The following is a 72,089-nucleotide window of genomic DNA, read 5'->3' on the forward strand; positions in this document are numbered from 1 at the left end:
CAGAAGAAATAACAGGTGAACTTGATGATAAATGAATAGAAAGTATATATGCTAAAGAATAGATACAAAAAGTTTGAAGAAAATTTAATAGCCTCAAAGACCTACCTGTAAGAGTACATCGAAAATAACAAAATATTTGTAATAAGAGTCCCAGAAGGAGAAGAGAGAGACAAAAGATAAGAAAAACATTTGAAGGAATAATGGACAAAAATTCTACAAATTGAATTTAAAAATATTAATCTATAAATCCAAGAAGTTCAATGACACCCAATTTGGATAAAGATAGATTCAGAACTAGATACATTATAGTCAAATTGTTGAAAGCCAGAGGAGAAAAGGAAACCTTGAAAACAAAGGAAAAAACAATTCATCCCATACACAGAACAACAATAAAATTAGTAGGTAACTTTCCAACAGAAATAATAATGCTAGAAGACACTGGAATAAAATATGTTAACCACTGAAAAAAAAAATTATAGTCAAAAAAGAATATGATAACCACCAATTCTACCCTTCAAAATTGAAGGCAAAATAAATAATTGATTTAAACAAAGACTGAGAGAAATAATTGTTACCTGACCTCCTCCACAAGAAATTCTAATGGTTGAAATGACAGCAGATAGTAGCTAGAATTCACATGGAAAACTAAAGAGCACCAGAAATGCTAAAAATGTAGAAAAATGTAAAAGATCATATAAAATATTCTTTCCTTTCTTCTCATAATTTCTTTAAAAGATATAACATTATATCAAACAATAATTATAATACTTACAATACTTTATTTGGGGTTTATAGCATACTTATATATAATATATCTAAAAATAATAGCACAAAAACGGTGAGGAAATAACTATGTTAGAGGAAAATTGTTACATTGTATTGGAATTAAGTTGCTATATTTTACTGGAATTACATCACCTAGATAGACTCTACATAAAGTTAAAATGTGTATTATAATTCTTAGATCAACTGCTAAAAGAAATTCAAAACTATCTTTAAACAATCAAAGCAGTAATAAAATAAGACACTAAAAATATCTTTTAACATAAAAGGTAGAATGAAGGAACAAATATGAAAATAAACAAACAAAAGACAGATATAGATTCAACCGGAATAATAATTACATTAAATATGAATGAGCCACATTACTCAAAATGCCAGGATTATTATACTGGAATTAAAAAAGCATTATTTATACACACACACACACTGTTTACAAGAGAAAGAGTTTATATTCAAAGACACAGATGGATGGAAAAAAATATACTACGTGAATTTCACAGTTCAACACTTTATGTATCAAAGAGCTGAAATAGCAAGAAAAAAATAAGAAATATTACCAGAAATAAAAAGGAACACTTCATAATAACAGAAGGGTCACCAGGAAGATATAATAATAATAAATGTGATACACATAAAAAGTCCCATTTTACATGTAGCAAAACCCAACAAAACTATAAAGAGAAATAGACACTGCACCAATTACAGTCAAAATTTCAATATTCCATTCTCAAACTGACATAACAACATGGAAAGATCATCTCAGACAAAGAAGACTTTAATAATAGTATCAACTAACTTAACTGACATTTATGAAACATACTACCTAAAACCAGCAAAAAAAAAAAAAATTTTTTTTTCTGTTCAAGAATATATAGAATATTCTCCAGTATAGACAAAATGCTAGGACATAAACCAAGTCTCAATAAATTTAAGAATTAAAAACACTCCAAATAAAAATATAGAGATAAATAGAATAAAATTAAAAATCAACAATAAAAAAACCTAGGGAAATATCTAAATATTTGGAAATTAAATAACACATGGTTCAAAGAAATTGTAAAGGAAATTAGAAAATATTCTGAAGTGAATGAAAACAAAAACAATGTGTCACAATACATCAAAATAATGTGGAGGATGTAAATCAATGCTTAGAGTGAATTTATAGCTTTAATACATATTGTAGAAAAAATGAAAAATCTCAAATAAATAATTTAAACTTTCTCCTAAGAAACTAGAGAAAAAAAGCACTAATCTAATACAAAATAAGCAGATGGAGGGAATAATAAAGATCAGAGCAAACAGTGATGAAGTAGCAAAAAAAAAACAATAGAGAAAATCAATGAAATAAAAACCTGGTCCTTTAAAGTTTATGACATTGATAACTCTTTAGCTAGACTGGCTGAGAGAGAGACAGAGATGAAAGGAAAGAAAACAAAAATTACCAAAATCAGTTATGAAAGAAGGGACATTGTTACTGACTCTGCAGAAATTAAAATATAGGGTAATATGAACAACTCATTATCAACAGATTAAATAATTTATGTATTTTTGGACAATGTCTTAGAAAGACATAAATTCCCAAACTAACTAAAGAAGAAACATATAATCAAACTAAATCTATAACAAGAAATAAAATTAATAATTACAAATTTTTCCACACAAAAAAGCTCAGATCCAGACTGTTTTAATCATGATTTTCTATCAAATATTTTAAGATAAAGTAATATCAACTTTACACAAACATGTTTTAAAAATATAGAGGAGGAAATTCTTCTCCACTCATTCTATGACTCAGAAACATTCTGATACCAAAGCCAGAAAGTCATCACAAGAAAACAGCAGACCAGTATATCTCATGAACATAAGAACAACCCACAAAAAAATGCTAGCAAACTTAATTCAGCAACGCATTAAAACACATATAAAGATACTCAACACTGTAAGTCATTTTAAAAATGTAAATTAAAACCATGAGAGATACTACTAAATACCTATTAGAGTGGATATGATAAAAAGAACACAATGTCAAGTGTGGGCAAATGTAAGAAAAAGCTAGAAGACTCATATATTGCTGGCAGAAAATAGGTTAGCAATTTCTGAATAAGTTAAACATAAACATACCATTCTAATCAGCAATTCCACTCCCAGATATATGCCCAAGAAAAATGAAAACATATGTCCATGTAAATACTTGTGCATGAATATGCTTCACAACACTATTCACAATAGGCCAAAACTGGAAACAATTGAAATGCCCATCATTTGATGAATGGAAAAAGAAAATGTGGTATATCTATACAATGAATACTCTTCAGCAATAAAAATGTAGAATTATTGGAACATCTACAATATGAATTACATCTAAAAATTATGCTAATTGAAAGAATCCAGACACAAGAGATTACATATTGTATAATTCAACTTATGTGAAATTTCCCTCTAAAATCCTCGTGAATCTATAGATATAGAAAGCACCTTAGTTTTTCCCTGGGGGTTGACAGCAAGTATGTAGTAAAGAAAACTTTGGTATGGAGAAAATTTTCTTAAACCAGATTGTGGAGGATGTTTTAACTTTATAAATTTACTAAATATCATTCAACTGTACACTTCTAGTGGGTGTATTCTGTGGCATGTAAATTATACTTCAATAGAGTTGTGTTAAATAAAGCAGGTTGATTTTCCTTCTCCCCAAACCTCTGGTTTTTTCTTCCTCAATTAGCATATCAATATTTTGGAGTGGGTGTAGATGATATACAGTCTACAGTAATCCCACATTGAAATTCACTGAAAGTATCTACATTTCATTAAGATCACTGTCAGCCACCTTTTGTGTTCTCATCTGCTGAAATGCCTGCTGACCCACATGCTTTCAGTCACTTGTTAACATTGCCATCTTTGGAGAGCAATATTTTCATCTACAATTCTCTTACAGATTTTTCTGATGAACATCCTTCAATAAATCATATGCACACAAATTTTTGTTTTAGACTCTGCTTTGAGGGAAGCTGGCCTCTTAGTTCTGATGCCCTATGCATTGTTCTGTATTTACTGACCCTATTTTGCTGTTACATAGGGTGCATATGTAAATTTCCCCACAGAGTCTCTGATGCTTGCTGTCTTCCCAAGCTTCATACCAAGCTTCACTCAAGAAATGGGGCAAAGATTCACTCTATCCTCAAGTCCTAGTATTCCATGAATGCAAATATGAAAAAGCAGTGTATTCTAATCTAAATATAAGCAATCTTATTTCTAACTCTTCTCTCTCTCTCTCTCTCTATTTTTTTAAATTTTATTTATTTATTTGTCAAGGAGAAAGAGAGAGAGCACAAGCAAGGGAGCAGCAAGGAGAGGGAGAAGCAGGTTCCCATCTGAGCAAGAGGCTCATTGTAAGACTTGATCCCAAGACCCTGGGGTCATGACCTGAGTCAAAGGCAGATACTTCACAGACTGAGCCAACCAGGCATCCCTTCTATAAACTTTTGATTATACTCCAGAAATCTCTTTATATTGGTCTTGGGAACCAAGTTTTCTTCACAAATCTTTGTCTTTAAAAGCCAAATATATGGCATCATTGTTCTTGGTTTGGGAAGATTCTTTCCCTATTTGGACAGTAACAAGCCTGAATTGATGGGAACAGAGACAGTTTGTAACAACAAAGAAATATGGGATTAAAAAACACCTTGACTAATATGAAAATATTACCCTAATACATATGCTGTGATCTATATTCATATATATTATAGATATATTGTATACAGTTTATGGTATGTCATACATTATAATTATCATTTCTAACATTGTCCCAGTCTCCCTAAAATCTAAGAATTACAATTTGATGAAATATTGGAAGACCTTCCATGATACTTGGCAAGTTTTTAAATAAATAGACATACTGAATGTCAATTTACTGAGTTGGCAATATTCTGAATGGTGTTACATTTTTGCTTCCTAGCAAATGAAGTTCAATAAATTGTCTTTATCATTCTCTTTCTTTTAGTACTGCTAAAGCACATCAAGATGATCATATAGAATAATTTATTGAAATAAGGTAATAAAAAGTGAAGAAGTTTTGAAGGCAGATAAGTCTGAGTCCCAGTCATGGATCTTCAGCTTTTTGTCAATGGCAAAACTTCTATTTTGACTTCTTGAAATGTTATTTATTAATTAGGATGGGTTTTTTTTTTTAATTAAATAGGCTAAGTGCATAGGGAAGCCCAATATAAAACATAAAGCACTTCAAAAATGTTAATGTAATGGGATGAATTTAAAATAATACATTAAAAAGACTGAATCATCATGTTATATATCTGAAACTAATAATGCTGTATGTCAATTATGCTTCCATTAAAAAATGAAAACAGCAAAAAAGAAATTTACAAAACTGAAACTTGAAAAAGAATTCTGGTTTCAGAATGTTGTAAAAAAAATAAATAAATAAATAAAATAAAATAAAATAATACATTAAAAAGACACATCAATGGGATGAGTGAGGACCAAATTTCAAGTTTGAAAGGGTGAGACAGAACAGAAAGAGCAAGAGAGACAGAAAGGAAAGAAACAAAGAGATACATGGAAGAGAGACTTAGAAGAAAGAGGAGACTAAGAGACAGAGAAAGAGTTTTATTCTCCTAGTTTTATTTTAAAAGAGGAGAAAGGGACAAAAAAGAAGGTGATGTCCCCTGCAATGGCACTACTGGGTATTTACCCCAAAGATACAGATGTAGTGAAAAGAAGGGTCCTCTGTACCCCAACATTAATAGCAGCAGTGGCCACAGTCACCAAACTGTGGAAAGAGCCAGATGCCCTTCAACAGATGAATAGATAAAGAAGATATGGTCCTTATATACAATGAAATATTATGTCTCCATCAGAAAGGATGAATACCCAGCTTTTGTATCAACATGGATGGAACTGGAAGAGATTATGCTGAAGGAAATAAGTCAAGCAGACAGTGTCAATTATCATATGGTTTCACTTACTTGTGGAACATTAGGAATAACACGGAGGACATTGGGAGTTGGAGAGGAGAAGCATTGGGGGAAATTGGAGGGGGAGATGAACCATGAGAGACTGCAGACTCTGAGAAACAAACTGAGGGTTTTGGAGGGGAGGAGGGTGAGGAGTTGGGTGACCTTGGTGGTGGGTATTAAGGAAGGCATGCATTGCATGGAGCACTGGGTATGGTGCATAAACAATGAATCTCAGAACACTGAAAAAAAAAAGAAAAAGAAAAGAAGGTGATGGCAAGAGAAAGGCAATCAGAAGCTTTTCCTTTTTTCTTTTTCTTTTAATTATTTCACATTCTCTTGATGAACTGAGCTGTCAGAGAAATTGAGTACACACAGTGAACAAAATCAGACAGACTAGAGGCTGAGCATGAAATAAAGGACCTAAGAGAGATTGAATGTGTGACAGTTAATTTTATGGGTCAACTTGACAGGACCACAGGGAGCTGAGATACTCACCAAGATATTTGGTCAAGCATTCTGGGTATGCCCCTAAGGAAGTCTGGAGATGAGAATAACATTTGAATTAATATAGTAAGTAAAACAAATTGATCTCCCCAATGTAGGTGGACTTCACCCAATCAGCTGAAGGCGTAAATACCACAAAAAGGCAGACTAAGAAGGAAATTCTCTGGACTGTTTGAGCTGGAACATTGGCTTTCCTAGGACTTCCAGTTTTCCAACTGCAGATCTTAGGACTTTTCAGCCTCCATAGTGAGATGAGACAATTTCTTATGACAAATATATATATAATTATATATATAATATATAATTTTTTTTTCTTTTAAGGGAACTAGTCAATCTTTCCACTATACCCCCTTGGTATATATATATATAATTATATATATAATATATAATTATATATATATATATGCATTTTATATATATTCTGGTTCCCTGGAGAAACTTGACAAACACAGTAATATATATAATGAAGAATAAAGTTATAGATAATGAAGAATAAAGTTACACTTTATTCTTCATTATCTATATTACTAGCTATGTGTGGAGGGCCACAGGGTATAGCAGAGGGAATGGACATGCTTGATTCCTCCTTCTGTTCTTTACCAACTGCTGGGAACACCTATTGCTAAAATGTGACCCTGGCAATAACACTTGAGAAGACTGGAGAAAAGAAGTCAGCCGAGGCCACGGACACATCAACTTAGGCAGCTTCAGTTTCCTTGTAGGCCAAACAGCAGCTGGCTGGGAGAACTGGAGATGTGTGTGAAGGGCCTAGCACATATAGGCATTAAGTGAATCATGCCTCTAGTTATATCAGTGTGCAAAAAAGAAAACCTGCTCTATCATGCCAGACAAGATAAACGAAATGAGATACTTTGGGGGGGAAATGGTGATTTTAACAGTTTTTAGCTTCCATATCCATCTGTAGGCATAATCATTTTTGTACTTTTATTGTTGTTACTAAACTTTACATTTTCTTGTACTAACAGGGCCTATAAAGGCTGAGAATGAAGGAACATGAGACTGTCCAAAATAATGGGTAGCTTCTAGTACATGCAACAGAATCCTGGCAGGCAGTATGAGAAATTCCTAAAATAATAACTGTGGAAAAGGAAATATTTATTGTTATCATTATCACCATTATTATCATTAACATTATTTACTGAATCCCTGCAGAACCAATTAATCTCTAAGGGGATGAGGTGGTATGAGTTTCAAGTTTGTACTTCTCCATTTGGAGGAGTCCTGAGCATTTTCAGCTTCGATCTTGTCCAGGCTGACCTCACAGCTCCTCACCACCTGCCTGGCTATCTTATCTTGCTTGGGGTGAAACCATTGGCTCTGTTTCCCAAGTTCAAAACCTCAGCCTCATTATGGACTCATCCATCTGTCTCTGCCCTGTCTTCTCAGATAGCCAATATCCTTGTCCATCACACCTGCTGAGTCTTCTAAATCCCTTCTCTCTACTCCCTGCCAGCTGAGGCCATCTTATTTCAAGATCTGAATTAAGAAAAAGCTTTAATGGTCTTTCCACCGTCAACCTTTAAGGAGAAGATCTTAGGTTAAGGATTCTTGTACCAAACAGTGCTGTTTTAAAAATTAGAAACTTGAAAGTCAGCCCATAATATGACTTTGGGATACTCAAATGACAAGGAACTCCCTTTAATTTAGGGTGAATTTACCATATCCTCAATTACTTTTTTTTTTCTTTTAAGGGAACTAGTCAATCTTTCCACTATACCCCCTTGGACTTTGCATTTTTCTTTTCTTCAACAGTCATTATATTTCACTTTAAATATTTACCCTGGTCATCACTCTGTACATTCTAAAAGGCAACTATTATGTCTTCTTCTTCCATGAGTTTGCTTGAACACCTAGAGCATTGTATAAACCATAACAATATCATTATAAACAGCAACTGAAATTTTTGCCTTAGATAAAAGTAATATTTGTGAGAGAAATGACAATGCAATAACTCTTGTGTCAAGAAAATATATAAATATGCCACTAATCAAAGACCTGGGATTGAAGGCAATCTTGGAAGACAGTCCCAGAAGATAAGCAGAGAAAAGGCTTGCCAGAATATTCCAGAGGTCACCTAGTCTGACAGGGATGATATTTTCCTCAAACACATGAAACAGAGGAAACTGTAATTATTATGAGAGAGTCTACTTCTGTAGATGCCTTTAAGAGTCTCAGTTTACCAAAGGGGAAACAGAAAAATTATCTCCTCTCCTTACAATCTGTTTCAAAAATTTAGAGGGAAACTGGAGCAGATGCTGTGGGTATCCTGCCCATATATGGCAACCCTCACACTATAGCTCACTTGCAGCTACCAACACCTTTATTTCTATGCTGGAGGGCTTTCTCAAGTTGACAAAACTTGCTTTGCCCACCTGTGAAGAATTCTGGATATGTTTGTGTATTAACTTCTCCTGAGAGTGGACTTTAAGTAGTTAATGAAAAGAACTGGTGTATAAATACCCCAGCAACCTTATCCTTTAGGGAGACCAGTTCTGAGGTATATGTTCTGTGCTAGCTTTTAGAGTTTCCCCTGCAGGACTGAGCCCTGGTTGACCACAGTGTAGGAGCCTTGATAATGCACAGGTCAGAGGCTGTTTTTCTCTGTTGTCTCACATCCCCGTTCTCCTACCACTGCTTTCTTCTCTTCCCAGATAAATTACTTAAACATTACTCTGTATCTTAAGATCCATTTCTGAGATACACCAAACCAAGACTCTAACCGTCTTTTCACCAAAATAAGAAGCGATGCATATATCAGAAATAGTGAAAAACTCCCGGATAAATTAATCATTGAATTCAATTCACATACCTCTCAGGAACTATGCAAATATGAATAACACATAAACTCTGATCTGAAAGAGATCACTAGTATCAAAATAAATAATTACTGATTTTTTTTAAAGTACAGTACAGTAATCTAGAAATAGATACACATCCAAAACAGAAAGTAATTGAAATCTGGTCAGTGTGGGGGTGTGGATTAATGGAAGTCTTACCAAAGAAGAAACACTTGATTTAGTTTTCCTAGACAGAAGTAGAAAGGGGATTATCAGATAAAGGGAACGTAATGCACAGAACAACATGTTACAGTCTCCCCAACACAAGGATTTTGGAAAGACCTCAGAGAGGCCAGATGGAAGAGTGGTTAAGAGCATGACCACAAAAATGAGACAGTCTGGGTTCAAGTCCTAACTTTTCTGTTTATCATTTGTGTGACCTTGGGCAAAACAATTACTCTCTCTATGACTCAACTTGTTCATCTATAAAAAGAAGTTTCCTACCTCTAATTTCTTTCTTTCTTTCTTTCTTTCTTTTCTTTATTTTTTTTTTTTTTAGTCATTTAAAAAATTTAAGTAAATTTTTGGAATAGAAACTGGCATGTAAAAAGTATTGAGAAATGATAATTGTGATCTAATATCATGACTGGTTAAACTCACCAGGAAAAGAATAAGAGATAAAGCTGACAAAAATGACAAAAGAAAAACCATGCTGGGTCTTATATTCCAAGGTCAGGAACTCTTTCTTCATCGTTGAGGTCAAGGATGAGCAAACTATGTATGACTCACTGGCCAAGCCTAACCTAGCAACAATTTTTGTAGTTAAAGTTGTAATGAAACATAAACATAGCTTCACCTAATTTGTGTATTGTCTATGACTATGCTTATGATACAAGAGGAAAACTGAGTTGTTGCAACATACTATATGGCCCACAAAGTCAGCAATATAGTATTATCTGAGATTATCTGGGAAGAATATGTTCCAAGACCCCCAGTGGAGGCCTGAAACTATGGATGGTACTAAACCCTAAATACTGTACTTTCTCCTACACATATGTACTTATAATAAAGTTTAACATACAAAATAGTCACAGTAAGAGATTAGCAACAATAACCAATAATAAAAGAATAATTATAAAAATATACTGTAATAAAAGTTACATGAATGTGGTCTCTCCGAATACCTTATTATACTGTACTCACCCTTCTTCTTGTGATGATGGAAGATGATAAAATGTCTACAAGATAAGATGAAATATGGTGAATTACATAGACATTGTAACATAGCATTAGGCTTCTGTTGACTTTGGAGATCTGTTGGGAGAATCGTCTATTTTTGGACAGTGGTTGACTATGGGTAGCTGAAACCACAGAAAGTGAAACAGCAGATAAGGAGAGACTCCCTACTTACTATCTGGCCTTTTACAAACAAGCAAACAAAAAAAACAAAACTGCCACCCCCAGCTATAGATGAAAGGAAGTGACATGCAGAATGAAGGGTAAGTAGTATAGAATAAAAATCTGCACAGAGTTAGATGGCCATTCCACAGGTCAAGATTAAAGTTGATAAGGTTAATAAAGTCAAATCTCATAGTGTCAAAGAAAGAAGGGTTTCTTATATAGAAAAAAAGGGCATATTTTAGGAGTTGATAAAGAATAGAATGTTACAAACTTGCAGGCTACAGGGCATGTTTAGCCTAGAAATAAGTTTTATTTAATCCATGGTTCATACATTTTAAATTTGTTGTCAATATTTAAAATTGAATGGCAGAACTTTCTTCAGCTCCAAAGTAGCTGCCATATTTATATGAGGCATTTATTTCTTTCTAATATATCACATTCTCCACTACGTTCTACTTTATTACAACTGGGTTAGCTTCATTCACACTATAAATGTGTTGATCTAAGTCCTCTAAGATTTAAGAATGCTACATCCTGCTACTTATGGGCACAGACCATGGAGTATGGGGAAAGGAGCAGTTTTTTTTCTCAAAAAAGCTGTCACAGAGGGCGCCTGGGTGGCTCAGTGGGTTAAGCCTCTGCATTCAGCTCAGGTCATGGCCTTAAGGTCCTGGGATCGAGCCCTGCATTGGGCTCTCTGCTCGGCGGGGAGCCTGCTTCTCCTCTCTCCCTCTGCTGCCTGTCTGCCTGCTTGTGATCTCGTTCTCTCTGTCAAATAAATAAATATATAAAGCTGTCACAGAAACAATGGCCTTGCAGGACAGCCAGATTTGAGTAAGAACGGAGGAAGGGAGAGTACTGAATGAAGAAGGTGAGGTATAAAATCAATTTATTTATGAAGGAATAGAGGTTTACAATGGCAGAGGAGGAAAATGTTTAGGAGCAATTGTATGAAAAGTTAAGGGGGAACAGGCCCAAAGCAGGACCAAAATAACTGAATAGTTACATTGGTAGTCAGAAACATTGAATTTTGATTAATGTATGAAGCTGACTGGGATGAAAGTCTAGAAGAAACTGATTGGCTTCAAAGTCCCCACCTTTCTTGTAAAATTTCTTTGGTAATAGAACCAGTTGTGAGTAGATTTGGGTTGGTGTTATTAAATTTTGTCATCAGAGCTCCTGGGTGATGCAGTCAGTTAAGCGTCTAACCCTTGGTTTCAGCTTAGATTGTGATCTCAGAGTCCTGAAGTCCTGAAGCTGAGCCCCTTATTGGCTCCATGCTGAATGGGAAATCTGCTTAAGTTTCTCTCTCCCTGTCTCTCGGCCCCTCCCTCCTCCTCTAAAATAAATAAATCTTTAAAAACATTTTTTTCTTCAAAAATGCTGCATACAAATCTGTCCCAGTTATTTAGAACTGCCTTTATTTTAAGTCAGGGCCAAGGTGAAGTCTCTGTCAGGGAAACTCTAAGGAAAAGTACTGAACTGATTGAGTTACACATGTCTGTTTTTGCTTCAAAGTCTATGATCATATATTTCTATTATCTTTAGAAATGGAGGAGGAAAAGGCCAACTAAAACTTCAAGTACCTTGGAAGGAAGCCTCAATCTCAGGACTGTTATGTTTCTTAAAGAATTGACAATCCCTGGGCGCCTGGGTAGCTCAGTGGGTTAAGCCTCTGCCTTCAGCTCAGGTCATGATCTCAGGGTCCTGGGATCGAGTCCCACATTGGGCTCTTTGCTCAGTGGAGAGCCTGCTTCCCCCCTCTCTCTGCCTGCCTCTCTACCTACTTGTGATCTCTCTCTCTGTCAAATAAATAAATAAAATCTTAAAAAAAAAAAAAAGAATTGCTAATCCCTTCTTTTCACTGAGCACCTTGTGAACATTGAACTCTTGATGGCCTTTGTGTATGGGAAAGCATTGTCCCTAAATACCTGGGAATGTGGGTCATCTCACCCACATCCTGGCCCTCCGTGTGCCTTCCTTTATTTTTCTCTCATTTTCTCCTCCATTTTCTGTCCTTTTTCTCTCATGAGTTACTAATATATTTAATAGTGAATTGCAAAATATCATTGAAACCTTCAGCCTTTTCAATATCTATTATTACCTTTCTCAGGGTAAAGATAAAAACATTTCCTTGGTCTTGTGTAAGGTAATACTCCCTACCTCGTACTCTTTGGTGTTTGTCCTAGAAAATGCTATAAAGTCTTCTTTTATTCCATTAGCTATTAAGAATGGCCATGAGGGAATGCCACCTGTCAGCCACATCCACTCAGACACGGCAGTAGAAGAATCAAACTTAAAAAAGGAAGAAAAGGACAAGGTCCTGAATTACTTACTCGGCAATCGCTTTACACTACATGCTTGAGATGGAAAGATAGTTCCATGTCTGCATTCTCAGTCAAAGACGAGTCTTTACTCAAAATGGAATATTTTACACTTCAGAAAGAAAAATGAAACTGCACGAGTTGTAGATACAGATTCCAACAGTTACAAAATTTGGTAAATAAATTCACCTAAATTTCTTCTCCAAGGAATTATCAGTGGGGAGAGAGAACAGGCAGTATTCCAAGAAATGGTTATAAATAGATAAAAGTAAAACAATAGGAACCCACATTCAATTAAGAGAAAGATTATAAAATATTGCATATAGTGATCTTTCTTTTCTGTACTAAGAGTCATTCTGGTCTCTGCCCTGGGAGAAAAGTCTATTTGGAAATAGATAAGTAAGAATTATGGAGGACTTTTCAGAAGTTAATGCATACAGCTCTCTTCAGTGTTTTATAAAGTTGATTTCCCACAAAGTTTTAAGAAAGGAGGAAGGAAAAGATGAGACAGGAAATACGAGTCCCTAATGACTTCTCTTTTGACCCACAAATACAAGTGGAGGATGAGAAAACACAAAGCACTGCTCAAAGTTAAATGGTCCTAGCTCAGACTTCTGCTAGAATTAGAAGTTCTTTACTTAATGGAAAAAAAGGAAAACTGTGGTTTTATATTTAGTCTTCTTAACGCTGAAAGAGCCTAAGAATATGGAGTTTATTTTTTTTCTTCCCCTTTTACTTTCTTCTTCTTTTTCTAAAAAGATGGCTGCAATCTATGATTTTTATTATAATAATATACATGTCCCCTTATCCTCTTCTGGGCATAGAAAAAGTATCCCACTGGTAAATAGTTGATCCAATTTTTCCTTTCTTTGGGAGTTTGAGGAACATAGTCTTCCTTATGATACAAAATTTACTTCTTATGTCTTATAAGTAAAATTAAAAATTGTGTTTTATGTGTGTTACTGTCCTCTTAAATATGAGAAATCCAAGAAATCAAAACAGCCACTTATTTTCTCCAATAGACACAGAGGTCAAGATCCAGTGGTATGTCACATCTGTTGTGAGCTCTGTTGCAAGTGATTTGTTACTATTAATAGTTCAAAGTTTGCAAATGATTTACTTTTGTTTGTAAGTTATAGAGAAGTCAAGGTTATCCTGAAATAACTCTCACTCAGCTGCATTCTGATATCCTTCTCTGAGTAGGAGGAAAGGGAGGCTTTCTAACTAGGATGCCAGTGAGTGAATGTCACCCACTCTTTGTTTTCAGAGGTAAAAAGGTTGAAACCACTTCATTAGACTGAGGGCAGACAGCAAAATAAGCTGTAGATATTGAAAGCAAGGTGCCATCTGAAAGTTAAACTAGAAAATCAATGCAGGATGGATGTGATCAGAGACATGTAAAGCCATTAAGAATAAGGTGTGTGGGGCCATGCACTGGAGAAATTCCAGGCATCTCTCTTGGGATGAATACATCAGGCCCAAAGCCAGTGAATATTTGAAAGGCTCAATGTTCCTTGGTCTGAATGCCATACTCAGAAGGCTGAGTCTTATTTGGTTTTATATGTTTTTTTTCTTTATTCAAAGAGTGTGAGTATCTAAGACCACGGCATTTATGTTTTATTATAAATTTAAAAATTAACATTCTGGGTCTTAACAACAAAATGAAATGTAGTGACACCATTTTGTTCCAGATTCTGTGCTAGGCATTAGATTTACAGAGAAAGAGTCCTTAGGAAAACACTTTCTTCTTAAGGAATTTCCCTTGTGAAATTAATTAATGTGAGTTTGTTCCTGAAAGGTTAATATACTCCCTCTATGTGCTCAGAAAATCATATCCATGAGCCTACAGCATCGAAAAACAGACTAGATGGGACTGAATTCATCACGTGAAATAGCATCTTATGAAGCCTCATGAGGACCAAACACTGATCTCAACTGATGAAAATCCCCCATCATAATTCTTTTCATATATACATAAAGTTTTAGTCATCATGAAAAGTCCTCACCACTGAGCTAAAAATCAGACAATCCAAGTCCACTACTTATTAGATCTGATGAGTGTCAATAAGTTAACCTCTTTGAGATTCAGTTTTCTTGCTTACAAAATAAGGCTAATCATTCTTCCTATTACTCCACAGAGATCTCATGAGGATGGCACAGGAGGTCAGAAACAAGGACCCACTCTCTCAACAATGTTATGCCAGGCATGGTGTTAGGTGATTCCCCATGTCTTCTCCATTACCCCTCACAGCAAACTTCACTTAGGCATCATTACCTTAAAAGTTAACTTTCTCTCAGCCACATCACATGGTGGCAGAGCTAGAATTTGAAGAACTATCTGTCTGCCTGTAGGATCCTTGCTCTCCCTCACCCTCCCCGTGTAACACCTGATGTAAGTCTGCAAGCCTCTTTGAACATTGGAAGGGATTCTATAATTACCATACAAGTCTGTGTTCTGGGAATGAAGATACCCCCTAACTCACTACTCTGTTCCTTTGCTGATGGCAGTTTTTCTGCTAGGATGTTTCTGGGCTTTTGTGTGTGTGTGTGTGTGTGTGTGTGTGTGTGATAGAATTCATTCATTATTCCCAGTGGAACCCCAGGGGGAAAAGAGACCATAAATACATGTATCAACACACCATCTCTATCTCTAAAGCCCAGTATTTAACTATAGTGCTTTTACTGACTACTTAAGAAGTTTCTAGTTTTTCAGTTTTATAAACTTTGAACATCTTCATGGCTAAGTAGAAATCATAATTATTTCTTAAGTTATACTAAATTTCAAGTTCTTGGATAAAAGGGTTTACAAATTTTCTAATGCATTTGATCAAAATTTCCAAGCATACTCATTCCCCATTTCTACATAACAACTTATTACAAACTGAGGAGCTATCCCTGTTTCCAGGGGTCAGTAATCTGAATATGGCTTAACTGGGTCCCCTGCTCAGGACTCCATAAGGCTGCAGTTCAGGTGGTACACAGGACATCATTCCCATATGAGGCTCAGGATCCTCTTCCAAACTAGCATGACTGGCAGAATTTATTTCCTTGCAGCTATAGAACTCATGGTAACTTATTTCTCTAAAGCCAAGAGGAAATGGGATATCTGATCTCAGGGAAGATCTAAGCCTTATTTCAAACTAATTAAGGACCTTGATTCCATATTGTAAATTTCTTCATCTTGGACATATAATGGAGTATATGTCCAGTGTTTGGTCCTCATTAGGCTACATGAAACGGAGTCATGAAAATGACTTCTACCATATTCATAGGTCCATCCCATGCTGAAGAGAGGGCATGAACATACAGGGCATGAACACCTGGCAGGAAAAGCAGAGAAGAAGGATCATCTCAGAATTTTGCCTACCACAACAAGTTACCCTACAAAAAAGGTATGTATTACTATATTCCAGTCTCAAAATCGTTTTAATTAACACATAAAAATTCAGACAAATGCAAGAACTATTTACTCACAGTACATTTATTCTGATTTTTCTTCCATTCTGTTTGTTTTCGTTACCTGTGCAGCAAAATTTTGACAAACCTCTATCCCTTACTTTCCTTCTGTTTGCCATGACTTTTCAATGACCCTATTTAATTCTTAAATAAGATCCTATTCATTTTTCAAAAAGTAAAAGAAAATACAGTGGAATTACGTCTAGATTTTTACCAAAAATGTAATTAGTCATGAATATGTTTCCAGGAATTCTGCTAGTCAATGATTATTGGGAAAGAATAAGAAAGTAAACCAAAGTCCTTGGTTTTGTAGGTGCATGTAGTCCATGATGAACAGTGAATGACAAATATAACAGGTATTCTGACTAAAATAAAACATTCCTGGTGGGGAAAAAAGCTATTCATTCATTCACTCATTCATCCATTCATTCATTTTTAGAGAGGGAGAGAGAGAATCCCAAGCAGGCTCCACACTCAGCCCAGAGCCTGATGCTGGGTTCCATCTCATAATTTTGAAATCATGACCTGAGCCAAAATCAAGAGTCTGACACTTAACTAACTGAGCCATGCAGGAACGGTGAGAAAAATACTTTTTAAGCATAAAACCAGTAGAAGCTCATGAAGAAAAAAAATGATGAATTTCACTGCATAAAAAGTAAGTCCCTCAGTTTTCAAAATAAAAATATGTCGATTGCATTAAAAAATATTTATTCATAGTATATATAGATACAAAAATACACACACTTAACAAAAAATAGGTAAAACATAAAAACATGAATAGGAAAAATTGTAAAGGATATGGATCCAAACTTCAAGGAAAATTACAAATAATAAATGCTTGAGAAGCTATTCTACTTCACTGGTAGTGAAAGAAATACAAAGACAATATATTCATTTTTAAAATAGATAATTTTACAAAATGTTATCACCAAGTTCCAGTGAAGTGTGACAAACTAGTCTCTTCTACCTATCATATGGAAGAATAAATACAGCCACCTTTTTAAAAATGAATTTATTAAAATTAAGCAGAATGAAAGATCTCATACTTTGATCCTGTAATTCCAAAATGAAAAAAAAAAAATTGGAAGGAATTGAAGACTTCAACAAGAAAGGAATCTTTAAGTAAATGAAATACTATAGTCAATATTCTAAAAAGTCATGGCTTTAAAATTATTTTAATGATGTGGGAAAACAAATACATTGACATGTTAAAATAATGAAGTATACAACAAATTTCATCCCTTCTAGATAATCAATGCAGATAGAAAAAAAAAAATAAACTGAAAATAAATACCCTAAAAATTTCAGCCATAATTATCTCAAATGTAGGTATGTTATTTTTATTTTCTTACTGCAAACATTCTGTTAGCAAAAAATTCTTAAAAAAATAAAACAGGTACCCCCCCCAAAATAAATTATAAAGCTGGCCCATAAAGTTATGAAGTTGATAAACATATTAGAAAAAGTTAATATCGGGGCACCTGGGCGGCTCAGTGGGTTAAAGCCTCTGCCTTAGCTCAGGTCATGATCCCAGGGTCCTGGGATCGAGCCCCGCATCAGGCTCTCTGCTCAGCAGGAAGCCTACTTCCTCCTCTCACTCTACCTGCCTCTCTGCCTACTTGCTATCTCTGTCAAATAAATAAATAAATAAATCTTAAAAAAAAAAAAAAAAAAAAGAAAGAAAAGAAAAGAAAAAGAAAAAGTTAATGTCCTTCACATCTACAAGCAAAAGATTTGGTCAGAATTAAAGCCCTGAGGCTTCAGGCACATTATTGGAAAGCAGAAAGTGAGCATGAAATCTACTTCCTGTTTGAAGACATGGCACTGAGGACCACGGAGGGGGCGTGATTTATAATGCCGTGTTGATCAGAGAACTACCAACAATGTAGACCATGTGGATGAAATTCAAAAGCTGGAGAAACCAGCCCACCTCGAGAAGCACTTTTTGGCACAGCCTGATTAATTCTATCACAAGGTAGATCACACTATCTTTACCATATCAGTAAAACCCACAACGGAACAATTGTTCTAGTTTGCCGGTGTGTGGATTAAAAACAATATACACAATTATTCATTGTTGACTTTTTAAATGAAAAATGAAGGGGTGCCTGGGTGGCTCAGTGGGTTAAGCCTCTGCCTTCGGCTTGGGTCATGATCCCAGGCTCCTGGGATCAAGTCCGGCATCAGACTCTCTTCTTGTCAGGGACCCTGCTTCCTCCTCTCTCTCTGCCTTCTGCCTGCCTCTCTGCCTACTTGTGATCGCTCTCTGTCAAATAAATAAATAAAATCTTTAAAAAAATAATGAAAAAGGTGAAATAAAGCAGAAGAGACTACAGAAAAAGTCGAGATCATTTATATGAACCTTTATTTTTTCCAAAATTTTTATAAGAACTATGTCAACAAAATTTTCAAAAATTTCTTTGAATTTTGATGATTAACACTTATATTTAAGGATATGAAGAGTTATGATGAAGTTGCCAACAATTTGTTCTGCATCTTCATAAACGATTAACTAAAGGAAGAGAAAACAAGTTTAAATCACAGTTAAGAGAGAAATTTTTTTTTTTTGGAGGGGAGGAGCATAAATAAAAAAGAGCATGATGAAATTATTGTAGCCGATTGCTTTCAAGTTTATTGTCTTGCCAGACTCAGAGATCTTCAAATTAGCACATTCAGCAGTCTGGCTTGCTTTATTTAGGCTTGCACCTCAAGCCTTAAGTGTCTGTCTAAAAGCAGAGGAATAGATAGAATGACCTGTTCCTCTCCCTTAAAATTCCTATGTTAATAGACCACAAAACATTGCGTAAGAGAGAGATTAAATAAATAGCATGCTATATTTTAGTCTTGAAAAAACAGTTAATAGATATTGCATTAAAAAGATGCCAGATACATATTGGACCATTTGCCTTTAATTGCACATCACATCTCTAAATAGTCAGCCACAGTGGATGGGGCATACCTGGAAGAGGACTTTGGGAGAATAGACGTGAGGCCTGTGGGTGGGCCTTGCAACTGTTAAACCATTAGTGAATGGAATCTCTTTCCTAGAAGAGAAATGTAATTTTGTCAGGAGAAAGAGAGAACTGTTTTCTTTTTTTATGAAGCAGAATTCCATTCTAATTCTCTGAGCCTTTTACTATAACTGCTGTAGCATGTGTTTTAAATTACATTGTATGCATGTGTTCCCCATAAAATTAGCCATCCTGACCCATTGTTCCACAGTCCTTCCTTTCATCACATTTTAGAGGCCTGTGTTCCATATTAGCAAATAACCCTTAGGGAAAATTATGCATTTTCCGTACACCAGCTTTGTTACATATTTGATAACACTTATTGTATATTTAAGGATATGGTCGATATAAAATTTTTTTTAAAATAATAAAACAAGTGGCCAATTGTTTCCTTGTGGAAAACAAACTAGGAAGTCAAAATGAATATATCTAGCATCAATATCAAAACAGAATTAGCAGCTCCAGTTTTAACCCATATGTTCGTGAATATATAACTCCATCAATATGTTAACTAGGGTGAAGGCACATTGCCAAGTTTAGAACCCACTCAAATTCCTTGGGTTCTGAGTTTAAAATGAAATTTGAAACTTTCCAGGTTCAAGGTCCTTTTTGGTGCTGTAAAAATGTGACTTCCTGGTTGAAAAAACTAAAATTTTTTGGACACCAGCTTGCTCACACAAAACAATATGATAAGTGTGAATGAATCAGTAACATATGGTTACATTTTCTTTTTAAAAATCTATGATTTTTTTAAAACATTCTAAATGGAAAATTCATGGTAAAAACATGCATTGGATTTAGCCAACTCTAAATCATTTTAAAAATATTTTTAAGGCATTTTTCTCTCAATGGATATGTGGCAGAATTTCCAGCCCATAATGTTAGTGTAACTGCACTCTTTTCCCCAACCCTCCCCCAAGACCTTCAAATTAATGCACAAGAGAAAACAAAGCGCTGCTAAGTTCTCCTGTCTCCTGCTCTTTTTCTCTCCTACTTCCTTGAGTGTGTCCTGAAAAACTTTATGTATCATTTCTGCAATGGCACAGATGTTTTTAAATTAAATTGTGCTTCAAACTGCTCTAAATGTAAAGCTCTAGGGAATAGCAGCAAAGGCTGTACATTAATGATGAAAAAGAATACATTTGTTAGTAATTCAGAATAGACGTCCCAGAGATGAGAAGTGTTTCCTTGTCCTCAACCTATAATCTATCAATCCATTCATCAAAATTAACTACTACACGGATATTTTCTCAAAATGACTCCTGAGTACCCAAGAGTGGTAAATAAAAATACAACAAAATAATCGAATATTGTAGCATCGCAAATCTCAGTATGTTGGTTTGTGTGTATGTGTGTGTAAAATACTATTTTCTGTATTTTATTTCCTTTAAAATGCTTTCTGTCATCAAGTACCTAGAATTACACTTTGACATTAAGAAAGTTTCTAGGCTGTAGTCAACCTTATATGCAAGCTCACTTAATTGTCTACCTAAATGGTTTCTGAAAACAAGATTATATTATCCCTGTGAGCTTATGACTGCAATTCTATTCAGTTTTCTAGAACTCTACATGTTCATTTCTCTGAATACTGCATGTTTTCTGAATTTGGTCAGGGCACTTTGCCAATTGCACATTTTGAGAGTTGTACTGACTTACTTACTAAGCTCAAACATTGCAGAGATCTGACCTAGGTTTGGACTACCTATCAGAATTTATTACTTAATGGATTTCTAATTTCAGAGTACTAAAAACAATATTCTATTTCTTCTAAACACTAATTACCTTAGTATCGTTGTGACAGGCCACTTATTTATCTTAGTTTTCATTCAAATAATATATATAACCATATGGCCATTGTATATGGAATATTTACTACCGTAGTGTATAATATTCAACTAGGTTATTTACAGAGAGGGAAAAAAAAAACAAGGAAATTATTTAATAAACCAAGAAGACTGTAAGTTTTTATATTTTATGTGATAGTACAAATTTGGCAATACCACACAGCATTTATCTATATAAAACTTAGTTCTAAGCCACAGAGAGTTACAGTTCCTTAAACTGTAGCAGATTAATCTATGAAGGTTGTCTCCCAAATCTCTAATTATAATTAATAAATCAAATTACTATGATGACTTAAGTATTTTGTATCATAATATAGTGTGTCTGTTTTCTGCTTCCCATGAAAAGAACATCACCCTACAATTTTCAGGAATGGTGAAAATTTCCTAAAAAATGGAAATTCAACTGTAATAATGTTGAGTGTAGTTATTCAACTCTTAACAAAGTTTTATTGTGTATCTGTAAAGGAGGAGGTATCTTCCTACATTCTGGAGGTTTTCAATAGCTACATAGATTTTATGCCATACATGTTGAGAAATATCATTCTGCTATGACTATGATTTTTTTCATGTTTCCAAAAATTATCCAGTTTTCAACTTTGTCTTCTTTAGATTTTATTTACATTTAACATCATATTATATGAAAGACATATTTTAACATCCTCCTCCTAAATAAAATTTTATTTAAGTAAAAAGGGAAACAGCATAAAGCAACATCTCTATGTTATAATTACTTGCTAAGTTCTTATACATTTTTAAAAGCTGGAAGAAGTGATGTCTTAATAGATGGATTTGGGAAATTTGATTTCTATTGATCAATTCTTAATCAAGATTAAAGTATCACTCAAACTGAAAATGAGAAGTACATCTTCAAAATGTTTTATTCCATTACCAATCAAGTTAAGAATGACTCTTGTGTTTTACCCTGGCAAGTTTGGGTTCCGTGTAATTGTGAATAATCAAAGTGAATGAAATAATAAAACATTTACAAATGATGAGTATTTCTAATTAACAGGTTATATTAGCAAACATGTATATGCCTAGATTTATGAATCAACAAATAAAAACAATTTTAGTGTCACTTCCTATGTTTAATGACTTTTTCTCTTATTCAGCATCCTCCCACTCAGGAAGAAGATACAGTAATAAAGTAATTGCTGAAAGTGATGCTGCATTTTTTTTTCAAAGTGAAGAAACAGATCTGGTTGAGAAATGTACCTACAGAGTGTAATACCGGCCATTCAGCTTACTCCCTTAAATTATTCATATTATTGAACACAGAAACCTAAGGATTGGAGACGAGTGCCAGAAATAGTTAAAGGAAGAGCAAACCTTCTAAAAATGTGTAGGAGTTGGAAATATTGTAAAGAACATCCATGGGTCTAGACGCATAGAATTCAAGAGGCTTTAATTTGAAAGAAACCTCCTTTACACATGTAGTTGTCTATTATCAAATTTCTGTCAGATCGCTATGTGTTCCAGTTTACATCGTTTTGATAACTGGGAATCCACTGCTTCATAAGGGCAGCTGAATTCATTTTTTAAAGAGTTCTAGCTATTTTAAACCTCTTGCTTCATCTGCCTCACTAAAAATTCTACTTCTGGATCTGAGTTCTTTCCTCTAAAGTTAAACAGAAATCCACTTTATACATCATTCCTTCATATATATAATCACCACGTCTACTGTCTTCACTTCTTAACTTCTACAAGAGAAATATCCTCGATTCATATAAATATTCCTCAAAGGGCTTGGCCTGCAACCCATTCAATCATCTTGATGCCACTTTTGTCATTCGCAAGAGCGAATTCAATAAAGGATATATGTACAAATATGTCCACTGATGTGTATATGTTCACTTAATTTGGTAATTCAGGATTACGAATGAACAATGAATGTCCATTGGGTGAGAAAGCATGGAAGTGTGATCTTGACCAAATGTTCTCAATGAAATCTGTTTATATCATTAAGGGACTTGGCATAGTGGCTGAAGGTGATTTCAGGTATCCAAGAACAGAGCTTACCCTCACCCCTGATGATGTCACCATGGAAGTGTATGAATATAAGTGGATGGAAGATACATGATACTGGAAGCAAATCTATAGAGTGATTACCATGGTGCCAAACATGGAGTTTTGCGCTGCTGTGGACCCTCACTCTGCCCAGACATATATGTGTGTGAATCCAAAAGGAAAACCTTACTATTAACTTCTATATCAATATTACCTTTCCTGACTAGCTGTACAAAAAACTAGTCTCACCATTCTAAAAGAATAGTCTCACCAGTGGAGAAGAAAAAGTTTAAGACCTTCTTTCCCCCACCTGAAGTGTGGACGCTACAATATAGCCAGAAGAAGAGAAGAATCAATGAGCATCACAAAAATCCAATATTTCTGTACTGAATGTTGAAAAAAAACAAAAGTCGGGTTGCTTGATTTTATTTTTTGTTTGTGAGTTTGACTTTGGAACCCACAGGTCCATGAGATGGAGCAATGGGAAATAGGCAGCTACAGCCAATTTGTTGACATTTTTGGCCAAATACAAGACTCTAGATGGCAGCATGTCACTGAGTAGGGTAAAAAGCTAGTTGTTCAAAGGTGACTCGTGTTGAGCACCGAAATAGGTAGTGATGGTCAAGGCATTCATGATTACATACATAGAGCTTAGCACTGCTTACCTAACTAGAACAGCCAGTGACCATGGCTGCAGCAAACATTCACAGCTGCTCTCCCCAGGCCCACAGTGAGCATACTGAGAGTCTTCAAAGGGTAATAGAATCCCAGAAATTTGAGTAAGTAGGAAAATGTCAGAGTTAAGAGTTGACTTTGGGGGGAAAAAAATTCCATGCTTGGGAACTAGACACCATCTCCCATTCTCTTAGATGTGAATACATACAAAATACATGTAAAATAACAAAATACTACATCTGCATTTCACAGCACAAAGTTCCTCGACCTCATTGGGCAGCTGAAGAGGTGTATTTACTAAAACATACCAGGCTGAAGGAGACAGGATTTTGGCCCAGGGACAGGGGTGAACACATCTATTAGCTCAAGGACTTTGGAAACACTGACAAACATTAAAAGGAAATAGTTGATTGGTGTAGGTTCTCAACTAGATGCTTTTAAATTAATACTATTAGAAAAAAATATTACAAACCCTTTAAAAATCTCCCACTGCCCCCAATTCCATTTTTCTTTTAGCCGCGTATCTCATGCTCTACTTATTTTTCACAATCAATTCATATTATAAGCTCATTTGGTTTGGGTCAACAAAAATTCCAAGATAGATTTTATATGAATTATATTCTGGACTTGTCTTTTCTCTCCTATAGGTGGAATTAATAGCATGAACCTAAATGTAGGTATCAAGGTTGATTCTCATTAAATTTTATCTTGTTAGTTTTGGTCCATTATTTGAGCCTATTGAAATAATTTTTCATCTTGGTTCTCTCATCCATTATATTCTCTCTCATTCTCATCACTGTATAAATTAGTTGATAAATAGTATCCTTTATCCTTGAGGTCCAAATGGGCCAATAATAAATAGAAAATGTTCCTTAAGAAGTGATTTTCTTCAGTCTATTGACTTTTGAGTGCAATCCATTTGCCTATTTCAGGTTTAATGAATGTACAGGTTATGGTCTGAGGTTTTGTCTAAAGACTAATATATATAGCTTTTGGAATAAAGCATCATTAACCATGATTTGTAGAATGATCATCAGTCAAACCATTCTTCTTATTTACTTCCATTTTCATTAATGCACTTAACTTTTATTATTTTTTTCTTCACATACTTTCATTTTTCTATGACACATTCTCTGAAATGTTTAATAGTTTAATCCATAGAAAGAAAAGGAGAAGAAAACTAAATTCATTGTTATTCCATATGATTCAGGAACTTTGTATGACATATGCTTGATATCTTTCATCTCCACAATCCCATGCATAATGTTTTATTCTCATACTTTTTAATAGGTGAGGAAACTGAGATTCTAAAAAGAATTATGCACATTGGCTAAAAGCACTGAAGTGATAAGTGGTGAATCTCTAACCCAGAACCAGGTTGACCTGCTTTGAAAGGTTGCTTATCTTGCTTTCTATGAAGGGTGCACTCATCTGACTTCACAAGTATTCTTTGATGATGTGTTTTAAAATACTGTGCAAAAAAGGCCCTGGAATACAAGGAGAAACAAAACAAAACAAAACAACAGAAGTGAGGATAGTAAGGATAAGACAGGTATAAGAATATCTTGAATACAAGGTGAATGGGATTGGCAACAAGAAAGACACAAACGCTGTGGTTGGAAAAGAAGGAGAAGGAAAGCTACCTTTGGTTGAGAAAGCTGTGTGTGTCCCATGCCACTTCTTTCATCTGGACTTGCATCTCTGATTGCGTGGATCACTCTGACTTCTCCCCACCCCTTCCAGTGCTGTGAACAACTGCCCTGCACAGGAAAAGAGAGCATGCTTTGGAATCAAGTACACCTGGATCTGTTCCCTGGGCATGTCACTTTCCATTTCTAAGGCCTCAGTTCCTTTTTGCAGGAAAACTGTCACATTAACACCTAAACACAAGATTGTAATAACAAATTAAGTTACATCATACATGTCATATTGGTCCACAGTATATATTCTCAAAATGGTTTTCCATAATCTTACTGTGTCTCAAACTATTTTTTCCTGAACATTATGTGCTATGTGTAAGTCCTGTTTTTTGGTGTTATGTCTCATTTCTCTGCTAAGAATCATTAATTACTCAGTTTGCCTTCCTCATCATTTTGTGCCAGATTGATAAAATCTTCCCCAATCCATTCTTTCCTACCTATGGACTTTATGACTACAACTGCGTATGAGTCAGACCAAGAACACTACTGACTTATGAATATGTCTCATCCTCAACCCAGTCTCAGGGCTTTGACCGTTTTTACTCTTCCTCCTCCTCTACTTATTCTTCACACAAAATTGATTCATCACCAAAGATTCAGCTCTGGTCCCATAGTCACAATTAATATCTCCCACCTTTATTGATTTCTTCTTCTTCCTGTGAACTCTTACAGTGATTAGTATTCATAGAAAATAATTTAGCACTTTATTTCAGACCTTTTCCCAGATTCTACCTTTTTCCTTCAGACAAACCCCCAAACTAGGCCTTCCAACTTAATCCTGTCCTAATTCTCAGGCCAATCAGGATGTGAGGCCTATAGGCCTACAAATATCATGTAGGCTCAAACTATGCTATTATTCATACAAATTGGCCCAACATAAGACCCCACGGGTCCAGGCCCCCAATCCAGCACAGCCTCTTAGGCTCCCTGAGTCTGTCAAATAACATCCCCTCAGTTCATCCTTGATGTCAGTGTGTTTTCAGTGTATCTGTTCCTTTGGTTCTCTAATGTTGCCTCAGTTCACACAGTTGAATATCTGCCTTGCTCCTCAGATATCAGCATTCAAAGTTTGCTTGGAAACTACCTAATTCATACATATACTTCTCCACTCCCTTTGAGTTCTTCACTGTTCTTACTAGTTATAGTACCCCAAATTAAAAATAACCATAACAACAAAAATAACAATAATATATAACCTCTGCTGAGTGCTTACCTTGTTTTAGGCACTGTTCCAAAAATTTTACATGTCTTATTTCCGTTAATCTCTACAGCAATCCTATGAAGCTTATTAAAATGAAAACTGAAGCTGCAAAGGATATCTCTTCCCCGGTCATAGGGCTAATAAGTGAATAATCCAGGAGAGGATGCAAAGCAAGGTAAACAGCATCCACAGCGTACCCTCATAGGACTGCTTCAGAATTAAGAGTTGTGTCACTTCATACCCATTAAAGGATTCCCTGAAAGGTAATTAGTTCTGTCAGCTGGACTCAAGATGTGAGTATAGCCTAGCTTACCCACTCTGAGCTTCATTTTACTCAACTGAAAATTCTTGAAACCAAACTTGGGCCTCATGCACCAGCTCTAGCATTCGAACTGGTCCCAGCTGGGTCAGTCCCCAGTATCTGACAAGCCCAGTTAGACAGCACAGTCCAGCTCTCATCTGCCTCATGCCATAATACAGGCAAAGTCTTAATCTGAATTAAGAGTCCTAAAGTCAAATAGTATGCAATCTAATTGGTACACCATCCTATATCTGCAAAAAAACAAACCATACAGAATAAACAAGATGTGTAACCCTATACACACGCACATATTCAAGCCCTTTGGGAGAAAGATCACGCCGTGGGAGCAAGATCTGAAGTCTTCAAATGATTTTAAGAGAATTGTAAAAAAAAAAAAAAAAAAAAAAAAAATGTCTGATACAAAAGAAACATAAGAAGCAGGAAAAAAGAAAACAGAACATATAATAAAGAGATTCAATATGTGACCTCTCCAACAGTAGGTTTAAGTAGGGACACTGTTGTCACCTTTATTAGCTATATAGTTTTGGGCAACCAAACCTGAGTATTCTCAGTTGTAAATTAAGAATGATAATCTAGAACTAACTGCAATGTCTTATGGGAAGGATAAAAAAAGAATAATACATATAAAAACATCTGTTACCCTTAAATTGCTATATAAATATTGTATTGAAGCTTTACTCAAATTTATTTACACGTCAAACAACCCCATTGAAATTATCACCTCAAATTCCGCAAACAAATAATTCTAAACACACAACCTCTATCTATACATACAAAGTTAATGACTCAGTACATAAAGTGCTTTTTGGTAAGTCCTTTAAAGTTTGTGTTGGAGAAAATATTTAGTGAGTTGTTCTCTTTATTTTGCATGTACAGAGTCAACCATGTTCTTAATTCTCCCAGCTCAGACCTCAACCTCTGGTTCTCAGTAGTTCTTGGACAATGTCCCCTGAAGGAGTTGTCACCTAAGAAAAATGCACTGGTCCTCCCTCTATTCTCAGGCTAAATCTAACAGAGTTTTTCATGGAGTCCCCTTATTTCTACTGCACAGAAATTCAATTATTAAAAAATATTCAAAATTCAAGCAAAAACAGCATTTATATGTCTTTATTTTAAAACATCCACATTAACTTCTTGTTCTTTGGTTTTCCTTTTGGACAGTAGAATGACACTGAATACCTGAAAACACTATTACTTTGATTGCCAGAATAATGTACTATTTTCTCTTCTATCTGGTACAGGGTTAGGATTCCATCTTGAGTCTGGAATAACTCTGAGATGGGTTACATAAGCATGAAAACACCTTGTCATCATTTGCTTTAAGACTTTATTTGAGAATGTTTTAAATCCTAGAAAATCAGAGAAGTGTCAGCAAAACCTAAATTTGGTATGGCATTTGAGAATCGCGCGATTAGAGTCCTCTGTTGAAAAGATGACTGAAAACACGGTTGTTCAGAGACGTCTGTGCTATGAATGTGGTAAGAGGCTGCAGCGAGAGAGCTTGGCTTTGATGATGAAGCAGCAGAAACGTGAAATGCCAAAACAGCTCTGCACTTTCACAGAACTGGTTAGAATTACAGGAGATCATAGGCAAGGAATCATAATCTTGTTTGGCATTTGAGAGTATTAAGTAAAACAACAGCCCTGGGTTTATTTTGTGGACTATTCTATAGGAAGAAGGAAGTGACTGGATTAACAACAACAACAATTTATTTGTTTGGTTCATAGCCCTTTTCTTTGGGACTATTGCTTCAGAAATCTTGCTTTAGTTGTCACTTAGAATGATAAATATTAATGATTTGAGGACTGTTTTGCATCCCAATCCTTGGAGAAGAAATTGGACCTAATTTTAAAGAATTTCAGATCTACTAACTTTGTTAGCCAAGCTAAGAAGATAAGGACTGCTAGGCTTTTCTTGGGACGGACAATTTTTACATGGTTAAAACATTCTGTCAAAACGTTGTAAGCACACAAAATTTTGATAGGAGAATTTTCTTTTATCAATGGTGTTGATATTAAAAGCAAAAGAGCCAGTTATTTTACCAGAAAAATTAGTTTATTCAGGGATAGCAGAAGAACAGCAATTTGGGAAAAGCAAACTATGGCAAACCATAGACAATTCTGAAGAACAGAGGAGAGGGGCTTGCTTCTATAGGGGAAAGGAGAAAGTGAGTGGGGCTGTTTTGCTGAGTTATCATTGGCTGGTCAATGACAAATTCTTCTTTCCTTCTACTGAGGTATGTAAAGTAAGTTTCTTTATATGGGGAAGTGCAAGATCTGCTTAGTATTATGAGTGGTAGTACATGAAATCTCACCCTTCAGGTTTAAATGAGGTTTCCTTTATTTTTACTGTGGCAAAAGCAGGTATGATTATCACATTTAGGTTTACAAACCAATTTCTGGTCACTCTTTTCCAGCCTCAAAACTTATTTATCGCTGGCTCGATACAGGAAAAGAGAACTGCCTCTAAAGCACTCGTGGGAGGCCATTGAGCATTTGGAGAGATTTTAGGTCAGTATGTCTTAGCAAGAGGGGGCGTCTCCTCCTAATGTAATAACTGAGGAGCAATTTCATTAACAAATGCCAGTTTGAAGCCTGTCTGGTCCTGGTTTGGCTACATAGAGATAAATATTAATCAGAATCCACTTGCTGACATTTTTCTATCAAAATAAGCAGAAGCATAATTCAGATATGAGGAAGTTTTGCAGAAATAGCAAGGGATAAGTTTTGGAAACAGTAACCAAATGTAAGCTCTGATGACAAAGCCAATTCATTAGAATGTACTGGCCCATCATCAACCTCTCCGGCAGCTAGAGGGGACCACACTATCCCATGAAAAGATAGAAGAGGTGGAGGCTTACATTACTATAAACATATTATGAGGAATGGCTAAGAATTGGGAAAATGATACTACCCTATCACCATGTCCCCAAATCCATGACACCCCCAAAGGGCTCTACAATACAGCCTTTGTAACAGCAAACACATACTTTGGATTCAATGTTCTTCTTAACCTACATAAGAAACACCAAAACTTTCAGCCTTACCTGAACCAAATGAAAATTAGATAAAAGAAAACAGAAGTATTCAAAAATTGTGTAGGTGGACTTTCATATCTTTCATCTATAATAAAAGTGAAATGGGACCCCCAACTCCTATTACAGAAATAAAACAGAATGTAATTTTGAGGAAAATTCATGTAGTTCTAAGAATAAAAGTAGAAGAATCACCATTCCAAACCAGTTAGTGGAATTTCCTCTCCAGAATTTTTCCTTCCAAATAGATACAGCTAGAAAATATGAGAAGGTTATTTTAGGCTTCTTGAAACACAACATAAAGAGCAAGAGACACACAAACATGCAGTCTTTCTTAATGAGCTCAAATTGTTGGCTTTGCAGTAACACCACCTGGATTCAAATCTTAGCTTGTTTGCTATGTGAAAATGGGAGTGTTACCTAACCTCTCTGGGCCGAAATTCTCCACTTTAAAAAAAGAGAGTTAAAAAGAGTTTAAAAAAGGAAATAACTCAAAGATAGGCTATAAGAATTAAGTGAAACTCTTAAAGTGATTAGAATGCTTCCCAACATATTTCTAATACTTCATTCACTCATTTTATTTATTGAACACCTGCTCTGTGCAATTAGGATCCTAGTGCTTGGGTTACAGCAGTGAAAAGAACAATGTTTCTGCCCTCATGAACTTTATATTCTAGTGGAGTTTATCTATTATGTGATTAAGCTATTACCAAGAATTTATTCAAAATTAAAATTAAATGTTTTTCATTTCAACATGTACCAATGCACTAATGCATTATAGACATAAGACACAGTCCAGCACTCATTTTAAAGTAACTGAAGCCTGAGGAGGAGAAGTGAGAAAAGACTTTAAAATAACCAAAAACATCTGCACACATGCCCTAAAAGCAATGTTTAAAAAAAAAAATTAAATTTGGGATGTAGAGATCTTTTTGAGAGTTTATTAAATACCACAGATCTGTTTCTAATCAAGTTAAAATACCTACCTAAAGAACCAACAGTTCCACTTCTAGGTAGTTACACTCCCCCCCCCAAAATTAAAAGACATGTCCACAAAAATACATGTACAAGAATGTTCATAGCATCCTTATTCATAATAGTCGAAAGCAAGTCAAATGTCTGGCAATAGTAAAGAGGATAGTGGAATTGTGATATAGTCATATGGAAGAACACTGCTCAGCAGTGAATAGGAATTAACTATTGATAGATGCAATAACATAATGAAGCTCAAAAACATTAGAAATTAGACAGAAATGAATGTATATTATATGACTTCATTAAGGTGAGTTTAAAAAATAAGCAAAACTAATTTATAGTGATAAAAATCAGTAAGTAGTCACACTATGGTAGGTGGAAAATTGATTGGAAAAGGTGCCCAGGAAACTCCAGATAATGGAAATCTTTTATATATATATATTTTTAAATAATAACTACACAGGTGTATATAATTGTCACAACTCATAGAAATCAACTTTTAAGGTGGTTCCACTCCAATTATCAATTATACATATTAAAAAATAAGTCATTAAAAACTAAAAGTAAAAACTAAAGTAAAGTAAAACTAAAAGTAAGTCATTAAAAACTTCTCCAGATACCCACATACTATATGTAATATTTCAGATGAAAAATGGACCCCAAGGTAAAATTTTCTCATATAGGTATTAGTGACAATAAGTTAAATATAAATGTTATAATTTTAAAAATGTGTATAGATAATTCAAGAAGAATCTTGTAAAGAAAAGGCTTGGTCTAATTCACTGACATTTTCTATATACTAAATCTGTTTTGACTTGCTTTCCCCACAGATAGTGAAAACAGAAGGCTGTACTTGATCAGGACATATTCACCATTAATTTTGAAAGGAGTGGATTTTGGTCATTTTTACTATTTCTCCTGGAAGGTACGTTGGGTGGAAAAGAAAGTTGTTAAGTGTACTGACTATGAGGGAATCTATTCAAATCTCTCCTTAATCACCATATTGTTCCTTGAACAATATTTTTACACATTCTAAAGAAATATGTGCTCGGGCACTTAAAAAAAAAAAAAGCAATTTTCTATCAGGGATCTGTGACCCAGACCAAGCTATACAACTGCAAAAAATGCCTATAGAGACTAATAAGGAACCCGACTGTATGCTAATTTCAAATTAGCTTTTATACTAGCTTCAGGCTTCAAAGGGGGCTAGGAGGGAAGAAATACTTATACGAAAGAAAATTACTGTTGATTAGAAAAAGATCATCAGGAGAGAAAAAGACCATCCCATTTCTCTCTCCCTTCTGATTGGAGCAAAAGGCCATGGAGAGAAGAAAACAGAATTTTGTGGAAAAGGAGACAGAAGAAGAAAACTAAATATAAAAGTGGCAGACTGGCCCAAAGGAGAGAGAGAAAAAAAAAATCATTCAGACTGAAAGTTTGTATTTATTTCTATGAGAAAAAAAAAGGGGGGGGGGGATTAGGTTAAAGAATGAGTTTTAATGAGAAGTTATCTAATAATATTGGCAAATATTTTCTGGGTATTATCTGGATAATTTATTATTTAACAGTGCTGCTTATTGATTTACAAAAGAGTTCAGTTTTTACAGAATAACATAATATCACAGGACAAGTGGTTCTATTTTATATATGCCTATGAGCAGTTTATACCTTTAATTCCTTATCCTGAGTCTACTGGCTTCTGTCCCCCTGAGGAAACCAGCTTTTGCTGCAGGTATAGAACCTGAGAGACAATAATCTGTACCCATAGATCTTATTCCTCTAATCCAAGCCTATAAAAAATGACTATTTTTATACATCTTACCTAAACTATTAGTATAGACCAATAGCTTTAAAACTTTTGACCAAGACCCTCAGTAAAAGGGCGCCTGGGTGGCTCAGTGGGTTAAGCCGCTGCCTTCGGCTCAGGTCATGATCTCAGGGTCCTGGGATCGAGTCCCGTGTCGGGCTCTCTGCTCGGCAGGGAGCCTGCTTCCTCCTCTCTCTGCCTGCCTCTCTGCCTACTTGTGATCTCTCTCTGTCAAATAAATAAATAAAATCTTTAAAAAAAAAAAAAAAAAGACCCTCAGTAAAAGACACATTTTACTTCATGACCCAAAATACACATCTACGTCACTGAAAGAGAAATCCAAAAAATAAATTAAATCCTTACCCATTGGGATTTGCTTGGATGGATTTTATTCTGTACCGCTTTTTCTGTTCCATTAACGCTAATTGTTGCCCACCGAAATGATTTCCCTATTGCAGTTTAAGAAGCACTTATTACAAATGCTTAATCCACTTCTCTTTGCCTAACCTATCTTTATGATTGGTAAAATGGCACTAAGTATCCTTTGGCAATATGCTAGATACTGAGGGCCTTAAGACTAACTGAGCCATGAACTTTGGATCTGCAAAAGACCTCAGGAGAACTTGTCAAAAGCAGTTGTGGAGCTAGTAAGATATCTTTTCCCCCTGCCCTTCCTTTTGCTAACTCTGATGCTCATACTGTCCCCCTCTGAAATATGATCGGCCTCCACTCCCAGTGTCTAAGAGCAGGACCCAGCATCCTGCTTTTTCTCAACTGGGCAATTCTACTTGGCCTAATCAGAAACGGAGATTTACTGATTTAATACAGCTACACATTTTAATCAAATTGTGGTAGTTTCCAGCCCCTCAACAAAGGATTTATTGTTCTTTTCATTAACTATGTTTTGCCCTCGAATCTGTATTACCATCCTGAGTATAAATGGTGCAGATGGCAAATCAAAGGAAGGAAGGCTTTTCCTTATAGGAAATGCTGTGTATGGGGCGCCTGGGTAGCTCAGTGGGTTAAGCTTCTGCCTTTGGCTCGGGTCATGATCTCAGGGCCCTGGGATCAAGCCCTACATCGGAGTCTCTGCTCAGCGGGGAGCCTGCTTCCCCCTCTCTCTCTGCCTGCTGCTCTGCCTTCTTGTGATCTCTGTCTGTCAAATAAATAAATAAAATCTTAAAAAAAAAAAAAAAGGAAATGCTGTGTAATTATATGGAGCCAAAGCACAGCGTCTGAACCAAACCTATGTCTCTACAAGATGTCTAAGAGAAAAAAGGACAGTCTCCCAGCATGTTCACTCAGGGCAGCACGAGAAGGATTTATGACAGTGGGAAATGTAGAAGGAGGGTAGGCAGACAGCAAATTAAGCTAGTTGTTGGTGAAGCAATAGGGACCAGATACTCTTTAAGTGCACAAGTTCCAGTCCAGTCATTCCTCATCTCGGAGCACATTCGAACCACCTAAGAAGTCTGCTTAAACCATGATTAGCTGACCAGTGCGCTGTACAATCCAAGCCCTAACACTGGGCCACAGCCCAGAGATAGGGAGAGGCAGATGCACAGAGTCCTAAAGAAGCAGGAAGCAAGTAAATGTAGAGAAGGAAAGTATAAGCCATACGCCGGCCATATTTTCCTAGGATAGGTGTTTCCCCAGGATCCTATGGCTGCTGAATCATAACACAGACCTAATCTAAACTGCTGACACTGTAAGACTCTTAAGTAAGTTAGTAAGAAAAATGGTGGAAAGTTACCCCAAAAGGCACTACCAACTTGAGCAGATCATTATCATCATTAAAACCATATACTATTCTAACTTACACACTCATGTCTTAGTCCTTACCCCTTATGTGAGGAATAATAGCAGCTCACTGCTGTTGTAGCTGGGTTATTCTATCCTGCTTATGATGCTACCCAGCACCCTATAGCCACTGTCTTGAGGGTATTATGGCCATAATAGTACCCTAAATTATCACAGAACAGTATGAGTAAAACAGTTCTATAGTGCAGCTACTCCACGAGACACATGGCCTCCAAGCATTGACCTTAGAACTGAACAACCATTCATAATATTTCTATGAAAAATATGTTCCAGGCTCCAAACATTCTTTCAGGCAAACTTTTAAAACACCGTCTGCTTAGGAACTGTCCCTACTGATCTGAGATACATTTGTTTCGCACACAAAGTTTGCTTCAGACTCTTTTTTACAAAGACATTTCCTGCTCTCCCTTGGAAGATGACTTCAAATAATAAATTGTCACCAAAAATGGACATGGAACTTTTAGAAAACAGTCGGGAGGAGGAAAAGATGAACAAGCTGAAAACAAGTCCATTTTGGGAAGGTTCTGAATGTCCTGGTTAAGGGAGCTTTTCACTTTAAAGGACAAACTACTCATCTGATGTGTGTTTCTTCATTCGAGGTCCTTAATATAGAACGTTACAATGTGAAAATAGGAAGCTGCATTTCTATGGCTTTTGCTCTAATGATACAAAGCTGCCTGGAATTTGTAGTGCACGCTATAGCAAGTTTCAGTTATTAAAAGAAAAACTATACTACCAAACCCCTTCCTAAAGTTTTATATGAGGTCCCAGGCTTTGTGGACATTCAAGAGCAAATTGGGGCAAATACAGGAAATTCATAGACAGTTTAGCAGATTCAAGCTTCCCAATTATATTAAAAAGTTGAAAAGATGCTCTGGCAGAATCATTCCCTCTCCGGTTACAAGTCATAAATTCCAAAGTGTTGGTGTCAAACTGTGTCGATTGCACTCATTTATTAATATTTGGGATTCAATAAATGAGCTTGCTGAACATTAAGTATTAGCCACTTACTCTTTTACTGTGGTCTAATATAACAGCTCCAGCCAGCGTTTTCAGACCTCTCCCTGAAACCATACATGCATTGCCCCAGGGGGACTTACATAAGCCCCATCTGAGGAGAGGGGAGGGGGCAGAAGGAAATAGCAAATTGCAGGATCTGCTGATCTTGGATATAGGTCTCTGCAGGAGCTCCCAAATGTGTCTTTGTTTATGTTCTGGGCTCTGTGTTGTTGTGGGGCACACATCTAGAGGAAGGAATTTGTTACCTCAATAAAAAAAAAATGTGTAATTAAGATTCAGATGTGGAAGAAAGGTAAAGTGAAAGGAATTAGGAATTTAAGGGCTATCTCAGTGTATTCCAAAGAAAACATTTACACATTTATAAAACATCTTTTTTTTTTCTTTTTTAATATCTGGTCTTTAGTCTTATATAATGGTTAATAAATCTCCATTTCTCCACACAAAATAAAAAAAAAAGGTATGCCAATGATGCATGCATTCAGACCCAAAAACTACCCTACATGATCCATTCATATAATTAATGCAGTGTTTCTTGGCTAGTGTTACTGAACACACTGTGGAACTTACTATGTAGCAGAAAGATCACTGGCTCTGCTTCCTCACCATGCAATGTGAGTAAATTAGTCAACCTGTCTGACCCTTAGTTTTATTTTATTTAAAATGTGCATTATAAGGAAATATTAATGTGATGATTAAAGAATGAAAAAAATTAAGCAACCCAAATACCTCTAAGATGCAGTTTCTTCCCCCCCTTCCCTTCTCTTTCTACTTTAAGAGCTATAGGTACATTTTTAAAAAGAAATGATATAAACGATCACAGCAATTCTCCAGAAAGCATAATATTTCATTGCAGCTATTGGTAGTGCACGCCACATACCTTTGGGCATGAGTAAATGGGACACCACTTTGGTGGCTGAATCCCGGGGCGGGGGGAGGGGGAAGAGGAGAAGGCAGGGAGGAGGGAAACAGCGGGTTTAAGTGTTAGCCAGAGGGTGGTCATTCCATGTGTGAAGCTCCATGGTGTTTCTTCTTAGACTCCAATCAGGCAGGAAGTGATCCTGTCAGTCCAATGATGTTTAACTGTCCTACTCTCCTTACACAGCCATGCAGTAGGAAAGTCAGGCCACAGAATATTCATGAGAAAGGGACCAGCATTTCCCTGGATAATAAATATGGCAAGCAAGTGAGCCACATGTCATGTAGCATATTGGAAGGAAGCAAAGCCTCTAGCAACATAACATTAAAAGGACTCAACTGATACTAAGCCCTGAGTACTTGCATATGTACACACAAAGAAAGTGACACAAACAGAAACAAAAATTTCCAGTATCTGTTCAATCTCAGTTTAGGAATATGAAACAGAGAATTACCCAGAAGTGCACATGCATTCCCACCCTGTCCGTGTAGACCAGGCATGTGCACATGTTGGACAATGAAGGAAAAGAAATTCACACTATAGCAGAACACAGACAAGAGTTCTGTAAGTGCCCTCACTGTAAGCTGAGTGGAGAAAAATAGATAAGGAATATCAGAACTTCATTACAGAGCATTCTAAATCTATGACACATATTTATGCTAGCCAAGTTTGTAACATTCTCTTTCATTCTTACTGCCAGCATTTATTTTCTCTTGGCTAGAGGAGGGCATGAGCTTTGTCTTTATTGCCCACTTTCAGACGTGTGATTTCCGTGTGTAGTATATGCTCAGGAACTATCTGCTGAATGAATTAATGAATTTCTCCAGTTCTAAAGAAGACTCTGTCATTTTAGGGGCACCTGGGTGGCTCAGTCAGCTAAGTGTCTGCCTTACATCCAGGTCGCAATCCTGAGTCCTGGGATCGAGGTTTGCAATGGCCTCCCTGCTCAGCGGGGAGCCAGCCAGCTTCTCCCTCTCCTTCCGCCTGCTGCTCCCCCTGCTTGTGCTCTCTCTCAAATAAATAAATAAAACCATAAAGAAGAAGAGAAGAAGGAGGAGGAGGAGGAGGAAGAGAAGAGAAGAGGAAGAGGAAGAAGACTGTCATTTTAGATTAGCAGTTATGTTGACTGACATGAAAATGGACTCATGAAGAGCAGATCAGGAGAAAGGAGCCTCAGCCTGTGGATTAGGTTATTTCTTATTGTAGAGCCAGTATTTTCACTTAATGCATTTGTACTTTTCTATAGTTATTACACAAAGATTTCTTTAGGTCTGGGCTAATGTGACTATATCATCATTTTCCCTTAGTGATTGTAGTCAAGATTTTAATATTCAAAGGAATCCAAACCCCTTTTGTTAGTAGTTTCCTTTCTAGAACATGTGTCCATCGGCCCTGTTTCTGTATGGCTTTGTTTCAGGTGACTGAGGAAAAGCACATTTAGTATGTTAGTATAGTAGCCTGTTGAGAAGTAGCACCTTGAAAGATATAGACATTGGTTATATTTGCATGGGTATCTACTCCAGGGTATAAGTGAGTAAATCTCTGCCTCCCACTAATCAGTAATTTATGAACTTATCTAAATTGATCTTACACTAATTTATGTTTCCAACGTATTCTCTTTCTAGGCAGTGAGTTTCATATCATTATTCCCCTTTCTCCAAAATAATACATTTTATTTTGTCAGAATTTACCACAAGCTATTCATTAAAAGCTAATTAGTCTCCTACAAAATACAACAATACCAAAATGTTATCTTCATCAATACAAAGACTTTTAGTTTTACTATGGTTTAAATTTTATCTGTGTCTTTCCCATTTGTCATGACCTTACAAAGAACCATAATAGTCCAGTCATCATGATTTCCTCTTACAAAAACCGCATTTTTCCCCATGAGGTCATGTATGTTTAACCACTAATTGACTCCCTCATCATAACCTTCAGTGGATGGTGAAGGGGCTTGAGGGAGAATTACCAGTTTCTTTATGGAAAGGAATTTCATTAACAACCCCCCAAAAGTGTCACAAGTTAACCCCTAACACTCCAGCCACTTTTTTATTATTAAGGTATACGTCCTAATGTATATATGTGAAACCCTATAGAATGAACAACAGCAACAGTGAACCCTAATGTAAATTATAGACTTTGGGTGATAATGACATATCAGGGTAGGTTCATCAGTTGTAACAAATATAACATTCACTCTGGTAAATGATGTACGTAATAGGGGAGGCCATGCATGTGTGGGACAAGGGGTATATAGGAAATCTCTGACAAAGTACAGAGATTTTCCTGTAAACCTGACACTGATTTAAAAATTAGTCTATTTTTAAAAAACAAAGAAAACTACATAGAACATAAACACTGGACACTGTTTGGAGTACCATATATATATTTTCACACACAAAATAATATATATATTATTATATATAATAATATATTATAATATATACACAAAATAATATGTATTATTTTGTGTGTGCATTTATACATATATATGTATACATATATATATATAAAGATTTTATTTATTGAGAGAGAGAGCATAAGCAGGCATAGGAGAAAAAGAGAGGGAGAAGCAGATGCTCAGCTAAGCAGGGAGCCTGACACAGTGCTCCATCTCAGGACCCTGGGAGCATGACCTGAGCCGAAGGCAGACGCTTTGGCACCCAGGCGCTCTGCACTGTATACATTTTATGAAGCTGAATTTATGTAATCCTAGAACAACCTTATGAGAGAGAGATTGATACTGATATACCCTTTCTGATGATGAGGAGACCATAGCAGAGAAAGATGACCTGACCCTGAAAGGCACAACTTCCAAGTGTCTCTGCTGCCCTCTGATAGAGTCTGTGTACTCATCATTACTCTGCTGGATTACTTCTTAGTCATAAACGAGCAAGTCTCTACTCATATATTTCCCTTCCCCACCCTGAGCACACTTCTTTAAAGTCTTAGCTGCAGTTGCTTTCACGGAAGAATTGTATACTTTACATAAATATATTCTTAAAAATTCTGCATGTGTCAGTCTCAAGGATATGCTTCATAAGGGAAAGTGGAAGTGAAATCTCTAATGGTTTTCTCAGTCAAGATGAACATAAGGAGTCATTGGGGTTTTTCATTTGCATCAAATCAGCAGGTTGCCTCACTGGTTCTTTGGCTATCTGCCCAATGCTAAACTACTATACAAGTTCACATTTACTGAGTTGGCACCTTATTGCCTTGGTTATCCCATGATTATTTGGGGACGTTTTTATTTTCTTCTTTTACATTTTCTGTTTTAAGAATTATCTCGATGACCTGAATCACTTCTAAAAAGAGAAAAAAATCATTAAAAAAAATGTCCTTGAAAGAGAGACAACTGAAATTTTTAGGTAATTGGGGTGGCACAGATTGAGAGCTTTCAGGAATAACTGTCTCTCCCCAAAGTTCAGGTTTCTTTCTAAATAGTTTCATGAAAATTATTTTTAAAAATACATATATAAATATGTATACTTACATGCAGGGTTATGTTCTGAATATATCATCTATACACAAAAAAAGTCACTTTATAAGGAGAGTTGCTTGGAAACAAGAAGAATCTTACAGAATACAAATGAACATGGAAGAATTAGCAATACTTCAAAAACAATAGAGAAATGATAGTAAGAATTAAAGAGATAATTGAAATCTGTCTTTGATGGAAATAGTATCTAAAAGAAATGTTGTAAGCATCTGTTGGCAGCTTTTAAAAATATTAATGATTACAGACATTGAGAAATGCCAACAGTATGGAGTGAATAAAAACTCCTTCCCTAATGAGAATTCATAAGATGAGCAATTGTTTTTATATTTTCTAAACTTTATTTTTATATTTGAGTATTAAAAAATAAAACAGTGCAAAGAGTGTTTAAATGTTAAAAAAAAAGACATAGCAAATTCAGATTTTGATATAATTGACCATTAAAATATAAATCTCTACTTTAACCAAGAAAATGAATAGAGAAATAATAACTTGTGCTCTCTGTGGCATGTTTTTACAAAGAAAAAGTAGAGTGTTTACTTGAAATAATATTGGTCTTCAGTGTTGAAATTTACAGCAGAGAAAAATATAGAAATAATGTGTTCATAGACAGCCCCAGGATGCACACAGTGGATGCATTGTGCTCTCTCGGGTTGCATAACTACTTTGAAAGAAGTTTTCTTTTCTGTGTCATCAAAGAAGAATTTTTGGCACTGCCAGGATACTCCACCATTTGGCCCCGTAGACTCTAAGCATGCCGAGAGATATGTGCCCGTTGGTTGTTGGTTTTTGAAGAGCATTCTGATCTATGCTGAGCTACCCCACTAGACTCAGAAGACTCTGACCCACATGTCACATTCCAGCTGTTGGCTTGTTTGTTTTCAATCTCGATCTAGTTTAATTGGAATAAGGTGAATCACCTTGCAGGTATGTCAGCTGACAAGTGTGCCGTGGTAACTGATTAAAGGGGTTGGACTTGAACAGAGAAGACGGAGATTTAATGGGCCCATAGGAACTGTGTTTTGTTTTGTTCTTCTTTTCCCTACTTGTAAACAGATTCCTTAAACTTTAAACTACGAGTCTTAATCTTTGACATGTATGGAGACTTTCCTCTGTAAGACAGTTATTTGGGATGTCTGGCAGTATCCGGACTCCCGTCTTTATCATCATAATACTTGCTACATGTTAAGTAGTATTCAATGTGCTTTCATAGATTACCTCATTTAGTCATGAAAATGCCCCTATTGATTTGATTCTATGTTTTTATTCTTTTTATGGAGAGGAAACAAACAAAAAAAGGCTAAATGACTTTCCCAAGGACATCCAGCTAAGATGGGGAAGAGACAAGGTACAGATACAAGCAATCACAGACACAAACAAGTTTTCTGGCAATAGAGACCCGGCCTTACTGCCCTGCAATGTAAATTACAGATGTGAAAATTATTCACTGAATCAACAAAATGGAAAAAAAAACGACTTTCCTAGCTGATTTGGTAATTACTAATGGCCAAAATAGTTATCAGGCAGTCTTGGTTGAGATAATTTAATGAGTTTTTAACAATAGCTCTCCTTCCATCAACATAACAATAGATTCCTAATACCTGGCTGAACAATAAAAATGGGACAAAAAATATATCGTCATTTGTGCTTGTGGTCTCAATTTCAAATTTCAGAATGCTGTAACTCATAATAAGTTGTACAACACTCACAGTTCTTAGAATAGGCCTAGGATGGCTAGACAAAGGTTGAATATTTCATGATTAAAAAATAATAACAGGGGGCACCTGGGTGGCTCAGTAGGTTAAGCCACTACTTTCGGCTCAGGTCATGATCTCAGGGTCCTGGGATCGAGTCCCGCATCGGGCTCTCCACTCAGCGGGGAGCCTGCTTCTCTCTCTCTCTCTCTCTCTCTCTCTCTGTCTACTTGTGATCTTTCTCTGTCAAATAAATAAATAAAATCTTTAAAAAAAAATAATAACAGAACACACCAGTTCTCACTCAAAATAAATATGCTTTTTAAGATACCTATATATTTTAAATTACTTCTAATTAGGGGCGCCTGGGTGGCTCAGTGGGTTAAAGCCTCTGCCTTCAGCTCAGGTCATGGTCCCAGCGTCCTGGGATCGAGCCCCACATCTGGCTCCTTGCTCAGCAGGAAGCCTGCTTTTCCCTCTCCCACTCCCTCTGCTGTGTTCCCTCTCTTGCTGTGTCTCTCCCTGTCAAATAAATAAAATCTTTAAAAAATAATAAAAAAATAAAAAAAAATAAAGTAAAATAAATTACTTCTAATTAGAGAGGTGTCATTGAGTATATTTTAAAGAGGCTTGTCATAACCAAAATCCTCTAAGGTCATTGCATCGAATTTCATTTGTTTTTATATGCACAGAGTAGAATTTGATTGAGATTAATGAGTGCAAAGATAAATAAAGATACCAAGCCTGATCTTTGATACTTAGGAAAATACTTCTCCTAGGAAATCAGGAAATCTTTTCCATTTAGTCTAGATCATCTAGTACTCAGACCGAGCTAAGATACAGAAGTGATCTGAAGGTAAGAAAAAAAGATCCTTCCTTCAGACTTTTGAGTTCCCCCTGGAAGGGCCCAGGAAATAATCCCCAGCGCGGGGAAAACCCCAGGACCAACAGCAACATGGTACTTGAAGGTCAAAAATAAATCTCCTCAAAGGAGAACTGGAAAAAATCAGATAGGGAGAAGGGAAAGACAAGGGAGAAGGAAACGGAGGACCTGGGATCTGAGTCAGCAAAGGAAAAAGGGAAGAGAACAGAGGAGCAGGAGGAAAATGGGAAGAGAACAGAGGAGCAGCAGGAAAATGGGAGTGAGGAAGGGTGATGGAGGCCAGAAGAAGAAAAAGAGAAGATGGGCAGAAGGGTGAGCATAGTTTCATTTTCTTTCCTCATCAATGAGCTAGCTTTAAAACCCTGAACTGTACTCTGTAAAAATAAAAGGCATGAGGTAGGAAAATACTTATAAATAATTTAAAAATAATAACAGCTTGCTGTCATGATAGTAGAGACTATAGGTCCCAACTACCATAACTGATTTCGAATGTCGCTTTTTAAAAGATGGATAAAAATATCTATCTTCCCCTTGAAAAAAATTCCCATTCCTAATGGAGCTGAATGGGGTTGAAGCCATTTATTACAGATTGTACTTTCTTTGCATTGTCTCCACCCCAAACTACAGTCATAAGCAACCTTCACCAGAGCTGAGGGATTGTTAGACTCTGACCTGTCACATATAACCAACTTTTATAAAATGCAAGTGGAAGCTAGTGCATTGTCAGTGGCCACTTGTGAACATAAGGAATTCACAAAATAGGCAACTGAAAATGGATTCTCATGTAATTTAGGTAATAGCACATCTGAAATAGTGAAAAGATTTGGGTGTTCTATAAACACCAAATAAAGCCACAATGGTGACTACGTGTACGTGTGATATGCATATGTGTGTACCCATACCTATACCACTTAAAAAGGAGGATCAGAAGAGCTAAAAATATCCTGACTTGATGACAGCTGAAGAGCTGATTATTGTCTTCCACTGCTTGCACTGTTACAGTTGTAACAAAGTAAATGCCAAGAGGGGAGGAATTGCTCAGGTGGGGGGTGGGGGTTATAAGATTTAATGGAATCAGTTGAGAAGAGGAACATTAAGCCTATCTGGGAAATTTCCTCCCAATGAAAACTGTTAGATAATGGAATCACCTCTAAGAGAGAGCTCAGAAATTTATCACTGAAGATGTTGAGAACTCAGCTGGACACAATAAGACATTCCATTGTCCCAGAATTCAAGCCTTTTTATTTTTTTTTTATTATTTTTTTTAATTCTCTGAATCTCAGTCCTTTGTCTTCATTTTTAAATTTTTTTTTAAATTTAATTTTATTTTTTCAGTGTTCCAAGATTCACTGTTTATGCACCACATCCAGTGCTCCATGGAATATGTACCCTCCTTAATACCCACCACCAAGCTCACCCATCCCCCAACCCCCACCCCCTAAAACCCTCAGTCTGTTTTTCAGAGTCCACAGTCTTTCATGCTTCATCTCCCCCTCCGATTTCCCCCAATTCACTTTTCCTTTCCTTCTCCTAATTCATGCCTGTTTATGTCCAAATTTTTATTTGATAAATGTATTCAAGTCCCTTCTATGGGGATTATATATAAAGAAAAAGTATATATATATATATATATACACCATAGTATTCATATATATGTTTATATATTTATATAAATATCTATGTGTGTGTTGTGTATTACAGGATTTCTAGTGCCTATGGTTCTTTGAAGAGTGAAGAGGTAGACTAAATGAAGAGTTTTGGGCAGCAAAGCAAAGTTTATGGAGCAATGATACAGAGTTTCCAAATGGGGAGGTGGCGGATTTGGCATTTAGATGTGGTAGTTTTTATGGGCTGTTTTAATCTGATTAACCCTTTAAGTCACCCAATCAGGTCTTTATCATCTACTTATCATGTGGGAAGGGGTAGAGGTCTCCCTCCAGGGTGTATAAAATTCTTTTAAGTGTGGTTTCCTCTTGGGGGTCTTCCTTTCTTCCACTTATCTTTCATTACATACACACAACATTTATGCATGTGCATATGTATATATGGTCTCTCTATGTATAGTCTGTGCATACATATATGTATGAATATATGTTACCTACATGTGTGTATATATTACATACATACATATAGTCTTTACATTCTGTGTGTGTGTTTGTATACATCACACACTGACTACATAGAGATTATGTCTATGTACACATATATAACATATATAATATATTATATATACATATGCACACTCACAGACTACATGTATATACGACATATATATGTGAGAAAAAACTTTGAGATATAAAGTTCTTTTCTATGTATGCTTTTAAACTTGTAGGTCACAAATGAAAACACTAAAAGCTGTGATTGATGGATATTTAAGAAATATGCTAAGATTAACAAGACACTTCATTTTCCTTATTACTCTAATTATACCCTAAAAGTCAGAAGTGACCAGGTTTGCATTTCATGTCAGTTAGTACTTGCTGCTTCTGAGAATAAGCCCAAAGATTAATCTAAAATTCTAATAACAGCAATAGAAAAAAGTACAGATGACAAATTAAAAATACTCAAACTCATAGGGAAACTTAAAGTTCAATGACCTAACTAACTTTTCCTTGGGAAAGGAACAATTACTTTCAGAAAACCTATGCCCCCACAGAATGACGCATCCACTTCCTCCTAAACATAGATCACATTATCAGTGTTGCCAAATATATCAACAACCGCCTGGCTGTTGAACACCATGTTTATCTAATGGACCATAACAGACAGCAAGAACAAGCACAGTTGGAGACAGTGATCTCTAGAAGTATTTTCCAAACCAATACAATTCTTTACATTTCATCCTTTTTTTTTTTTCTTTCTCAATTAAGGGAAAGAGGGTTATTAAGCAAGAAAGATGCAAGAGGAGCACAGTTAGATCTGAAACATTTTCTACTGACCAACATGGAGAAACATATTTTTATGTCTTCACATAGCAACTAGGACAGAGAGAATGGAAGGCCATGGAGTGGGGTTTATATTGGCCAGCCAATCAAATCCATTTTGAATTGCATAGAGAAAATTCCTAAGGACCCAGAGATAAATTCTCAACTTTTCCCCTCTACATAATGAAAGAATTCAAAGCTGAGGGTGAAGATGGGGTTAACAGGACTTTTATGTAATTACTTATAAGAAAAAAAGAATACAGTTGTGCAAACTGTTTCGCATTGTTTAATTTTAAAAAATAACACAAGTTTGTTGTAAAATAGTCAGAAAACAGGTAAGTCAAAAGGAAAAAAAATCACATGTAATCTTACAATGCAGAAGTAAATAAACACTTCAAAAGTTGTGATTCTTCTTTTTAATCTATATCCTGAAAACAGATATTTTAAAAACCAAAAGAGAATCATGTAATCTTGTGCCCTGTTCTTTTTTTTTTTTTTTTTATTCATTACATGCTACATTGTGCCCATATTTTTCAGGCAGTATTTATGTGCAACAATCTTTCAGCTGCTTTTTGATATTTTAATCCAGCATTGTCCCCCATTCATGTATCCAATTCTCTATTGTTGTTATCAAAGTTTTGCTGGCATTCGCAGTCTGTGTTGTATATCCTTACATTGTCCATTTATGTACCTCCATAAATTCTTCCTTAGAATAATTTATTTGAAATCTGTCAAAAGGTAAAGTCTCCAATACCCTGTGATATAAAGAGTTAAAACATACTTTAGAAAGTTTGTAATAATTTTCTTCCTTTCTACAGCAGGTTTGTTTATTGTGGTTTTTGACAGAGTACCTCTTTGTGTATATTTGCTTGTTCAGTTTTTCACTTACTCAAAACTGTCAATCTTCCTTCATGGTTGCCTTCATGGGTTCCTGTTTAGAAAAGTTTTTCCTGGGACGCCTGGGTGGCTCAGTTGGTTGGGCAGCTGCCTTCGGCTCAGGTCATGATCCCAGCGTCCTGGGATCGAGTCCCACATCGGGCTCCTTGCTCCGCAGGGAGCCTGCTTCTCCCTCTGCCTCTGCCTTCCACTCTGTCTGCCTGTGCTTGCTCTCACTCTCTCTCTGACAAATAAATAAATAAAATCTTAAAAAAAAAAAAAAAATAGAAAAGTTTTTCCTATCTGACACTACTTAAACACTTTATAGATAAATAAATTATCCAAATAAACTCGAATTTTTAAAGTGAACCTTTATCTTCTTCAAGTCTCTATACTTTTTTAAACATCTAATTATTATATTAGAGTATATGTTGATGTGTGTGAAAAAAGTCAACAAATTTTCTCAATCCCTTTATTAAATGTAATTTAATTAATTTAATTAAATAACCAATTCCGCCCTTCCTGATCTGATGTGCTACCTCATAAAATTATTACATACACATTATTTTTTTAGTTCATTCCATCTGTAAAGTTATTATAACTTCTTTCTCACTTCTCTGAAAGACCCAGGGGTACTGATTATTTCACCTGTATCAGAGTAGCAAAACCTGAGGAAACTGTGATCTTCTATGTTTGTGTTCTTGGTTTCAAAAAAAAGAAAAGAAAAAAAGAAATCAAATGTTAATCTCCCCTCAAAAATGTTACTACTACCCATGATTGAGATGAACATTGAAATCAGTAGATGAAAATCAAGAGGAGATTCTGCAGCCTGACTTGAGTAGAGAGCCAGACTGCAAGAGGAAAAATATGTGCTTAGTCAAGGGACCAGTAAAGTCTCAGTCCTTCTTCCTATCTCCTCATCCTTTTGTGATACTACATTTAACGCAATGGTTCTCAAAGCAACATCCCAGAACAGCAGCATCACGTGGGAACTTGTTAGATATTAACCACCTCAGACCTACTGAATCAGAAATTCTGGGTGCAGGGCCCAGGCTGTACCTAGCCCCTGTGGGTGATACTGAGGCACACCCAAGTTTTAACCACTGATTTAAAAAGACTTTGTCAAGAATGAATCTGAACAGAACCCACATAAAATATCATGATCCCTTTATGAGATCCCAGCCTTTGATGGGATCTGCAATGCAGACCTTTCTTCATTTGCCCTTTCCCCATTTGTTAGGTATGTAATAATTTATTAAACATGTTTTATGGCCCCAGACTGTAGCTGGGTGCTGAGTATGGATACTGAATAAGCCAAATCCTTTGCTTCAGAAAATTTTATGTACAACTATCTATCTATATATATGTATATGTACATATTTTTATATGTACATATACATATATTTTAATATGTATATATATATTTTTAAATACGTACCTATAACAGGAAATTAGTTTTTCATATGTCATTTTTTATCTACATGACTAGTTAAAATAAATATGTTTTCTGCTTCTTCAAATATAAGCTTTTATGTTGAAAGAACAATCTGTGATAATTTGCAAGATGAGATCCTACAAAAATAATACTAAAAGTATTTTTAATTAAATTGGAAATTAAAAGGAACCAGACATGGAAGAAGCCTAAGTAAATAAGATCTGTTTTAAAGAGTAGATAACTAAAACACAACCAGAGGCCAACAAGTTAGTTTAAAAGATAGTACCATAGCCCCCCTTATCAGCGGGGGATAACATTCCAAGTCCCCCAGTGGATGCCTGAAGTTGCAGATAATACTGAACCCTATATACAATTCTTTCCTATTCATACATGCCTATGATAACATTTACTTTATAAATTATGCACACTAAGAAATTAATAATAACCAGTAATAAAATAGAACAATTATAACAATATACCGTAATAAATTATGTGAATGTGGTCTGTCTCTATCTCCAAGTTTCTTATTGTACTCTTCTTCATGTGCTTATGTGAGATGACGAAATGACTACCTGATGAGATGAAGTGAGGTGAATGACAAAACATAGGCATTGTGACCCAGTGTTTGGCTTCTATTGACCTTACCGATATATCAGAAAGAGACTGATCTGCTTCAGGAGCACGGTTAACCACAGGTAAATAAAACTGTGAAAAGTGAAGTGATGGATGAGCAATGGACTAACTCTAATTACAATGAAGGCTAATTGAAAGGTTTAACTCTGAGAAGGGGAAAGGACCGGTTGTGATGTAAAAGATAGGAAAAGGACAACAGTGTAGGAGATTTGAGGAGTGGATGTAAATAATAGAGGCAGAGAGCAGGATGATCTTGAGTATTCTAAACTCAAGAAAAAGAAAGAGAAAACCACAATTATTTTTTAAAGAAAGACTAACAGTCAGCTTGGCTTGTACTGATTATTAAACCATTAGTCTTGCATCTCTAAGTCTGTGACTCTTTCCACAATGAGTAAAGCAACCACTTTTCCCCTGATACCAAATCTTCACCTTCCCTTCCAGCTCAGCTCAAGACACAAAACTCTTCCAGGACACACCTTTCATGACACAGTTCTTCCTCACCTTGAAGGTAGTGTTTTACCCTACCTCTTATTCAAACAACTCTCTCAATCAATACAGGAGACCCTGGGCTATTTTTAATATCCAGGACAGGTTGATGAGGGGTAGGGGTGGTACTTACCTTGGGTCATGGCAGAATGATACAAAAGGGCAATTTTCTCCAGAATTTTCTGGGAGCAACTTCCCACACAGTATTTTCTACTTTCTGGGTGGGCGGGGGGACCTCACAACTCAAATCTGATCATACTTCCTTATGGGTTAATATCCTTTCTCCTCCTCACCTCGGCAAATCCTACTCATTCTTCAAGTATCAGTTCTGCTACAAAGCCAATTTTAATTTGCTTAAACAGTTCAAATTCTTCTATTAGAAGTTGTCATTCCTCCAATCTCCCCCACCACACTATGTGTTACAATTATAATTTTATATGTATTAATATAATTAAAGTCCATTTACCACTTGACCACTCTCTCCTGTCTGTTTTTGTTCACTTTTGAGTCATCAGAACCAAGGTCACTTTCTAGCACATGTAGGCATTAACAAAATATTGAAATATTTGTTGTATAAATAAATGTTTACATCTTTGAATGTGAAAAGCAAGCCTCTTTCCCCTTAAGATCTTACTGTTTTCTCAGTCAAGAATATCCTTCTCCTGAAATCCATATCTTAGTCTTAACAATTACATTAGCAGCATCAAATTATTAATGGGGGTCTTTCACCTATTATTATAATACAGTAAGCCACTTCCTCCCCCCATAGCTCTTATATGTTCTTGCTTACCTGTTTTTCTCCCCACCCCTCAAAAAGAATAAACCTCTATGAAGACAAGAACTTTTGCTTTTTATATTTAACAAAGGAGTGTTATAAGAAAGGCTGGCAGAAACAAAGATCCCCTCCATCCTTGGAGTAAACTACCCTTAAAAGGAAAAAGACCCCATCTGTTATTCTTAGCATTACTCATGCCCCAGCTTTAAGCTTTAAGTTTTTCTACTGGGAAGACTTTCAACTTGTAGGTGACAGAAAGGAAGGGAATGACCTTGGGTGTCCTAACACACTTTGGGGGTGGGGGGGAGGGTGGAGCTCAACAACCAGTGATAATTTAAACAAAGAACTTGATCTGGTAGCATGTGGCTGGCATGCTTTATGGCAGTGGCAGCATCTGCCAGCTGCCTGCCATCTTAGTCCCCAAGACAACAAACACCACCCATTCCCACCCGATGGGCAAATGAGCGTGTGGACCAAAACTGATTGGGTGACAGGTAAATGGAGAGTTAATCAGATTAAAACAATCCACTCCAAAGGGCCCTAAAAACCTCTAGATTTAAATGCCAAATGACAACCCTCTTGGGTCCCCTCCCTTGGGAGATTTTGTAATATGGCTCAATAAACTTTGCTTTGCTTCCCACCATTCATCTGGTCTACCTCTTCATTTTTCAAAGCAGGGCAACCAAGAACTGCAGGCACTCTGCAATAATTCTGAAACAGTTTTTTGTTTTTTTGGTTTTCTGATTTTGGTTTTTTCTTTTCTTTTTCTTTTTTTTTTTTTTTATTAAACAGCAAAGCAAAATTGTAACACAATTTTAAATGTTTGCAAATTAGGTCACATAATGAATGCAAAATGTTCATGATATGACTATTGCATACATTCACACAGCTAAAGTCAATCATCAAATCTCACACTGACACAAACAAAAGATTATTTCATGAGTAAAAGTACCCCAAATCTAATAACCATAAGCTGATTGATGGATTTCTTTTTCTATTTAACAATATTACATTATTTCTGATATTAATTTCCTTACTTAATGAGATCTACCTAAAGTTTAAAGAATTGTTAAAGAATGGCTAAAAGTGTAATCTCTCCCAGTCCCATCCATGTTGATACAAAAGTTGGGTATTCATCCTTTCTGATGGAGGCATAATACTCCATTGTATATAAGGACAATATCTTCTTTATCCATCCATCCATTGAAAGGCATCTTGGTTCTTTCCACAGTTTGGCGACTATGGCCATTGCTGCTATGAATATTGGGGTACAGATGATCATTCTTTTCACAACATCTGTATCTTTGGGGTAAATACCCAGTAGTGCAATTGCAGGGCCATAAGGAAGTTCAAAAGTTTAAGAAGTTTAATTTCTTAAGGAATCTTCACACTATTTTCCAAACTTGCATTCCCACCAACAGTGTAAGAGGGTTCCCCTTTCTCCACATCCTCTCCAATGCATGTTGTTTATTATCTTACTAATTTTGGCCACTCTAAGTGGTGGAAGGTGGTATCTCAATGTGGTTTTGATTTGAATTTCTCTGATTGCTAATGATGAACATTTTTTTATGTGTCTGTTAGCCATTTGTATGTCTTCTTTGGAGAAGTGACTGTTCATGTCTCCTGCCCATTGTTTGACATGATTATCTGTTTTGTGTGTGTTGAGTTTGGGGAGTTCTTTATAGATCTTGGTTATCAGTCCTTTGTCTGTACTGTCATTTGCGAATATCTTCTCCCATTCCATGGGTTGCCTCTTTGTTTTGTTGACTGTTTCCTTCGCTCTGCAGAAGCTTTTGATCTTGATGAAGTCCCAAAAGTTCATTTTCACTTTTGTTTCCTTTGCCTTTGGAGACATATCTTGAAAGAAGTTGCTGTGGCCAATGTCGAAGAGGTTACTGCCTGCATTCTCCTCTAGGATTTTGATAGATTGCTGCTTCGCATTTAGGTCTTTTATCCATTTTGAGTTTATCTTTGTGTATGGTGTAAGAGAATGGTGGAGTCTCATTCTTCTACACGTAGCTGTCCAATTTTCCCAGCACCATTTATTGAAGAGATTGCATTTTTTACAATGTATATATTTTTCTGCTTTGTTGAAGATTATTTGACCATAGAGTTGAGGGTCCATATCTCAGCTCTCAACTCTGTTCCACTGGTTTATGTGTCCATTTTTGTGCCAGTTTCATGCTGTCTTGGTGATCACAGCTTGGTAGTAAAGCTTGAAATCAGGCAATGTGATGCCCTCAGTTTTGTTTTTCTTTTTCACCATTTCCTTAGCAATTCAGGGTCTCTTCTGGTTCCATACAAATTTTAGGATTATTTGTTCCAGCTCTTTGAAAAATGCTGGTGGAATTTTGATTGGGATGGTATTGAGAGTATAGATTGCTCTAGGTAGTATAGACATTTTAACAATGTTTATTCTTCCAATCCATGAGCACTTACTTATGGAGCATAAGGAATAACACGGAGGACATTGGGAGATGGAGAGGAGAAGTGAGTTGGGGGAAATTGGAGGGGAAGACAAACCATGAGAGACTGTGGACTCTGAGAAGCAAACTGAGGGTTTTGGAGGGTTGGGTGAGTGTGGTGGTGGGTATTTAATGGAGGGCACCTATTGCATGGAGCACTGGGTGTGGTGCATAAACAATGAATTCTGGAATACTGAAAAGAAATAAAATAAAATGACAAAAAAAAGAAACAATCAGAAATTTAAAAAAAAAAGAATAACTAAAAGTTTGCAAAGAAGTAGAGTTCACAGAAAATTTTTGGAGAAGAAATGAAATAAAATAACAAGAAAGAATCAATTAGTATACATGTAACATTCTCCCTTTTTATTCATGATTTTGATACTAACTCACTCTTAAGGGATTTTGCAAAAGTTGATCTACTGGGTACTACAAATAAACCTTGAGTCTAAGCTCTTATAACCATTCTCTTCTAGATATAGTTTATATAAGGTTAGTCCAGCTTAATCCACTTTCATGTATATCCCCCAAAGATCTCATCTGTGCCAGAGGTAACACAGATCTGGATTAAAAACATTTGGAGTTAGTTACTACTCTTTACCAAGTACTTTCCCATCGCATTTCTATTTTTCCTCAAAATTTCATATTTCAGACATAGGCAAAACCAGAGCTTATCTTTTCATATACCAAATGGATTATTTTGTACCAGAGGAACTTTTTTGTTTTGTTTTGCCTTTAAAAAAAAAAAATTAAAGTCAATTAACATATATTGTGTTAGTTGTTTCAGGGGAGAAAACTTTTAACAATAAATCTCCCCAATTTTACAACTCAGTTTCAAGAAAAATCTTCATTTTTATAGGTATGTTTTTAATTGATTAGAGAAACCAACAATTTTATCTTATTACCAAATACAGCAAGCCCTAAGTGAGAAAACATCTTATTTTGGTTATGTTTTAGCAATAAGAGTTTAGGTTCTGCTCATAGAAGACTAACTATTGAAATTACTTTTACAAATGTGAAACTTTTTTTTTTTTTTTTTTTTTTTTGCCTTAGGGGAAGGGAAATGGGAAAGAGAAGCAAACGGAGAAGAAGCACAAGATGGTGGATAGGATATATACAGTTGTGCATTCAATACATGATTTTAGCCCAACTTTTTCACAACATAATGGTTACTCTCTTGTTTTTCTTACTATACCTATAATAAAAGAGCACTAACCCTATAAGTCAAAGCAAATTTGATCAAACATTTACTTTCATGTTCCATAAATATATGCACTACTAATTACAAAGTATCTATGCAATATTTGCACATTTTCATGAACTAATATAATAATACACAAACCCATGGAAGTCTTCTATTATGTTCCTAATTTTGCCTAGATCTGACATTATTTTCAAAACTATTTAATTAAGCCACAAACATTTGGAATTGATCCAAGTTTTTAAAAAAGATTGGCGGCACTTCCATAAAACAGAAAGGAGACGAATTCTTAACTTTTCTTTGTTTTTTGTGTCAGATATTGGAAAAAATCTAGAAGATGATGTGAAATTTTCTATATATTGTCCCTGAACTTGATTTTCTGATTTTAGCTTCATATTTTCTTCCTTAACTGCATCTACTTTTGCAGAAAGTATTTTAGGTGTGTGTTGGAGGTCCAACACTTCTTGAGAAGTTGTGGGGTGTTTTTTTTGTTTTGTTTTGTTTTTATTGTTGTTGTTTTTCCTCCAGTTCCACCTGCTTTCTAGCACCAGCTATATCCACGTCAGCATTCACCATCTTGGGCTACAAACATTTAGAACTTGGATACAAAATCCTTGATGAATGGATTGCCTATGGAGACACAAGGAGGGAAAGGGATCAGAAGGACACTTCAGGCCCCGACACTTGGACCAACCTGAAAATAAAAATTTTGACTGGTTCGCTGCTATAGTTCCAGCTCCTGGAACTGTTTTAGAGTAAGTGTACAGAAAAACAAAAGAAGTTGCCATATGTCCTGTGTTAGAATAACAGAAGCAGACTAGCACAGAACGAGGCACACTAGACTCTACCAAACTGTCAGCAGCCAAAAGATGAGTATATTATCCATTTTAGGTTGTTTAGAGTGGGAACAACAAAAATGGGAATAGTAGAGAGCAGATTAGGGAGGTGATGATTTGGAAATATGAGGGTATCTCACAACTTTGGCCATCATAAGCAAAGCAAATGACATCTCAAGATTTGGGAAACTGAATAACATGAGTGGGTAGGACAGGGAGGACTTTTTCAAACCTGAGCTAATAACACACAGCTAATATATACTACTTTCTGCTATTTAAATACATATACATCTGGGTCAAGAGCCTTTACAAGATTCAGGTTACAGTAGAAAAAAACATTGCCCAGTCCTGCATAATAAGTAAAAGTCCGGATACTCCCCTCACCAAAGTGATTTCATCACAGCAGTTAGAATCTCACCCCTTCACGACAACAACTACCAGTATGGGTGGCATGGATGCTGTGTGTCATGACATTTATTTTATTTATTATCACCCTCTGTTATGAGCCAAATTGTGTCACTTTTCCTTCCAAAATTCACATGTTGAAGTCCTAAACCCCCACTACCCCAGAATGTGACTGTATTTAGAGATAGGGTTTTTAAAAAGGTAATTAAAGTTAAAATGATTTCATTGGGGTGGGCCTAATCCCTTATGATTTGTGTGTCTGTAAGAAGAGGACACCGATGAACACACAGAAGAAAGGCAGCCATCTACACGCCAAGGAAAGAGACCATAGAAGAAATAATCCAACCTTGCTGGCACTTTGATCTCAGATGCCTAGACTCCAAAAGTGTGAGAAAAATAGATGTCTATTGTTTAAGACACCAAGTCTCGGGGCACCTGGGTGGCTCAGTGGTTTAAAGCCTCTGCCTTCGGCTCAGGTCATGATCCCAGGGTCTTGGGATCAAGCCCCACATCGGGCTCTCTGCTGAGAAGGGAGCTTGCTTCCCCCACTCTCTCTCTGCCTGCCTCTCTGCCTACTTCTGATCTGTCAAATAAATAAATAGATAATCTTAAAAAAAGAAAAAAAAAAGACACCAAGTCTCCAGTATTTTGTTATAGAAGCACTAGAAAACTAATACGGTCTCCATTTTAAAATGTTTGAATTTAAATTTAAGAACTTAGCAAAGTATATGATGTTCCAAATGTCTATTTGTTGACTTGCTGAATCAGAAAGGAAGAAATAGCCAACAGATATATGTAAGTATTAACAACAACTGAAATGAAGTGTTTAGAGGATATTCAGTGGTGATATACCCACCTGGGAGAAAACGTGATGATGAAGAAACTGGTCCTCCAGGAAAACACAATATATATTCTACTTCACCTAAACTGACACCTAAGAAAACATCATTTATACATACTAATAAAAGGGGAGAAGATACAACTGAACCTGGGGGGGGGGGAGAGTGTACTTTAAAAGAGGTGACAAGTAGTCGAAATTTTGAAAGGTAGAAAAAGGATGTTAAAAATAAAATTGTACGAGCAGATCATGAAAATGACAATGAAAGAAAAAATAGCCTATGGAAGTGATAGTAAAATGAGTCTAAAATGTAAAGTAGGGGCAAAAGAGCAAAGAAAAAGAGTTATTATCACCATAGACCCAAGGCAAGAGTGCTGTAATTTTTCAAGGACCCACAGATACATCTAAAGATTTAACATAACATGTATTGGATCTAAAAACAAAAGCTGCAAAATTAAATATCAAAATATATAAAAGTTTACAAATTATAATATTACATTCTCTAAACCATTGTATGCTATACATATATAACAGTTGTATATCAACTTTACATTATTTGGGAAAAGGAAACTTTTTAACATGTTTGATATAATGTATGTAGTGCATTTAAAATGAGAGCACCGTGGACTTCTGAAAGTCTTAAAATTGCCCCAGGAAAAGATGATTATGAAATGTAGGAAGAGAAGGAGGATAATGGTAGAGACAAATAGTTTTATCTGAGTTAAAAGTCATGAATTCGCTGGCAAACTCTACTCATACACCAAACAGTTGTTCCAAGAAGAGGTAGTAATCAGTGCTAAGAACTCAGACATCAGGTAAGAATCTTATTTTTTAGTATTACGGTTGCTCAAATAGAATCCAAAAGTATATTCTTACATCAGCAATGTGTTGGCTTAAAAAAGCACTGGGTTATTATGGCTAAATAATGACCAACACTAATTCAGTGAACTCAGTGAAAAATCTACTATCAAAGGAGAAAACATTTACCAGTTGCTTGACATTATGAAAAAAGAACTATTTTACTTTTTCAAGAGATTGAATCATCACTTCCCGTAGGAATGACCTAATAAAACATACTGCATTGTTCATATCAACATGAATTCATTGTTCAATAAAACATGGCCCGATCTGACCATTAAAAAATACTTTTTCCAGGGAATGAAGATAAGCTGTTGTTTGGTATCTTCAGGGAAATTTATATACTACTTCAAATACAATAAAGGACCATTGATTAACACTGAATTAAAAAGATAAAGCAGCCCAGTGTTATTTCACACTCGAAAGGAGAATTATGAAAACTTAATTTAATGCCAAAATATAGAACTTAATGTTTAGTAGGATAGTATGGGAATTTTAGGGAGACTATTACAAATAATAAAAATCAGTATGTTTATCATATTAATAGGTCAGAGTCAACTTTTACAACATTCTGCCAGCATGTGACCCTGAAATATATTTGACTAGGATATTAAAAAAAAATCTAAGTTTCAGTTCTCAGAAAAGGAAAATCAATTGTTAAGACCATGAAAACTAAGACCATATCTTAAATTTTCCAGTATTACAAATTCTAACACCTCTAAGTACATACTTTCTCCTCTTATGCAGGAGGACTAAATAAATTGGGTATCCTAGGTACTTCACACAATATGTTCAGATTATGAACTTTGCAGTTGTAGAGTATAATTGTTAAACACATACCTTATCTCCTTCCTGAAACTGAAACTGTCATTTGGTATAAATCTATTACCACACATTGAGTGATATACTTTAAGTGCAAGTATCACTGCATCCCATCAATATAAAAGAGATTAACCAGGATGATCTGATTCACAGATGAATATTTCTGGAATAAGAGAATATGGGAAATAAACTCTCACTGTTAATGTGTGCAATCCTGTGAAGAAGTAATGATGGCCCATCATGCTTAATTATATTTTTAAGCTTTGGGTTTTTAAGAGTGAATCTTTAAAAGAGTAATGGTAATCAATACATATGTGTCAAAGCTTTAAACTCACTCCTATTTCACCAAGTATAGTTAGTCCTTGAACAATGGGGTATTAGGAGTGCCTATCCCTTGCATGGTTAAAAAATCCACACATAACTTTTGATTCCCCCAAAACTTAACTACAAATAGCCTACTGCTGATCAGGATCCTAACCAATAACATAAATGATGAACACATATTCTGTATGTTATATGTATTACAGACTGTATTCTTTTTTTTTTTTTTTAAGATTTTATCTATCCATTCGACAGAGAGAGATCACAAGTAGGCAGAGAGGCAGGCAGAGAGAGAGAGAGAGAGAGAGGAGGAAGCAGGCTCTCCATGAGCAGAGAGCCCGATGGGGGACTCGATCCCAGAACCCCGAGATCACGACCTGAGCTAAAGGCAGAGGCCCAACCCACCGAGCCACCCAGGCGCCCCTACAGACTGTATTCTTAAAATAAAACTAGAGAAAAGAAAATGCTATTAAGAAAAGTCATAAGAGAAAATACATTTACAGTACTGTATGGTATTTATTTAAAAAAATCAATGTATCAGTGAACCCATGAAGTGGACATCCAAGTCATCAACTGCATATATGCCGAGAATCATCTTTTTATATGTGTATTCCTGATATTATAGTGGGCATACTAGGCTAGATACTCAAATAAAACATTGTATTCCGAGCTCTACACTGCTTAGTTCTAGAACTGTGTCTAGTCCTTAGGTCTTGAGATCCAAAGTTTCTTCTACCTCTAAAATGGGTATAAATGTACTTATCCTCTTATCTTGCAAGAAAATAGGGGAGGCATAATTGTAACATAATAATTGTAAATGTTATAAGTAAAAATTCAGTCAAATGCTAACCAGATACTCCTAATGACTTGGGCAAATCGCTTCCATTTCTTTGGACCTCAGTTATAAGATAACAACAGTAATAATAGTATCAGAAATGTGTGTAGCACTAATTCCACATGCCAAGCAGTGTTGCCTGTGTTCCAAATTAATTAATCCATTAAATCCTCCAAATGTGTGTAAAAGCTGTATCCTTATTGCCTAGTGGATTTCAAGATACAGATTAAGAGGTCTGTTGATTGAAAGTTGGATCAATAAAATGGAAAAGTTATTTGAAATGTAATATTCTGGCATTCTTCCTGTATAAGAAAAAATAGTAAATTTTTTTAACCTGTGATAAAGGGGAAAAGGAAAAAAAAGGGTAAAAATCTCTGTAGGTAGAATGACCATGAAAAGATATGTTTCTAATTTTTCTTTAAAAGAATGAATTAAGAACAGAAGTATCTGAAAAAGAAATAGGGAAAAAAAGCCTACTGATAAATATGTGGAACAGTCCATGCTGTTAGAATGTGCTATTAAACTTCACCTAAAAACAAAACAACGCTTTATATATGCTTGTAGAAGCCTACCAGTTAAAGGCTCCAGTCTAACTTTTTTATTTAATGGTGTCTGGTTGCTAATTAGTTAAAGACACTGTGGGACTCATTCACAGCTGTGGCTCTGTACATTCAGGACAGGGCAGTTAACTGGAGGGCAAATTATATACTAATAACCTAGGGAGAACCATGATCCATTTTCAGGATTTAACATCAAGAGTGGCAAGAAGGAATAATTATACTGAACTAAACACACACATATAAACGCACAGAGATCATTTTAAAACATTTAATGGTGGTGAAGAGTAAATTATTTAACTCTAACCAGGGATAAGAGCCTTTTGGTTGCTATCACTTACTGCAGTAAATTTGCTGAGGTTTGCATTTCCTGGCGGCTGGCTCTGTTTATTTAAAGTCATTCTGAATGCTCTGCTAGAAAGGATTTCAGAGGTGCTGCCAAATTTTCACTAGATTAAAAATGTGCACTGCTGATAATATTTTTATAAACACTGCACACAGAACGAGAGCAATGTTCTTTAGATATCAACTTGCTCCTCTAGATAGCCAGTCTTCCTGCGAGGTCTTCTCACTTGGCAGAATCAATTCAGTCTGGTTATTTCTGATGAAATGTCCTAGAAAACTTACATCAAAGTCCCCTTATGGGTTAAGTGCTGAATTAGATGTCTCTCATTAACTGGTAAAGCCATGGGACCATTCGTCAATGTGAATGTTGGAATGTCTAAATATTTGTTAGAAAAGTGTCCATGAAGCAGGGGCCTTTCAACTCCAGAAAAGATAACAAATGATGTGATGTCAAATGTGCCTTGTAGAAAAGTATTCAGATTAAATATAGCTTCCCTCACCCTAATGCTCAGGTGCTAGTTGCTTTCACTTTTATTGAAGTAGTTGTAGTTAAGGAATTCTCAGGCTTTCCATTATCCCCTTAGCTTTATCCTGGGATACAAAAACCACAGGAGTTTTATTAAAACAGAGTTGCTCACAATAGGTTTCGTGAGTGGCAGAAAGGAGTCTAAACTAAAAACTCAGGAGTCAGCAAAAGTTAATGGCTGGAGCAAGGGGGAAGTCAAATTGTTAGAAAAGAAAAGCTTTGTCTAAGGAGAAGCAAAAGTTGAAGATAAGAATAGAAAACGCACAATGAGAAATAGAAATGCAGTTCTATGGGGTCAGAGGCATTAGAAAATCAAGCAAGGAGGTCAAACACAAAAAGCAAGAAAGAAAACTCTGGAAGAAAATGATTAAATAGTTCAGAGTGGAAATGTTTGTAATATTTATAATTCCTCCCTGGTTACTCCATCTCTGGATCTCTTCCTTCCGATTGTCTAAAATCACTTTCAAAGCAGAGTTTCTGTACCTGGAAGGATATGGGGCCTTCCCATCAACATAGACCAACCTATCGGCATCATGAATCTTGCTCAGAGATTAGGGGGGTTAACATTGTTGTTTATTTCTTAGAAACAAATATGGACTGATGTTTTAGAGAGCAATTTACATGATCTTTTTAAACTAGAATAAATTGAGATTTGCACAGTTTCACTTAATGCTTTGAGGTCTCCTGTCTTCCTACCTAGTTAGGGGCACTTCAAGGAGCACAGAAAGGTAATTAAATTCTAGTCACAGAAGAGGGAATGAGGTTTTAGAGTAAGTTCAAGAAAGGTTTCTTAATTCTTCCCAGGTACTTAGACTTCCCTCTGGTAGCTGCTACCAGCTTCTTAATAGAACCTCATTAGGGTAGAGCAGGCATGGCCTTTTAACTTTTAGCAGAGATAACTAAGAAACAGTTATGTCTCAATTTATTTTATATAGATACATACACACATGTGCACATGCACACACAAGCACAGAAATGTAGGTAGAAAATAGATTAATGCCATTTTTCTAAATATAAAAGTTGAGATATAAGAGAGAGCAAATGTAAAAAAATCAATTCAGGTTAGTGGTATTTTAAGTGATTATTTTTCTTTCAGATTTAGTTAATATATCATAAGCTCTTGAGCCTAAGAAGATTGAATATGGGATATCGATGCTAGACATGATATAATTCCAACCCAATTACCATTACCATTGACTTCTTTTTGTGAAGGCTAAGCACCCTCCTTAGAAAAGAACTCTAATTATACTAACGATTGGGCTTCAGGCATGTTTATTTGGCTAACAGGACTCAAAAAGAAACCAAATGCCAGGTACAGAAGGTGAAGGGGAGGAAACACAGGTTCTTTGAGACTCTAAGAAAAAATTCACAATGAGAAATGAGAAAGTCTAGCACCTTGAGCTACATTCTAGAATGCACACTGAAGACAGCAAGGGCATAGGGTGCCAAGAGCTGTTGTAAGAACCTTGACAGCCTTAAACCATAGAAGGTCCTTGGGGAGTAAGTCTAAGTACAGATAAGGCCTAACAAAAGGAAGAACACTTTGAGGGTTAAGCTCTACTGCAGTGGAGAGCCTCCAAAAGAACCCAACACAACAGATGTAGGGCTGTTGCTCCTCCTCTACCAGTCTTTCTGCAGGGTCTTCTCTTTGTAGGTCTGAACAGGAACTCATTCAAAAATAAATTCATAGCATTTCAATCCTATACAGACGAAGGGGACAAGAAGCAGTCCTAAGCAGAGTACAGCACTGCTTCACATAGTGTCCCAAGCCAAACACCTAGAATTCAGCCTTGAGTAGCATGCCAAGTGATGACAGCAGCAACAGCCTAAGGCAATGACGGCATTAAGTTTGGGAGCTGCTTGCACAGCAGACCAGGCAACAAGATGTCAGAGTACAGAGGAAACACAATGCGTGAGTGGAGCCTGAGTTCCTGGCAATTTATGGGTGAGAAATAGCCTGACAGGAAAAGTGGGGTGTGCATACCTCTGCATCATGGTGCCCCAATCCAGAAAAGTGTGGGAGTACTCAGAAAGGAGAGAAGAGGACAGGAGATATGCTGCAGTAGAACTAACTGAAAGGACTAAGGAAGGAGCCAGAGAATGGTGATAAGGAAGAAGGAATAGTCAAGAACAATAGCGATGTCTTGAATCTGAGTTTCTCATGGAAGATTTAGAAAATTATTTTTATAACAACAAATAATACTTAAAAGTAAATAAGTGTTTGTTAACTTCAGTGTCATCTGGTTTCCTGACTAGTACATACAATACAATCAGAAAACAAATCTCCTAGTCTAACACCTGAGATGGTCCCTTTGTCCTTCTCTGCATTCTCTTGGGCACCAAGATGCAGAACACTTACTGAGATCTCTTGATTCCTCCCTCGTCCTTGTGCCACATCCGGGACCTGAATTCTCCAAGTGCCACCTCAGCAATAACTTCCACATGTCTTGGTGATTCCTGTCTGATTGACAGAACCTACCACCAGCACCTTTCCAGGGGCTTGAAAGAAAGTTCCTTTACTGATCACACACAAACTTTACTGAACTCTCAAGCAACAATCTCCTCTCATTTCCGAAAGCATAGGACTATACATAGCCATTAACACTATTATGTGAATTTTTATGGACATTTCGTCTCCTCTATCAGACCATAAGCTTGTGGGAAGAATCTGTAATTATTCGTTTTCAATAAACCTGCACATAGTATCTGTAGAATAAATATTTGTTAGAATTTTGGCTGGATAATTATAAGTGGAAAAATAAGATAATGGTATTCAAATGATATACAGACTACGTATGAGGTAATGTATTAAAAACAATCAGTGTCTTTTTAGTCTAGTAACTAATTCTTATATTGACATTTATAAACTCCTCACATAAACATTGTCTTAAAATTCTTCCATCTAGAGATGTCTAGGAGGATATGTGTACATATATCCACGCATACCTGTTTTGCTATGTTATTCAAACATACTGCATTTAATAATGGTAGACTTAACTGAAAGAACTGAGTTTTTGTTGAGGTCTGCCAATTACTGAGTCATTTATACTGGCTTTATTTTACCTCTCTAAGCTTCCAGTTTCTCTCCCATAAGTGATTCAATTTCTATACTTGTTTTAAGGCTAAAATGATATGAGGAAACAGTCTGTTCAAAGTAGAGCTCAGTAATTCATAGGTCTTAAATAATACATGTCCTCACAGTGGAAATTGATAGCATATTTGCCCTTTTCCTTTTATCTCTTCCTTCTATTGCTTCTCTCCCTCTCACTTTTCCACTCTCTCTTTCTTCAAACTACTATTTAGTTTACTGGAACAAATACTGGTCTAGGAGCCAAAAGATTTGTGTAGAGTTTAATAGTTGAGTGACCTTGGGCAACATACTTAGTGTTTACAAATCTCAGTTTCCTTTTCCATATAATGAAAAACAAAAATGGATGTGAAAAATGCCATGAAAGCTATAAATCTTTATTAATCTATAAGTTTTTTTATTAGACTTAAGAAAAATAACATAAGGTTATTATGACTGCCCTAGTTGTTTCAAATACTTGCCCTTGAGATCTTGCTCTTGAATTTGAGTATAATACAAAGAGTTTTAAGGGATGCAGATTTTATTTCTTCAGCAAAATCTGAAATTGAAGTTTAATTTTAAGTATATAGATACCCATATCAAACAATTCAGTTACTGGAGCACAGGTTGGTAAGGCTAAAGTAAATCAGCTTCAAAGTCATTCTCATTTGCCTTTGTAATGTTTTGGGTGACTCTATCTGGACATTGATACATGTATATTTTGAGAAGTAACAAAAATTCAGGCCTTGAATAATGAATATACCCTGTGACAGTTTGAGGGAAAATGGGAAGTTTTTCACATTACCCATTTTACTTCATGGTTCAGAATTCTCTGTTCTCCTCATATAGTCTAGAGACAAGTGGACCTACTGGACATATGGTAATAAAACACCATTCTGATTGAGCCCTACTTTCCTACTATCTCAGAATTATTACAAATGCTTTTCTGCTCATTGCTGGTACTGTGGGAGAATAAAATCAAATAAAACTTATAAAAGAACTCCTAAAGTATTTTATTACTTAGAATGTTTAATCTCATCAGTAAAATCTGAAAATAGAAGCTGTCAGATATGCAAATACTCAAGAACTGGCTAGTATTTTGCTTAGCTCTTCATCATAAAATTTCTGCATGTTCTGGCAAAGATTGTCAAATCATCCTAGCTGAAAGAAAACTAATTTCCACAAACTGTTATTTGCTATATTCTTCCAAAAGTCTGTCATTACCACCTGTACACATTAGCTAATTATCTCCTGTCTGTTGTTTCAATAAATGTATTTTGTTTACAATTCTCTGTACCACTAAGTAAGAGGTCTTTAAAAATAATTGATAATGGAAAGCTTGAATATGAAAAAAAATAATAAAAACTTGTGGAAAGTAATTATAGTGTAAGGGAAGACTATAGGTAAAGTGCTGCAGGGAAAACGATATAGTGGGTAAGAAAAAGACGGGGGGAGAAGATGCATTCATGTATTATTTATTTAATACACTCAGTCATTTTTAAGAAGTGAGAAAATATGCACGTAGAAAAAATAAGACATAGTTTTTACCAGGTTATGACTGGTGAGGAGTTCTTCAAAGAGAAGACATGGCATATCACCATTTTAAGGGAAAGTCCTCCATCTGCACCTGCATTTGACTATGGTATGAGTGAGAGTGAAAAATTCATTTATTGTGCAGAAGCACTCAAGTATTTTTGTTCTTTTTCTTAACACAGCAATAATTAATTACTTTGACAAATACAATAATTGAATGCTAATTCATAAGGTGAAAAATTCTAAGTGTTATAAAGTTTTTAAAGGACAGAAGTCTGTTAACATCTAACCATGGGCTCAGAGACTGCATAGAGTCCAGCTGTTTCACACCTTGTTTCTTAAATGGGTTGAAGCTGTCAAGAGAAACAAAGCAGGAACAAGGAAGAAATCAAGCTCGACATCTTATATATATAGATGTGTATATATATATATATATATATATAAGATGTATATATTTATAATCTTATTATATATAATAAGATTATAAGATATATATATAATAAAATTATAAGATATATACATCTTATATATATATATATATAAGAAGAAATCAAGCTCGACATCTTACATATAAGATATATATATAATAAGATTATAAGATATATATATGTGATTATACTAAAAATATTTATCCATTCAACTGTTTATTAGTGCTGACCTCAGTTTTCACCTATTAGTAATAATACAGCTGTAAACACTTTTCTATTGAAAATATATTGAGAACTGAAAATGCTAAATCAGTGGGTATGAGTAGGTCAGCTTTGTATATAATGACAAGAAGTTCTCCAAAGTAGTCATACCAATTTAAACCATCATTATCTACTAAAGTTCCAATTTCACTAATTTTATATTTGGTATTTTCAAGATATTTTGTTTGTTTGTTTCAATTTTAGTCATTTCAGTGGGTTGCAGTGGATTCTCAAAATGACTACTAGTTGCATTTTTCTGATGATGAATGATAATTGAAGATCTTATAGGCTTATTAGTTTCGTGTCCTGTTATAAAAATATTTCCTGGATTTTTTGCTGATTTTTCATTAAATTGTCTACAATTTTCTTTTTACTGTTTGGATTACTTAATATGTTCTGTTTAAAAGTGCTTTGTTGGACATATTATTGCAATAGAGTCACCTTCTTTGTGTTAGTCTTTCAGATTTTTTTTTTCCTTTTTTTTTTTTTCGATTATTCTTTTTTTTTTTAATATAATTTTTTATTTTTTATAAACATATATTTTTATCCCCAGGGGTACAGGTCTGTGAATCACCAGGTTTACACACTTCACAGCACTCACCAAAGCACATACCCTCCCCAATGTCCATAATCCCACCCCCTTCTCCCAAACCCCCTCCCCCCAGCAACCCTCAGTTTGTATTGTGAGATTAAGAGTCACTTATGGTTTGTCTCCCTCCCAATCCCATCTTGTTTCATTTATTCTTCTCGTACCCACTTAAGCCCCCATGTTGCATCACCACTTCCTCAAATCAGGGAGATCATATGATAGTTGTCTTTCTCTGCTTGACTTATTTCGCTAAGCATGATACCCTCTAGTTCCATCCATGTTGTCGCAAATGGCAAGATTTCATTTCTTTTGATGGCTGCATAGTATTCCATCGTGTATATATACCACATCTTCTTGATCCATTCATCTGTTGATGGACATCTAGGTTCTTTCCATAGTTTGGCTATTGTGGACATTGCTGCTATAAACATTCGAGTACACGTGCCCCTTTGGATCACTACATTTGTATCTTTAGGGTAAATACCCAATAGTGCAATTGCTGGGTCATAGGGCAGTTCTATTTTCAACATTTTGAGGAACCTCCATGCTGTTTTCCAGAGAGGTTGCACCACCTTGCATTCCCACCAACAGTGTAGGAGGGTTCCCCTTTCTCCGCATCCTCGCCAGCATCTGTCATTTCCTGACTTGTTGATTTTAGCCATTCTGACTGGTGTGAGGTGATATCGCATTGTGGTTTTGATTTGTATTTCCCTGATGCCGAGTGATATGGAGCACTTTTTCATGTGTCTGTTGGCCATCTGGATGTCTTCTTTGCAGAAATGTCTGTTCATGTCCTCTGCCCATTTCTTGATTGGATTATTTGTTCTTTGGGTGTTGAGTTTGATAAGTTCTTTATAGATTCTGGACACTAGTCCTTTATCTGATATGTCGTTTGCAAATATCTTCTCCCATTCTGTCAGTTGTCTTTTGATTTTGTTAACTGTTTCCTTTGCTGTGCAAAAGCTTTTGATCTTGATGAAATCCCAATAGTTCATTTTTGCCCTTGCTTCCCTTGCCTTTTGCGTTGTTCCTAGGAAGATGTTGCTGCAGCTGAGGTCGAAGAGGTTGCTGCCTGTGTTCTCCTCAAGGATTTTGATGGATTCCTTTTGCACATTGAGGTCCTTCATCCATTTTGAGTCTATTTTCGTGTGTGGTGTAAGGAAATGGTCCAATTTCATTTTTCTGCATGTGGCTGTCCAATTTTCCCAGCACCATTTATTGAAGAGGCTGTCTTTTTTCCATTGGACATTCTTTCCTGCTTTGTCGAAGATTAGTTGACCATAGAGTTGAGAGTCTATTTCTGGCTCTCTATTCTGTTCCATTGATCTATGAGTCTGTTTTTGTGCCAGTACCATGCTGTCTTGATGATGACAGCTTTGTAAGAGAGCTTGAAGTCCGGGATTGTGATGGCACCAACATTGGCTTTCTTTTTCAATATCCCTTTAGCTATTCAAGGTCTTTTCTGGTTCCATATAAATTTCAGAATTATTTGTTCCATTTCTTTGAAAAAGATGGATGGTACTTTGATAGGAATTGCATTAAATGTGTAGATTGCTTTAGGTAGCATAGACATTTTCACAATATTTATTCTTCCAATCCAGGAGCATGGAACATTTTTCTATTTCTTTGTGTCTTCCTCAATTTCTTTCATGAGTACTTTATAGTTTTCTGAGTATAGATTCTGTGTCTCTTTGGTTAGGTTTATTCCTAGGTATCTTATGGTTTTGGGTGCAATTGTAAATGGGATTGACTCCTTAATTTCCCTTTCTTCTGTCTTGCTGTTGGTGTAGAGAAATGCAACTGATTTCTGTGCATTGATTTTATATCCTGACACTTTACTGAATTCCTGTATAAGTTCTAGCAGTTTTGGAGTGGAGTCTTTTGGGTTTTCCACATATAGTATCATATCATCTGCGAAGAGTGATAATTTGACTTCTTCTTTACCGATTTGGATGCCTTTAATTTCCTTTTGTTGTCTGATTGCTGAGGCTAGGACCTCTAGTACTATGTTGAATAGCAGTGGTGATAATGGACATCCCTGCCGTGTTCCTGACCTTAGCAGAAAAGCTTTCAGTTTTTCTCCATTGAGAATGATATTTGCGGTGGGTTTTTCATAGATGGCTTTGATGATATTGAGGTATGTGCCCTCTATCCCTACACTTTGAAGAGTTTTGATCAGGAAGAGATGCTGTACTTTGTCAAATGCTTTTTCAGCATCTATTGAGAGTATCATATGGTTCTTGTTCTTACTTTTATTGGTATGTTGTATCACATTGACTGATTTGCGGATGTTGAAACAACCTTGCAGCCCTGGAATAAATCCCACTTGGTCGTGGTGAATAATCTTTTTAATGTACTGTTGAATCCTATTGGCTAGTATTTTGTTGAGTATTTTCGCATCTGTGTTCATCAAGGATATTGGTCTATAGCTCTCTTTTTTGGTGGGATCCTTGTCTGGTTTTGGGATCAAGGTGATGCTGGCCTCATAAAATGAGTTTGGAAGTTTTCCTTCCATTTCTATTTTTTGGAACAGTTTTAGGAGAATAGGAATTAGTTCTTCTTTAAATGTTTGGTAGAATTCCCCCGGGAAGCTGTCTGGCCCTGGGCTTTTGTTTGTTTGGAGATTTTTAATGACTTTCAATCTCTTTACTGGTTGTGGGTCTGTTCAGGCTTTCTATTTCTTCCTGGTTCAGTTGTGGTAGTTTATATGTTTCTAGGAATGCATCCATTTCTTCCAGATTGTCAAATTTATTGGTGTAGAGTTGCTCATAGTATGTTCTTATAATAGTTTGTATTTCTTTGGTGTTAGTTGTGATCTCTCCTCTTTCATTCATGATTTTATTTATTTGGGTCCTTTCTCTTTTCTTTTTGATAAGTCTGGCCAGGGGTTTATCAATTTTATTAATTCTTTCAAAGAACCAGTTCCTACTTTCGTTGACTTGTTCTATTGTTTTTTTGGTTTCTATTTCATTGATTTCTGCTCTGATCTTTATGATTTCTCTTCTCCTGCTAGGCTTAGGGTTTCTTTCTTGTTCTTTCTCCAGCTCCTTTAGGTGTAGGGTTAGATTGTGTACCTGAGACCTTTCTTGTTTCTTGAGAAAGGCTTGTACCGCTATATATTTTCCTCTCAGGACTGCCTTTGTTGTGTCCCACAGATTTTGAACCGTTGTATTTTCATTATCATTTGTTTCCATGATTTTTTTCAATTCTTCTTTAATTTCCCGGTTGACCCATTCATTCTTTAGAAGGATGCTGTTTAGTCTCCATGTATTTTGGTTCTTTTCAAACTTCCTTTTGTGGTTGAGTTCTAGCTTTAGAGCATTGTGGTCTGAAAATATGCAGGGAATGATCCCAATCTTTTGATACCGGTTGAGTCCTGATTTAGGACCGAGGATGTGGTCTATTCTGGAGAATGTTCCATGTGCACTAGAGAAGAATGTGTATTCTGTTGCTTTGGGATGAAATGTTCTGAATATATCTGTGATGTCCATCTGGTCCAGTGTGTCGTTTAAGGCCTTTATTTCCTTGCTGATCTTTTGCTTGGATGATCTGTCCATTTCAGTGAGGGGAGTGTTAAAGTCCCCTACTATTATTGTATTATTCTTGATGTGTTTCTTTGATTTTGTTATTAATTGGTTTATATAGTTGGCTGCTCCCACGTTGGGGGCATAGATATTTAAAATTGTTAAATCTTCTTGTTGGACAGACCCTTTGAGTATGATATAGTGTCCTTCCTCATCTCTTATTATAGTCTTTGGCTTAAAATCTAATTGATCTGATATAAGGATTGCCACTCCTGCTTTCTTCTGATGTCCATTAGCATGATAAATTCTTTTCCACCTCCTCACTTTAAATTTGGAAGTGTCTTCGGGCTTAAAATGAGTTTCTTGGAGGCAACATATAGATGTGTTTTGTTTTTTTATCCATTCTGATACCCTGTGTCTTTTGACAGGGGCATTTAGCCCATTAACATTCAGGGTAACTATTGAGAGATATGAATTTAGTGCCATTGTTTTGCCTGTAAGGTGACTGTTACTGTATATGGTCTCTGTTCCTTTCTGATCTACCACTTGTAGGCTCTCTCTTTGCTTAGAGGACCCCTTTCAATATTTCCTGTAGAGCTGGAAATAAAAGTCTTTCAGATTTTTATTGATGTTTTTAATAAAATTCCATTTATCAATATTTCCTTTATGAGGCTTCAGAGTTTTCTTATTCTCTATTGAAGAATTCTTTGCCTATCCCAAATTAAGAGGTTTTCTTACATTTTCTTCTAACGTTCTATTGACTTCTAATTACCAAGTAGATCTACAACTAGTATGGAATTTATTTGGGGGTGTTAGGTGCATATATCATGTAGATATCCATTTGACCTAGCATTTTTTTTTAAAAAGATCATCTTTATGCATTATACTGCAGTCATTTGTTTGATCAATACCACACCATACTGTTTACTTTATAAAACTTAATATCAGGTCATGTAAACTCTTAAACTTTGGTCTTATTTCTTTAAGACTCCACTATTCTTCTCTTAATCTTTGCATTTTAATATATATATTAGAATATACTTGACAATTTCTACAAAATTACCTGTTGAGGTTTTTATTGAAAATGCAGTGACTCTATAGGTCAATTTGGAAAGAATTGCTTATCTTTGTAATAGTAAGCTATCTAATCCTTGAATACAGAATAACCTTCCATTTTTTTCAGTTTTACAGATTTCAGTATAAAAGTATTTCACTTCTTTGATAAGATTTATTCCTAGATATTTGGTATTTCTTGGAAACATTGTGAGTAATATATTTAAATTTTAAATATTACTTAAATTTTAATTGAATAAAATATATAAAACTCATTTCAATTTTTTGTTGGTATATTAAAAAACTATTTTAATCACCTTTATTGAGATATTACTTATATAAGATAAAGTGTACCATTTTATATGATGACATACAACACAAGAGTTCCATATTCTTATCAGTACTTGGTATAATCAGTCTTTTAAATTTTAACCATTATAATGGGTGAGTAATGGTATTAATTTGATTTTAATTTTTTATTTCACAGATGAATGTAGATGTTCAATATCTTTTCATGAGCTTTTTGGCCATTTGTATATCTTCTGTTATAAAGTGGCTAAGTTTTTTGCCCATTTTTAAAAAATTGGATTATTTCCATTATTATTTCTCATATATATGTATATATATATACATAAAGACATACACATACATATATAGCTAAATTAACTTATTTCTAGTAGGTTTTTTAGTTGATTCTTCTAAAATTTTATATGTATGAAACCACTGAAACAAACCAAAAAGGACAAAAATTTGTACAATTTTTTCTTGCAATATTACATTAGCTAGGATGTTTAGTAAAAACAATGAGAATATCTACCGTTCTTTTTTCCTAGATATTAGGGAGAAAGCATTCACTCTATTAGTATTAAATAGAACTTCAGCTATAGGAAGTTCTTATAAATGTCATTTATCAGGTTCAAGAAGTTCTTTTCTAGTCATAGTTTACTGAGTTTTATTTAATCTTTAAACAAGTGAGTGTTGTCAAATACTATTTTTGTATTTAGGACATAATCTGAAATTTCTCCTTTATTATTTTATATAATTAATATTCAAATGTTGAATCAACTTTGATTTCCTAGAATAAACTCTTCATGGTAATAATATTTTACCCTATTTGCTGGACTCAATTTACTAGAATTTGGCAAGTATACTTACATCCATACTCATGAGGGATATTGATCTGTAATTTTCCCTTCTGTAATGTCTGTTTTGCTATCAGTATCAGAGCAATTCTGGTCTCATAAAATGAGTTGTGACATATTTTCTCCTCTTTGATTTTCTAAAAGAGTAAATGTATGATTGAGATTAAACTTTACTGAAGTGTTTAATAGAATTGACCATTAAGGATCTTTGAAAACCTGAGATTTTTCTGTAAAAAAGTTTTTAATGACAGAAAAAAGTTCTTTAAAAAATATGTTTATTTGGATTTTCTCTTATTGTCTTGGGTCAGAGTTGGTAATTTGTTCATGTCATTTATTATTTGAAAATATATTGGGATAAGTTTGTTCATAGTATTTCCTAATTATCCTATTCATGTATATAGGATTTATTATGGTGCTCCTTTCTTTTATTTCTGATATTGGTAACTTGCTTCTTCCCTTAAACTTTTTCTTCCTCCATCTAACTAGGGATTAATCAATTTCATTGATCTTTTCTGAAAACCACCATTTGATTTTATTAATTTTCTCTATAGTTTGTTTGTTTCCTATTTCATTTGTGCTCTTTTCCCTATTCTATCTTTCTACTTAGATTGAGTTTACTTTTTTTCTTTTTATTGTTTATTTAAGATGGAATCTTAAATGTTTTCATTTTAAATATCTTTTTTCTCTTCTATTATAAGGATTTAAGATATA

The 72,089-nt window shown here is 35.5% G+C and overlaps 1 protein-coding gene across 1 annotated transcript; it reads right to left on the reverse strand.

The window, feature by feature from the left end:
- Positions 1–27,004: 27,004 nt before the first annotated feature.
- LOC131834598 (short coiled-coil protein-like) lies at positions 27,005–54,056 on the reverse strand. The gene is made up of 3 exons (XM_059179278.1): positions 53,947–54,056; positions 53,700–53,909; positions 27,005–27,167 (listed from the first exon to the last, which is right to left on the reverse strand). Exons 1-3 carry the CDS (start codon positions 54,012–54,014, stop codon positions 27,005–27,007), a joined length of 441 nt encoding a protein of 146 aa, XP_059035261.1. The 5' UTR covers positions 54,015–54,056.
- Positions 54,057–72,089: the final 18,033 nt, after the last annotated feature.

This window comes from Mustela lutreola, chromosome 6 (genome assembly GCF_030435805.1).
Source record: "Mustela lutreola isolate mMusLut2 chromosome 6, mMusLut2.pri, whole genome shotgun sequence".
Classification (NCBI taxonomy): Eukaryota; Metazoa; Chordata; class Mammalia; order Carnivora; family Mustelidae; genus Mustela; species Mustela lutreola.

What these genes read in the sequence shown, in the direction of transcription:
- LOC131834598 (XM_059179278.1), bottom strand. Translation starts at nt 54,014, where the DNA reads ATGGTGAATGCTGACGTGGATATAGCTGGTGCTAGAAAGCAGGTGGAA. An exon ending in CTGGAGGAAAAACAACAACA is followed by an intron (nt 53,910 to 53,946) that starts ATAAAAACAAAA and finishes ACACCCCACAAC; the next exon opens with TTCTCAAGAAGTGTTGGACC. An exon ending in CTCCTTTCTGTTTTATGGAA is followed by an intron (nt 27,168 to 53,699) that starts GTGCCGCCAATC and finishes CTCTTAATTCAG; the next exon opens with ATTAAGACTTTGCCTGTATT.